The following is a 72,089-nucleotide window of genomic DNA, read 5'->3' on the forward strand; positions in this document are numbered from 1 at the left end:
ATGTCGTATAGTGCTATGCAGCAACTTGGGACAAGTTTCCTCCTCAACTTAGCTTGAAACAAAACAATAGACTTTCAAGTGTGAGTCTAGATTTTCCTCAGAGTTGCTTTTCATCCCCCCTCCCTCCCTGAGGATGAGGAACGCCTTAAGCATTCACCAGATGTCCCTCCGAGATACATACAGGACGCAGCCGGCATATCAATGGATGTCATGAACAAATGCATGAGTAAACGCCAGCCGTCCATCCTGAACAGAAGCTAGGAAAACAAACAGTCCTGTGAGAGAGAGAGAGAGAGAGAGAGAGAGAGAGAGAGAGAGAGAGAGAGAGAGAGAGAGAGAGAGAGAGAGAGAGAGAGAGAGAGAGAGATAGATTTCCCCTTCTATGATGGCTGCTGTCACTGTCAGACCAGACGGCTAGAGATTTAATGGTGCTGTTAGAGAGGGGTGAAGTGATGGTCCTCAAATTAAATCAGCGACATGGCAGGGACAGGGTTTTGGGGCGGAGGCGGCAGTGATGAGAACAAGGTGTTATGGATGATTGTAATTGGGCAGAGAGTGATTGGAGGGGTGCCAGACAGACAGTGTTAGCAGCTAGTTGAGATGGAGGGTTGGAGGGGGGGCGTAGGGGCTCCTGTGTTAGGGGGAGTCTTCTCTCTGTGTTCAGATACACACACACACACACACACACACACACACTCTCCCTCCTGGCTACACAGGCCTGATGATTGGCGAGACACTGGTATAAATGCTAATAAAGCATGATGGGCTGGCACCACTCTTAACTCGCTCAGCTGATTACCTCAGTCTGTGCTGAGATGAAACTGGGATAAACAAACTCTGAGGAGACAGACAGGAAAGCAAACTAGGGGATGTACTGTATGTATCAACAGTAGGAGTGCTGAGGATCAGGTCACCCTTGTCCATTCATTACATTCAATGAGGCAAAACGGATCCTGGATCGGCACCTCTACTCCTATCCACTATAAGAGAGTGTACCCGAGTACCCTGTCCTGTCGTACTTGGCCTTGGAGGAGTCTAGGGGGGAGAGAGACAAAGAGAGAGAGAGAGAGAGAGAGACAAAGAGAGGAGAGAGAGAGCGTTATAGACTCATAAAAGTGACTTGCCCTCTCTCTCCAGCTACCAGCTGCTACTGTATTATTAACCTTGCTGTGATGGCGGCCGGCGGGAAATCAATATCCTTGCACCTTTTTCCGGCCCACAGCTTATTTAGATTACTGTATAGTAAGGTTTTATCCCAAATGGCACCCTATTCTCTATGCAGTGCACTATAGCCCATAGGGCTCTGGTCAAAAGTGGTGCACTATATAGGGAATATGGTGCTATTTGGGACTCAGATTAAGTAACCACAGCCGAGGGCAACGCTGCGGAGGGTGAAATATTCCGGGGAGCCACGAAGCCAGGAGCATCATCAGCTAAGTGCCATTTGTCCTTGGCAGGTCTTGGCTGGAGTTCAATGCATCAGAATGAGCAGGATAGAACCTTCCTAGGCAAAATGACTCATACAACTCACCCAGACAGCCGTGCCAGTTCCTTTCCATAGCATTCAAATCCTCTATATTTATGACATCAACCTACTTAAATTCTGTCTGTTTGTATTTAAATTAAAAAAACAAATCTACTCCCTGTTTCTTTTCAAATTACTATTCACATACTCAGGTCCACCACTACAACTAACACCAATCTCCACACCCCTTTCTCCCGTAGAAGACTAGGCCAATTTTCCATCTCCTACAGAGGTCCATCTCCTACAGAGGTCCATCTCCTACAGAGGTCCATCTCCTACAGAGGTCCATCTCCTACAGAGGTTTTTTGGAACCGTTTCCCGGAACACCTCAAGCACTGCAACACCTTCAACTCCTTCAAATTCACAATGAAAAATGATCTGCTGGACATTCCACTAACGCCTCATCCCAATAACTCCTCCGCCTATTAGCCTTTTATTTTGATTATGCACTGTTCTTGAAATTTCTTCTTACTTCTTTACCCGCTTATTCATCATCCATTTTGCTACTTATTTTTTGTATGGTTTTGTTTTCTAAACATTGAAAGGGAGGATATTCTTTTAGTTTGCCTTTTAAACCTTCATCATATTGTTTTGTATTTTCTTGTGTAAATAAATAATTGTTTAATAATTATAGTGGGACCATCATCAATACTAACGCTGCTAGCTAACGTCATTACTATTCCAAGAGTAGTTGTCAGGTAGTACTGCTAACTTTTCTACATGTGTGGAGAGCTGGGCTGTGTCCCAAATGACGAAGGTTAGCATTTATTGTCATGAATGTTGTTCTGGAGGCAGCTCTGCAGTGTGGTCACTAGCTGGCACAGCCACAGTCATAACATCGGATTTTAAACCAAACCATCACCGTAACCACACTGCTAACCCTAAATTAAGACCAAAAAGCTCATTTTGGTTTTCATGAATTTCTACAATTTCTACTTTTGATTTTGCAGCTGCACCATATAGCAGAAATCGCTCAGTTCTGCCTCCAGGGCAAGATTCTTGACAAATCAAAAGACAGCCATCGCGCTCTCCCAGAAGCTTGGCTGGTGCGTAAAACCCAAAATTCATGACAAACGTCAACCTGCCCAAACGACACTGTATTCCCTATTAGTGTGTTACTTTAGACCAGAGGTCTTTAGAACCTGATCAAAAGTAGTGCACTATAAAGGGAATTGGGTGCCATTTGGGACACACGCCTGCTCTGTGTTGTGATGAGGCTCTGCATCAGACCTGAACAGATGGGGTAACCTATCAAGCTCCAGATCATTAACTATGGTTCAAACTCTCTCACCAACAGGAGTGGAAGAAAGGGCAAAAGTGGTGGCTTAGGATACACCTCAAAACCTAGCTAACTCTGGGAAACACTGGTACTACAGAAGTGGAAAGGCTGGCTTAGAAGGAAGGATACGACTCAAGACCTAGCTAACTTAAGAAAACAGAATTTTGCTGCTAACCCAAGTTTATCTTTCTTTGAAGAGTGGAACTTACACACATAAGGCCCAGCTTTTATTTTTTTCCCTTCCATCTACAATCCTCAGCCAGACAGCTACTGATGCTGCTTGAGTGTGAAATAGGTCAGACTGGCCACTGGAAGGCTGCCTATCAGTGGGACTCCAGATGTGTGTGTGTATGCATGCGTGCATCAGACAGTGTCTTCATTGGGTTTATGTCAGCTTGACTGGTATTATCCCTCTCTTGAAGCTGTGTGCTTTGCAGGGAGTTTGTTATTGCTTATCAGAGAGAGTCAGTGAGAACTAGGGAGAGAGAAAGAGAGAGAGAAAGTGAGTGAGCAAGTGATAGAGGGAGAGAAAAAGACAGAGCAAGAGAGAGAGAGAGAAAAGGAGAAAGAATGAGAGAGCTAGAGAGGAAGAGAGAGAGAGAGAGAGAGCACTCCATCTGGCTGGAGGGGTTGACTGTAGGGAGATCAACCAGCCTGTTCAATGGCGGTCTGTCCACAGCCCAGCGCTTGATCCCCGGCACACAGACAGTGCATTCTGAATGCAGGCTGTATGACCATGTTACATGACCATAGACTCCAGAGGACCATGGACTCCAGAGAACCCTGGCTATGTGAGCATGTTACATGACCATGGACTCCAGAGGACCATGGATTCCAGAGAACCCTGGCTATGTGAGCATGTTACATGACTATGGACTCCAGAGGACCATGGACTCCAGAGAACCCTGGCTATGTAAGCATGTTACATGACCATGGACTCCAGAGGACCATGGACTCCAGAGAACCCTGGCTATGTGTGGATGAGGAGAAGAGGATGATGATGATCTATTTATTAAGCAGGGCCAGGGGAATGTCAGTTCCATCTTATGACTGTGTATTTAATCTAGGGGGAGAGAGGATGTCTTTGATGAACATTAACTAGCAGGCCCAACAGATGGCGCGTGGCAGAGCAACAAGACCCCTTCATTTAGTTTCTCCATACACACTAATCAAACAGACCCATTCATTCTTTTCTCATCTCAAAGTTAAAACAGGACAAGGTATGTTGAGAGGTGACCGAGGACACCCCAGGCCCTTTTGTGACTGTTGTGATGAATCATTTTAAGATCTAATAAAAGAATGACCACTTAATGTGTGTGATGATGGCAAAGGACCCGACAGTACATACCTGAGTAGTCTGCAGATGCTGCTCCTGTAGCTGAGTCTCTGGCTGGCAGCAGCCACACTGGGAGGCATGGGGGGTCGGGAGGGGAAGTAAAGCAGCACCGCAGCAAACAGCATCGCCACCACACCTAACTCTTTATGTCAGGAGGGACACAGAGACACAGGAAAAGACAGATCAGTAGCTTATTAACACAGTCAAATAGAAGGGTTATTATTGGTTTACTACCTACCTGAACTCAGTCAATGTGTCACTAACAAAACCATTCCACCCAGAATCACATGTCTTTGATCCACCCTACTTGAGATAGAACTATGTAGGACTGGCAGAGCACAGAACCTGAGGACATACGGTGCCTTCAGAACCTATTCACACCTCTTAACTTTTTACACATTTTATTGTGTTACAGCCTGAATTTAAAATGGATTAAATTGAGATGTTTTGTTACTGGCCTACACACAATACCCAATAAAGTCAAAGTAGAATTATGTTTTTAGAAATGTTAAAAAAATGAAAAGCTGAAATGTCTTGAATCAATAAGAATTCAGCCCCTTTGTTATGGCAAGCCTAAATAAGTTCAATAGTAGAAATGTGCTTAACATGTCACATAATAAGGCTCGCTTCGAGGCAAGTAACACTGAAACATACATGAGAGCATCAGCTGTTCCAGACGACTATGTGATCACGATCTCCGCAGCCGATGTGAGCAAGACCTTTAAGCAGGTCAACATTCACAAGGCCGCAGGGCCAGACGGATTACCAGGACGTGTACTGCGAGCATGTGCTGACCAACTAGAAAGTGTCTTCACTGACATTTTCAACCTCTTCCTGTCTGAGTCTGTAATACCAACATGTTTCAAGCAGACCATCATAGTCCCTGTGCCCAAGAACACTAAGGTAACCTGCCTAAATGACTACCGACCCGTAGCACTCAGGTCTGTAGCCATGAAATGCTTTGAAAGGCTGGTAATGGCTAACATCAACACCATTATCCCAGAAACCCTAACACCCTAATTTGCATACCGACCCAACAGATCCACAGATGATGCAATCTCTATTGCACTCCACACTTCCCTTTCCCACCTGGACAAAAGGAACACCTACGTGAGAATACTATTCATTGACAGCTCAGCATTCAACACCATAGTGCCCTCAAAGCTCATCACTAAGCTAAGGACCCTGGGACTAAACACCTCAGTCTGCAACTGGATCCTGGACTTCCTGACGGGCCACCCCCAGGTGGTAAGGGTAGGTAACAACACAACCGCCGCGCTGACCTTCAACACGGGGGCCCCTCAGGGGTGCGTGCTCAGTCCCCTCCTGTACTCCCTGTTCACTCATGACTGCACGGCCATGCACGACTCCAACACCACCGTTAAGTTTGCTGATGACACAACAGTGGTAGGCCTGATCACCGACAACGATGAGACAGCCTATAGGGAGGAGGTCAGAGACCTGACTGTGTGGTGCAAGGACAACAACCTCTCCCTCAACGTGATCAAGACAAAGGAGATGAATGTGGACTACAGGAAAAGGAGGATCGAGCACGCCCCCATTCTCATCGACGGGGCTGTAGTGGAGCAGGTTGAGTGCGTCAAGTTCCTTGGCGTCCACATCATCAACAAACTAACATGGTCCAAGCACACCAAGATGGTCGTGAAGAGTGCACGACAAAACCTATTCCCCCTCAGGAGACTGAAAAGATGGGTCCTTAGATCCTCAAAAGGTTTTACAGCTGCACCATGGAGAGCATCCTGACGGGTTGCATCACTGCCTGGTATGGCAACTGCTCGGCCTCCGACTGCAAGGCACTACAGAGGGTAGTGCATACGGCCCAGTACATCACCGGGGCCAAGTTTCCTGCCATCCAGGACCTCCATACCAGGCGGTGTCAGAGGAAGGCCCTAATAATTGTCAAAGACTCCAGCCACCCTAGTCATAGACTGTTCTCTCTGCTACCGCACGGCAAGCCGTACCAGAGCGCCAAGTCTAGGTCCAAGAGGCTTCTCAACAGCTTCTAGCCCCAAGCCATAAGACTCCTGAACATCTAATCAAATGGCTAACCAGGCTATTTGTTATGTTTATCTCTTACTTTTTGGGGTGGGGAATTTTCTTAAAACTGCATTGTTGGTTAAGGGCTTGTAAGTAAGCATTTCACTGTAAAGTCTACACCTGTTGTATTCGGCGTATGTCACAAATACAATTTGATTTGAATAAGTTGCATGGACTCACTGTGTGCCATAATAGTGTTTAACAATGATTTTTGAATGACTACCTCATCTCTGTACTAGAGGTCGCCCGATTAATCGGAATGGCCGATTTCAAGTTTTCATAACAATCGGTAATCGGTATTTTTGGACGCCGATTTGCCAATTTTTTTTTTTTTACACCTTTATTTAACTAGGCAAGTCAGTTAAGAACACATTCTTATTTTCAATGACGGCCTAGGAACGCTGGGTTAACTGCCTTGTTCAGGGGCAGAACGACAGATTTTTACCTTCTCAGCTCAGGGATTCAATCTTGCAACCTTATGGTTAACTAGTCCAACGCTCTAACCACCTGCTTTACATTGCACTCCATGAGGAGCCTGCCTGTTACGCGAATGCAGTAAGAAGCCAAGGTAAGTTGCTAGCTAGCATTAAACTTATCTTATAAAAAACAATCAATCAATCATAATCACTAGTTAACTACACATGGTTGATGATATTACTAGTTTATCTAGCCTGTCCTGCGTCGCATATAAATCGATGCGGTGCGCATTCGCGAAAAAGGACTGTCGTTGCTCCAACTTCTACCTAAACATCAATGTCTTTCTTAAAATCAATACACAAGTATATATTTTTAAACCTGCATATTTAGTTAATATTGCCTGCTAACATGAATTTATTTTAACTAGGGAAAATGTGTCACCTCTTGCAACAGAGTCAGGGTATATGCAGTGTGAAGACAATTTCTTCCTAACAAAGACAGCCGACTTCGCCAAACGGGGGATGATTTAACAAAAGTGCATTTGCGAAAAAAGCACAATCGTTGTACGGCTGTACCTAACCATAAACATCAATGCCTTTCTTAAAATCAATACACAGAAGTATATATTTTTAAACCTGCATATTTAGCTAAAAGAAATCCAGGTTAGCAGGAAATATTAACCAGGTGAAATTGTGTCACTTCTCTTGCGTTCATTGCACGCAGTGTCAGGGTATATGCAACAGTTTGGGCCGCCTGGCCCGTTGCGAACTAATTTGCCAGAATTCTACGTAATTATGACATAACATCGAAGGTTGTGCAATGTAACAGGAATATTTAGACTTAGGGATGCCACCCGTTAGATAAAATACGGAACGGTTCCGTATTTCACTGAAAGAAAAAACGTTTTGTTTTCGAGATTATAGTTTCCGGATTCGACCATATTAATGACCTAAGGCTCGTATTTCTGTGTGTTTATTATATTATAATTAAGTCTATGATTTGATAGAGCAGTCTGACTGAGCGGTGGTAGGCACCAGCAGGCTCGTAAGCATTCATTCAAACAGCACTTTCGTGCGTTTTGCCAGCAGCTCTTCGCAATGCTTCAAGCTATACTCTTACATTGGCAATACTAAAGTGCCTATAAGAACATCCAATAGTCAAAGGTATATGAAATACAAATCGTATAGAGAGAAATAGTCCTATAATTCCTATAATAACTACAACCTAAAACTTCTTACCTGGGAATATCGAAGACTCATGTTAAAAGGAACCACCAGCTTTCATATGTTCTCATGTTCTGAGCAAGAACTTAAACGTTAGCTTTCTTACATGGCACATATTGCACTTTTACTTTCTTCTCCAACATTTAGTTTTTGCATTATTTAAACCAAATTGAACATGTTTCATTATTTATTTGAGGCTAAATTGATTTTATTGATGTATTAAGTTAAAATAAGTGTTCATTCAGTATTGTTGTAATTGTCATTATTACAAAAAAATAAATACATAAAAAAAAATATTTAAAAAAAATTGCCCGGTTAATCGGCATCGGCTTTTTTGGTCCTCAAATAATCGGTATCGGCATCGAAAAAATCATAATCGGTCGACCTCTACTCTGTACCCCACACATACAATTATCTGTAAGGTCCCTCAGTCGAGCAGTGAATTTCAAACACAGATTCAACCAAAGACCAGGGAGGTTTTCCAATGCCTTGCACAGAAGGGCACCTATTGGTAGATAGCTAAAAAATAAAAATAAAGCAGATATTGAATATCCCTTTGAGCATGGTGAAGATATTAATTACACTTTGGGTGGCGTATCAATACACCCAGTCACTACAAAGATACAGGCGCCCTTCCTAATTCAGTTTCTGGAAAGGAAGGAAACTGCTCAGGGATTTCACCATGAGGCCAATGGTGACTTTAAAACAGTTACAAAGTTTAATGTCTGTGATAGGAGAAAACTGAGGATGGATCAACAACATTGTAGTTACTCCACAATACTAACCTAAATGACAGAGAGAAAAGAAGGAATCCTGTACAGAAGAAAAATATTCCAAAACCTGTATCCTGTTGCAATAAGGCACTAAAGTAAAACTGTGTGTTATGCATGTGGCAAATCCAACACAACATATTACCGAGTACCACTCTCCATATTTTCAAGCACAGTGGTGGCTGCATCATGTCATGTGTATGCTTGTAATCATTAAGGACTAGGGAGTTTTCAGTATAAAAAAAAAGAAACGGAATGGAGCTAAGCACAGGCAAAAACCTGGTTCAGTCTGCTTTCCACGACTGGGAGACAAACTGACCTTTCAGCAGGATAATAACCTAAGAGACAAGGCCAAATCTACACTGGAGTTGCACCAAGAAGACAGTGAATGTGGCCGAGTTACAGATTTGACTTAAATTTACTTAAAAATCTATGGTGATACCTGAAAATGGTTGTCTAGCAATGATCAACAACCAATTTGACAGAGCTTGAAGAATTTTGAAAAGAATAATGGGCAAATGTTGCACAATCCAGGTGTGGAAAGCTGTTACAGACTCACCCAGATAGACTCACAGCTGTAATCGCTGCTGAAGGTACTTCTAAACAGTATTGACTCAGGGGCGTGAATCCTTATGTAAATGAAATATTTCTGTTTTTCATTTTCAATAAATTTGCAAACATTTCTAAAAACATGTTTTCACTTTGTCATTATGGAATAAGGTGTGTAGAAAGGTGGGGGGGAAATATATTTTATCAATTTTGAATTCAGGCTGTAACAACAAAATGTGGAATAAATCAAGGGGTATGAACACTTCCTGAAGGCACTGTAGAGTTCCAGGCCTGCTCTATTGCAGATGCCCAGATTAGTCAATTAAGAGACAAGTGGCTTATCAGAGAGCTGGGCCTGGGACTACATCACTCAGCTAGCACAGAGACTGTAGAGGTCTCTGATACTCTCTCTGTCAGCATGCCCTAACAGCCCTGCCTTCCAGACAAGCTCTTAAATCCCCGAACCCCTTTCACTGGGCTTGGCCTGGCCTGGCATGGGCAACCAAACAGGACCCATTTCTCTTTGAAAGGCCACAGCATTTTTAGTTTGTCCATTTCCCAAAAAGTACCACAAGAATCAGAAATCATGCTTTTTCCTATCATAATGTGCAGTTTGATTGGACAGCAGCTGCATTTTTACTCTCTGGCTGGCACAGGACAGGGTCCATGCCAGCTCATACATTGATTTTTCAAACCAAAACACTTGGCACAACTGTTGATTGCTGCTTTTCTGTAGTGCAGGTGTGACTGTGGAAGTGTATAATTTATTCTCCTCAGAGGAGCAGGAGGAAAATGTCAATGAATTTAATTCCATCTAAATGCTTTCTGACCTCTAAAGATCTCAGTTCAGGAAATGTGTCAGTTTTGTCCTTTGAAATGTAATACTAACAGTTAACACAAAGCCTCAATCTACTATTGTTGGGGATAATGTTTTTTTCTTTCTTTAAATGCTTTAATTTTCTGAATCAGTTAAGCAGAACAGGCTAAGCCTCCATCTTTTATGGCAGCCAGTTCTGTTCTGAATGTTATATTGCTGAGACGTTTGAGTCTGATATTTGCGTGATGAGACAGTCGGATCACTTTCAGCTGATTGTATTTCTCTCCCTGGACTAGACAGGGCAGACATGATCCAGAGATGATCTGCTATTGATTCTTGTTGGGTAATGATGAATGACTGAGAGGCTGCGGTGCTGTCAGTACCTACCTGCATACATGAGAAGATATTAAGCTACTCTTGGTAGGACAATTGTGCTATAGAGTTTCTGAATATCTTCTCATCTTCAGTATGCTCCAGTGTTTCAAAGTGAGGTAGAGACAGCATTTCTTTTTCTCAGTACCTGGCTGCATACATAACCATTTGGATCTTGTCTCTTATGTATCTGAATAACACTTCACAGTATGCCTCCTTATAAAAGCTTTATGAATGCATACATTACAGCTACATAAGATATTATAACATCAGTACCTGCATACAAAACCAGTTGGATTCTGTCTTGTATGTGGTTCATCTGGGTGTCTGTCGAGACGACGGCTCGGTTCACCATGGCACGTGTGGTGTCGTTGGGGGTGGGCACAAGCAGTGGGCCGACAATGAAGGAGCACGCCGCGCCCAGGTAGCCCACCAATGAGGCGACAGCGGTGGCTGTGGCTCGTTGGTCCGGAGCGAACCATGTGGTGGAGAGGAGGGGGCCGGCACTCATTATGGTTGGACCAGCCAAACCATTCAGCAGCTGACCGGCGTGTATTAACCTGCAGAGAGGATAAGGAGGAAAACATGAAACATTAATATCACATTATGCATATAGATAACAGATGCAATGTAGTCAGACAGTGTAACCAGAGAGATGCCATTAACTAGAAAGAATCCATTTCCCTCAGCATGTTTCTATGTGAGAAACTACCTGTAATTTTCATTCCAGTGTTAACCTATAGGGAAAAGGAGTAAAAAAAAAAAAAGAATAAATATAATTCTAAAAATATATTAAATATATCTCTATGGGTATGGTTATTTATTACCATATTTCTTCTTTCTATTTACTCCTGTCGGAGTCAGGATTCTCTCATGAAATTGAGTCCTGCTGGTGCAGTGTGAGATCTGAGTCGTCCCCGGTGCCCTGCCAGCCCTTCCCAAACCAGTGTGTCTGAGTGGCAATAGAAAACATCATCTAAACAGGGGTGGACAAACTACGGATCTGGCCCGCGAACCCATTCAATCAGAACCGAGGGAGGTTTGACATTATTTCTTTTTTTAAATATATATTATTTGGGTTAAAAAAACAAAACACTCCAGGCCACTCTTGAATGTCTAAAACTAGATTTGTCGGATTTACAATGGACCTATATATTTTCAGATAACTTCCCTTTTTCTGGCCAAATTGCTTTTGACAACAACCCCCCCCCCCCCCCAACAACAACAACAACAAAAATGCGACCCTCCACAGAATATTGAAGCCCGACGAGGCCCGAGACAAAATTGCCCACCTCTGGTGCAAATCCTTTTAACAATTTTCATTATTAGCATTAATGTGGGTATGATTTAAGATAAAAAAGGTTATCTTTCCAGATAGAAGCTGCTGTTATTCACATCAGCTTGGTAAATGTACAATAACTCTTCTAAAAGATTACAAGGCAGGCAACAAAGGTGAGACTAAAAATAACTATTAAGAACCTGTGCATCTTCTTTGCTGAGTCTTATCTCGAGGAAAAGAACACAGCACTAATATTGACAGACATTCTGCTACAGTTCTGGCACTCGTAAACCAGTCGAACACTGCTGTCTGCCTTGAGTTCAAACCAGATAAGCTCATAGCAGAAGACAAAGAGCTGTCAACGCTGGCAAGACAGATCGATGGAAGTGTAGCTATCCCATATCTCCTCCTGAGATCTTCTCAAACGACGGTTAACTCCCCCATCTCCTACAACACTCTCCCTCATGTCTCTCTCTCTCTCCCACTGCTTTCCCTCGATCCCTTTCACCTTCCTCCTGTCTCTCTCCCTCCCCTCACTTTCCACACTCCTTCACCATCTCTCTCTTCCTTCTCCCCCCAGTCTCTTTCCCTCCTCCACACTCCATCTCGCACCTGTCCCGTCTCTCTCCCTCTCATGCTGTGATCATTCATTCCATTCAAGTCAAACAGAATGATCAAAATAATGAAATGATTTATGGTGCCCGCTTGTCCACAAATCTATCTTCCATCTTGTACACTTGATGACAACACATCCTAAAACTGACCTGCTGATAATTCAAAAGCTTTTGGATTACTTTCCCTTTAAGAGGCATTAGAAGACAAAAAGGATCCATCAAATGCATTTGGTGTGTCATCATACTGGTCTCTGACTTGTGGTCAGACTCGCTCAGATGGAACAAACTCTTTTCATTGCTGAATTGAATGTCATTGAGAAAACAGAAAGGTGTCATAATGTATTTTTTTCACAAACATCTTTTCGGAATCCAAAAAGTAATCTAGTTTTTCAATAGTATCTGTAATCTGATTACAATATTTTTGCTGGTAACATAACTGATTGAAGTTAGTTTTTTGTTGTAATCAGAACACATGTAACTGATTACATGTAATCAGTAACTCTCCAACCCTGGGCGTGGAAGAGTGGAGGAAGGAGAGGAAGAGGGGAGGACAGAGGAAGGGCAGTCATTCTGCGAGAGATGATTCACTTAATGTATATTGATGAACCCTGAGAGAGAAAATCTCATTGCTCTGAGACCAAGCCAGCCCAGCGTGCGAATCAGTCAGTTAGATATACGATATGCGCATTTCTCTAACCTGGCACAGTGCGACAAAAATGATACCACTGCCACTTCCAGATACCTGATCCAATCTAATGTGTCAGAGGGTGGCACAATCAGAGAGGCCATGGCAGTATCATTGGCACAGTGGCGATGTTTGCAGTTGGTACAGGGACACAACACGTCATGGTTGTGTGTGTGTGTGTGTGTGTGTGTGTGTGTGTAGCCAATCAACGAGACGTGAAGATATTTCTGAGAGAACCTATGCATCAGTGTTCTCTGTATTTGCATACATTTGAGCATTGCCTGCTTTAATTCAAGTTATCATATTGGTGCTCTGACCTCTGTCAAATTAGTGACCATTGTAATGGTGTCTTGTCTTTTATCCTCCTCCCCTGCCCTGGCCTCTTTTCAGATATTCTGACTCACACAAAGATCGCCTTCAGGTACGTTTCCTTACTTGAACTACACCAGAGCAGCTCTGACAACAGGAAGGTGTTTCAATCTCACAACCCACTCCCTTTGATTCTCATAAATGAGCTCCTAACTGAACAAAGTTTACCCTCCAGAGCATATGGTGAAAAAATATGCCCATCGAACATGAAACGATTGTTCTCCCTCTTTAAAAATATGATCTAGTGCGTGCTGTCAGGGGAGCCATCCTGTTTCTAAATCAATCTTTAGGAGGGGGTGAAAATCAAAGACTCTGTTTGATCGCTGGCTGCTATGCACTTGAACTCACTCAGCTCCTTTCAGATTCTCTCCTTTTCTATCTTCACCTCTTCTTCTCCTCTCAGCACCTGTCCTCCTCTCAGCTTCCTTCCTGTTCTTCTGCTCCTCTCAGCTTCCTTCCTCTCCTTTTCTATCTTCACCTCTTCTTCTACTCTCTTCTCCTCTCAGCTCCTGTCCTCCTCTCAGCTTCCTTCCTGTTCTTCTGCTCCTCTCAGCTTCCTTCTTCTCCTTTTCTATCTTCACCTCTTCTCTCAGCTCCTGTCCTCCTCTCCGCTTCCTTCCTCTCCTTTTCTATCTTCTCCTCTCTTCCTCTCAGCTTCCTTCCTCTCCTTTTCTATCTTCTCCTCTCTTCCTCTCAGCTTCCTTCCTCTCCTTTTCTATCTTCTCCTCTCTTCCTCTCAGCTTCCTTCCTCTCCTTTTCTATCTTCACCTCTTCTTCTCCTCTCAGCTTCTCTCAGCTCCTCTCCTCCTCCTTTCCTTTCCTCTCCCATCTCCTATCCACTCCTATTTCCTTTACTTTCCTGACCTCTCCCCTCTTCTCTTCTACCCTGTCTTTTCCTCTCCCCGTTCATCTCCTCTTATTCCCACTGACCTCATAACAGATCAGCTGAACCTCTTACCATTGGTCGTATCTAAATCACCATCGTAGCCCCAGCAGCACCCACACTCTTGACGTTTCAAGAGAGATGTAAATGGAATATTTATGTGTGTGTGAGACAAGTACATGGCAGCAGCATGGGTAAAAATAACACAAACCCCATGTCTCAGAACTCGAACTGTGCAGCAGCAGCAAACACAATGCAATGAGTGACACCTGCTGGTGACTTGGGGAACTGTTTCTGAATGGATCGTAGGCTGTTAGATACACAGCTCAATAAGGCTTTACTGTTTAGTGGAAATATTAAGGAATCATATACGCCTGAGTGAAAGTGTTAGAGGTTACCTCAGGTTACCTCTGTTCTGATCTCCAAAAGGTCAGAACAATTTTAAGCCCTCTGAGAAACTTCATAGTTTAAACGCACAGAATCTGCTTGCTCAGGAACCGCACAACTCACAGAACAGTACGGTTGCCATGGTTATGAGGGAGGTATTCCACTCGCATGGCATAAGGATCTTACCTTCCCTCTAGGAGTAAATTTTGACATCACTAACACGTTTTCATAAAAGGCACAAAGTTGATCATAGAATTCTCCCTTACTGGCATTACATCTGTTACGTACTCTTAAATACTACAGCTATAAACATAGGTTGACAGGAATTAGTACAGGAGTTAGGCTTGGTAAGCATGTCTTGAATTGTTTGTCCCGTATAGGCTAGATGTATAATGTAATCCCAGGAACTGTGAGAGGAGAGACACACCTTCTCAGGGATAGAGCTTTACATAGATGGGTGTTAAACCTTTACGTATAGGCGCTTTATCACCTTGATAGCAACACTTTCTGGGTCTCAGTTGGATGCTGAGATCTTACAATATAAGATCTCACAACAGCACTCCACAGAGTATTTTGTCTGCGGAGTGCTGTTGTGTCGCCATCCTTACTGCCTGCAATGTATCGCTCCTCCACGAGAACCGCCTCTCTTGTTTGATGGCGTATGCCTCAGTGTGACCCTGTATTTCTCACATGACAAAGTACAACAGCATATGCCCTCTTCAGCCATGTAGGCATAGTCACTCTAAAAACGTCCACACCAACACCATATATATTATGCCATGCTTATGGATGACCCTAGGCCAAGGACATGTACTGCAAGTCAGCTTTATGCAGGTCTCTAGTCTAGTACGCACACACACACACACACACACACACACACACACACACACACACACACACACACACACACACACACACACACACACACACACACACACACCCTATTCTGTTGTTCCATACTCAGCTGCCCTCTGAAGCATAGAGGTGACAGGAAGAATGAAGACTTGTGGGGCATGAAGAGGTTGTTGTCAGTTAAATGCAGTAAAAGCACATAGCCTTAGCCTGGTCGCAGATCTGTGTTGCACCATAAACAGATTAGGACCAGACTTTACAACGCCTGGGGCAAACACAATATAAAAGTTTAAATTTCTTCAAACACCTTTAATTAGAGGAATATAATGTTCTACAATGAAGGAATCATTCATGAGTCTCATTTCCTAAGCATCTCTCCTAAAACAAGAGCCAATCTTTCCAATTTATTTTAGACTTTTTAGTCTGCATTAATATTGCAGTAAACTTAACTAAATGGTCTCATTTTACAGAACCAATCAGACTCCAAGAAAATGTGCAGTTAGAATACAATGAGTTTTTACCTAACCTTTGGGAGCAAAATTAACAAACCTAACATCATAAATTCAGTTGGTGAAAGTGCTGTACACCCCATTAAGGGAATACAATTTCCTTCCTCAATTGAAATACCCTTCATGTATCACCTGAAACTAACTCATTGTGGAGCCTAATAAGAAATACGTGGCAGATTAACAATAGAGCAGGTAGGATAATAGAAGTACCTTTATACCTAAAGTAATCCAGATAACCTTGCCTAGGCCTCCTTTAAACACACGTGCTTTTTTAGAAAGAATCGGAAATATTGACTATATTTTTTAAAAAAGCAATGGAAGAAAGGACATGGTTTCCTTCTGGGGTTTTTTCAGCTGGTGGAAATAAGGATGAGAGAAATGACAGTGTGAATGAAAGCAGTAGTCAATAAGAGCAACAAAAAAGAAGCATCCACACAATTCAACTATTAAAATAGAATTCTAATTTTTAGGAGGAAACGGTGCGCCTCAATCCCATTCCAGGTCTCTGCTATTGTGAGGCATTCAAAACGAACAGGAACTATTTCAAAAGGGACAGTTCAATATGAGTGGAAAACAAGCGATTCATGAATTCTTTCATCCATCAAAACTATGTTCAACTAGGTCCTTGCTTTCCTCCCTAAAGCTGCAATTTAAAAGCAGAAACCAGCAAATTACCATAGCTATTCAAATGATTTGTAATTGTAATAAATATACAATTCTGTGTAACCTACTTTTGATCTGAGTTATCTAGAGAAATAATCTAACAACATTATGGGGCATGATCTTGTATCGAAAGTCATGCCAGAGTACAGTGCATTCGGGAAAGTATTCAGACCTCTTGACTTTTTACCACATTGTTACATATTGTTATTTTAGAGCCTTATTCTAAAATGGATTAAATAAATAAAACATCTTCAATCTACACACAATACCTCATAATGACAAAGCAAAAACAGGTTTTTCGAATCTATTGCAAATTTATTACAAATAAAAACAGAAATACCTTATTTACATTAGTATTCAGACCCTTTGCAATGAGACTCAAAATTGATCTTAGGTGCATCCTGTTTCCATTGATCATCCTTAAGATGTTTCTACAACTTGATTGGAGTCCAACTGTGGTAAATTCAATTGATTGGACATGATTTGGAAAGGCACACACCTGTCTATATAAGGTCCCACAGTTGACAGTGCATGTCAGAGCAAAAACCAAGCTATGAGGTCGAAGGAATTGTCCGTAGAGCTCCGAGACAGGATTGTGTCGAGACACAGATCTGGGGAAGGTCTCCAAAAACACATTGGCCTCCATCATTCTTAAATGGAAGAAGTTTAGAACCACCAAGACTCTTCCTAGAGCTGGCCACCCAGCCAAACTCAGCAATCGGGGGAAGGGCTGTGGTCAGGGATGTGACCAAGAACATGATGGTCACTCTGACAGAGCTCCTGAGTTCATCTGTGAAGATGGGAGAACCTTCCACAAGGACAACCATCTCTGCAGCACTCCACCAATCAGGCCTTTATGGTAAACTGGCCAGACGGAAGTCACTCCTAAGTAAAAGGCATATGACAGCCCGCTTGGAGTTTGCCAAAAGGCACCTGGTCTGATGAAATCAAGATTGAACTCTTTGGCCTGAATACTAAGCGTCACGTCCGGAAGAAACCTGGCACAATCCCTACAGTGAAGCTTGGTGGTGGCAGATTCATGCTGTGGGCATGTTTTTCAGCGGCAGGGACTGTGAGACTAGTCAGGATCGAGGGAAAGATGAACAGAGCAAAATACTGAGAGATCCTTGATGAAAACATGCTCCAGTGAGCTCAGGACCTCAGACTAGGGCGAAGGTTCACCTAACAGGACAACTAACCTAAGCACACAGCCAAGACAACGCAGGAGTAGCTTCGGGACAAGTCTCAATGTCCTTGAGTGGCCCAGCCAGAGCCCGGACTTGAACCCGATTGATCTCTGAAAATAGCTGTGCAGTGACACTCCCCATCCAACATGACAGAGCTTGAGAGGATCTGCAGAGAATAATGGGAGAAACTCCCCAAATACAGGTGTGCCAAGCTTGTGGCGTCATACCCAAGAAGCCTCAAGGCTGTAACTGCGGCCAAAGGTGCTTCAACAAAAGTACTGAGTAAAGGGTCTGAATACTTATGTAAATGTGATATTTCAGTGTTTTATTATTAATACATTTGCAACAATGTGAAAAACCTGTTTTTGCTTTGTCCGTATTGGGGTATTGTGTGTAGATTGATGAGGAGAAAAAACAATTTAATATATTTTGGAATAAGGCTGCAACGTAACAAAATATGGAAAAAGTCAAGGTCTGAATACTTTCCGAATGCACCGTAGACCAGGTTTGAGCAGAATCATACAGCATGGAGCAAAAAGTCAGATTCAAAATTATTGGCACCTTTGATAAAGATGAGAAAAAAATACTGGATAAATAATTCAAATACTGAGCTATATTGTATGCTGAAAGAAGTTGGATAATTATTTTATACTAATATAATTGCTCAGAGAAAGATTTTGTTTAACAAGCAATATAATTATTTTCTAAAAAGTGTCAATTATTGGTACCCCTAAACATTCTTCTTCTAAAAAAAAAAAATCTAAATTAAATCTGCATTAACATTCTACTTTATTTCAGTTAATCTCTTTTTAAGAAACTGTACTGTGGCCTTGCATGGCTTTCAGTTTCATTGGGGTATAAAAAATTAAAAATAGGACATTTTAGCCAAAGACCTGGTTGCCTCTGCCAGGAACCTGAAACTTGGCCGCAAGTGGATCTTCCAGCAAGACAATAATCCCAAGCACACATCAAAATCCACAAAAAAATGTTTCATAAAGAACAAAACCTACATTTTGCAATGGCCAACTCAGTCTCCGGACTTTGAAGAGGCCAGTGAGGATAGAAAGGCTCTGTAAAGATTTTGTATGGAGGAAAGGTCTAAGATCCCAATGTGTTCTCTAATCTCATGAAACATTTTTGAAAAAGGCTGTTAAAAAAGTGCAGTTATCCTCACAAGGGGAGGGTGCTGGAGAATTGAAAACAGGGGTGCCAATCATTTTGACACCAATCTTTTTTAGATTTGTTTGTATTACTAAAATGTATTTTCTGAGCAATTGTATAAAATAATATAAATGTCCTTTTTGTTGCATACAATAACTCAGTATTTTAATTACAAATTTCATAGTATTTTTATGTCATCTTTGTCATCTTTATCATTGCCAATCATTTTGGACCTGACTGTATCACTATATACAGCAAGGGTGGGCAATAATTTTGTCTCGAGGGTCACCTCCAGATTTCAAAATTCAAAAGGGGCAGTTATTTGAAAATATACACTGCTCAAAAAAATAAAGGGAACACTAAAATAACACATCCTAGATCAGAATGAATGAAATAATCTTATTAAATACTTTTTTCTTTACATAGTTGAATGTGCTGACAACAAAATCACACAAAAATAATCAATGGAAATCCAATTTATCAACCCATGGAGGTCTGGATTTGGAGTCACACTGAAAATTAAAGTGGAAAACCACACTACAGGCTGATCCAACTTTGATGTAATGTCCTTAAAACAAGTCAAAATGAGGCTCAGTAGTGTGCGTGGCCTCCACGTGCCTGTATGACCTCCCTACAACGCCTGGGCATGCTCCTGATGAGGTGGCGGATGGTCTCCTGAGGGATCTCCTCACAGACCTGGACTAAAGCATCCGCCAACTCCTGGACAGTCTGTGGTGCAACGTGGCGTTGGTGGATGGAGCGAGACATGATGTCCCAGATGTGCTCAATTGGATTCAGGTCTGGGGAACGGGCGGGCCAGTCCATAGCATCAATGCCTTCCTCTTGCAGGAACTGCTGACACACTCCAGCCACATGAGGTCTAGCATTGTCTTGCATTAGGAGGAACCCAGGGCCAACCGCAACAGCATATGGTCTCACAAGGGGTCTGAGGATCTCATCTCGGTACCTAATGGCAGTCAGGCTACCTCTGGCGAGCACATGGAGGGCTGTGCGGCCCCCCCAAAGAAATGCCACCCCACACCATGACTGACCCACCGCCAAACCGGTCATGCTGGAGGATGTTGCAGGCAGCAGAATGTTCTCCACGGCGTCTCCAGACTCTGTCACGTCTGTCACGTGCTCAGTGTGAACCTGCTTTCATCTGTGAAGAGCACAGGGCGCCAGTGGCGAATTTGCCAATCTTGGTGTTCTCTGGCAAATGCCAAACGTCCTGCACGGTGTTGGGCTGTAAGCACAACCCCCACCTGTGGACTTCGGGCCTTCATACCACCCTCATGGAGTCTGTTCCATTTGAGCAGACACATGCACATTTGTGGCCTGCTGGAGGTAATTTTGCAGGGCTCTGGCAGTGCTCCTCCTGCTCCTCCTTGCACAAAGGCGGAGGTAGCGGTCCTGCTGCTGGGTTGTTGCCCTCCTACGGCCTCCTCCACGTCTCCTGATGTACTGGCCTGTCTCCTGGTAGCGCCTCCATGCTCTGGACACTACGCTGACAGACACAGCAAACCTTCTTGCCACAGCTCGCATTGATGTGCCATCCTGGATGAGCTGCACTACCTGAGCCACTTGTGTGGGTTGTTAGACTCCGTCTCATGCTACCACTAGAGTGAAAGCACCGCCAGCATTCAAAAGTGACCAAAACATCAGCCAGGAAGCATAGGAACTGAGAAGTGGTCTGTGGTCCCCAACTGCAGAACCACTCCTTTATTGGGGGTGTCTTGCTAATTGCCTATAATTTCCACCTGTTGTCTATTCCATTTGCACAACAGCATGTGAAATGTATTGTGAATCCGTGTTGCTTCCTAAGTGGACAGTTTGATTTCACAGAAGTGTGAGTGACTTGGAGTTACATTGTGTTGTTTAAGTGTTCCCTTTATTTTTTTGAGCAGTGTATATAGGGCCATTATAATTTCTATACACAACAATTGTTTTACTCAAACCTCCCGGGGTCAGTTTGAATGGACTCGGGCCGTAACTTGCCCACCCGCGATACAGTTGAAGTCGGAAGTTTACATAAACCTTAGCCAAATACATTTAAACTCAGTTTTTCACAATTCCTGACATTTATTCCTAGTAAAAATTCCCTGCCTTAGGATCACCACTTTATTTTAAGAATGTGAAATGTCAGAATACTAGTTGAGAGAATGATTTATTTCAGCTTTTATTTATTCATATTCCCAGTGGGTCAGAAGTTTACATACACTCAATTAGTATTTGGTATCATTGCCTTTAAATTGTTTAACTTGGGTCAAACATTTCAGGTGACCTTCCACAACCTTCTCATAATAAGTTGGGTGAATTTTGCCACATTCCTCCTGACAGGCCTCCTTGCCCGCACACACTTTTTCCAATTCTGCCAACAAATTTTCTATAGGATTGAGGTCAGGGCTTTGTGATGGCCACTCCAATACCTTGACTTTGCTGTCCTTAAGCCATTTTGCCACAACTTTGGAAGAATGCTTGGGGTCATTGTCCATTTGGAAGACCCATTTGCGCCCAAGCTTTAACTTCCTGACTGATGTCATGAGATGTTGCTTCAATATATCCACAGAATTTTCCTCCCTCATGATGCCATCAATTTTGTGAAGTGCACCAGTCCCTCCTGCAGCAAAGCACCCCCACAACATGATGCTGCCACCCCCATGCTTCACAGTTGGGATGATGTTTTTCGGCTTGCAAGCCTCCCCCTTTTTCCTCCAAACATAACGATGGTCATTATGGCCAAACAGTTCTATTTTTGTTTCATCAGAACAGAGGAAAGTTCTCCAAAAAGTATGTTCTTTGTCCCCATGTGCAGTTGCAAACCATAGTCTGGATTTTTATTACAGTTTTGGAGAAGTGGCTTCTTCCTTGCTGAGCAGCTTTTCAGGTTATGTCAACATAGGACTCGTTTTACTGTGCATATAGATACTTTTGTACCCGTTTCCTCCAGCATCTTCACAAGGTCCTTTGCTGTTGTTCTGGGATTGATTTGCACTTTCCGCACCATAGTACGTTAATCTCTAGGAGACAGAACGCGTCTCCTTCCTGAGCGGTATGACAGCTGCATGGTCTCATGGTGTTTATACTTGCGTACTATCGTTTGTACAGATGAACGTGGTACCTTCAGGCGTTTGGAAATTGCTCCCAAGGATGAACCAGACTTGTGGAGGTCTACAATTTGTTTTCTGAGGTCTTGGCTGATTTATTTTGATTTTCCCATAATGTCAAGCAAAGAGGCACTGAGTTTGAAGGTAGGCCTTGAAATACATACACCTCCAATTGACTCAAATGATGTCAATTAGCCTATCAAAAGCTTCTAAAGCCATGACATCATTTTCTGGAATTTTCCAAGCTGTTTAAAGGCACAGTCAACTTAGTTTATGTAAACTTCTGACCCACTGGAATTGTGATAAAGTGAATTATAAGTGAAATAATCTTTCTGTAAACAATTGTTGGAACAATTACTTGTGTCATACACAAAGTAGAAGTCCTAACCGAACAAACTATAGTTTGTTAACAAGAAATTTGTGGAGTGGTTGAAAAATGAGTTTGAATGACTCCAGCTTAAGTGTATGTAAACTTCCGACTTCAACTGTATACACAGTATGGACCAGGGTGATCCATGAGCCACCAGTAACTCACTGGCCACCTATGAGTAGCTCACCAAACAATTTTGAAAGTAAATGAAATGTTCACGTGTTCTACCTCACAAGTATCAGACACCGCAACCTCCCAGCAACAAAACATTTACATTATTTCACCCCTGGTTAGCCAGTATTAGCTTTAAAAGCCAAACCCGTAGCACACGCTCCAGCAGGTATATTTCACTGGTCCCGCCCAAAGCCAATTCCTCCTTTGGCCATCTTTCCTTCCAGTTCTCTGCTGCCAATGACTGAAACGAACTGCAAAAATCACTGAAGCTGGAGACTCATATCTCTCTCACTGACTTTAAGCACCAGCTGTCAGAGCAGCTCACAGATCACTGCACCTGTACATAGCGCATCTGTAAATCCAACTACCCCATCCCCATACTGTATTTATTTATTTATTTATCTTACTCCTTTGCACAACAGTATCTCTACTTGCACATTCATCTTCTGCACATCTATCACTCGTGTTTAATTGCTATATTGTAATTACTTCGGCACCATGTCCTATTTATTGCCTTACCTCCCTTAACTTACCTCATTTGCACACACTGTATATTGACCAAAAAAGTATTTATTTTTCTACTGTATTATTGATTGTATGTTTGTTTATTCCATGTGTAACTCTGTGTTGTTGTATGTGTCGAACTGCTTTGCTTTATCTTGGCCAGGTCGCAGTTGTAAATGAGAACTTGTTCTCAACTAGCCTACCTGGTTAAATAAAGGTGAAATAAAAAAATTAAATAAAAAACCTAACACGTTATCTGCCAATTATTTTCCAGCAATATTGCCCATCTGTCTGTGTGGTGTGCGTGTTAGTCTATCACTCCGTGTGTAGACAGTTGATGTGATAACTGCCTTGTGGGTTGACAGAAATACTTTCACCAAAACCTTCTCAATTAAATGTTAACTGCAAAGTAGGCTTACCTGGCAGACGTACAGTACCAGTCAAAGGTTCAGACACACCTACTCATTCAAGGCTTTTACTTTATTTGTACTATTTTCTACATTGTAGAATAATAGTGAAGATATCAAAACTATGAAATAACACATATGGAATTATGTAGTAACCAAAAAAAGTGTTAAACATATCAAAATATATTTTATATTTGAGATTCTTCAAAGTAGCCTTCCTTTGCCTTGATGACAACTTTGCACGCTCTTGGCATTCTCTCAACCAGCATCATGAGGTAGTCACCTGGAATACATTTCAATTAAAAGGTGTGCTTTGTTAAAAAAGTTAATTTGTGGAATGTCTTTCCTTCTTAATGTGTTTGAGCCAATCAGTTGTGTTGTGACAAGGTAGGGGTGGTATACAGAAGATTTGGTAAAAGATCATGTCCATATTATGGCAAGAACAGGTCAAATTAGCAAAGAGAAATTACAGTCCATCAATACTTTAAGACATGAAGGTCAGTCAATGCAGAAAATTTCAAGAACTTTGAAAGTTTCTTCAAGTGCAGTCGCAAAAAACAAACGCTATGATGAAACTGTCTATCATGAGGACCACCACAGGAAAGGAAGACCCAGAGTTACTTCTGTTGCAGAGTAAAAGTTCATTAGAGTTACCTGCCTCAGAAATTGCAGCCCAAATAAATGCTTCACAGAATTCAAGTAACAGACACATCTCAACATCAACTGTTCAGAGGAGACTGTGTGAATCAGGCCTTCATGGTTGCATTTCTACATGATTCCATATGTGTTATTTTATAGTTTTATTTTATAGTTATTTTATAGTTTATAGCGTCACTTGAGTGGGTTGAGTCACTGACGTGGTGTTCCTGTCTGGGTTGGCGCCCCCCCCCCCCTTGGGTTGTGCCATGGCGGAGATCGTTGTGGGCTATACTCGGCCTTGTCTTAGGACGGTAAGTTGGTGGTTGGAGACATCCCTCTAGTGGTGTGGGGGCTGTGCTTTGGCAAAGTGGGTGGGGTTATATCCTGCCTGTTTGGCCCTGTCCGGGGGTATCATCGGATGGGGCCACAGTGTCTTCTGATCCCTCCTGTCTCAGCCTCCAGTATTTATGCTGCAGTAGTTTATGTGTCGGGGGGCTAGGGTCAGTCTGTTACATCTGGAGTATTTCTCTTGTCTTATCCGGTGTCCTGTGTGTATTTAAATATGCTCTCTCTAATTCTCTCTTTCTCTCTTTCTGTCTTTCTCTCGGAGGACCTGAGCCCTAGGACCATGCCTCAGGACTACCTGGTATGATGACTCCTTGCTGTCCCCAGTCCACCTGGCCGTGCTGCTGCTCCAGTTTCAACTGTTCTGCCTGCGGCTATGGAACCCTGACCTGTTCACCGGACGTGCTTGTTGCACCCTCGACAACTACTATGATTATTATTATTTGACCATGCTGGTCATTTATGAACATTTTAACATTTTGACCATGTTCTGTTATAATATCCACCCTGCACAGCCAGAAGAGGACTGGCCACCCCTCATAGCCTGGTTCCTCTCTAGGTTTCTTCCTAGGTTTTTGGCCTTTCTAGGGAGTTTTTCCTAGGGAGTTTTTCCTAGCCACCGTGCTTCTTCCACATGCTTTGCTTGCTGTTTGGGGTTTTAGGCTGGGTTTCTGTACAGCACTTTGAGAATATCAGCTGATGTACGAAGGGCTATATAAAAATAAATGTAATTTGATTTGATAGTTGTGATGTCTTCACTATTATTTACAATGTATAAAATAGTTTTTAAAAAAAGTATAATTGAATGAGTAGGAGTGTCCAAACTTTTGACTGGTACTGTATATCATGAGGAAGTATACAGTATCATTTGTATCTAATATTTGTTATTTGCAAACTAAGCCATGAAATGAGCAGCAGCAGTACAGAACCATCACTAGACAGGCACATTAGACGGCACAATCCTCACTCACTAGATACGCAATACAAAATAAATAATTGTTAGTTTTCTTCCAGACCCCCCCAAGAAATTGTCTTCTGTTGTAATTTAAGCATTTACATGAACATCCAATTTCACTGTTCCTCTAATAAACAATTGTAATGTTGAGAGTGAAAAACAAAACAAAATGTAAAACCAGGAAAAATACAACTGAGAAAACATAATTTGGGAAAATTTCAAACATAATTTGGAGAAAGAAAAATCACAGATTTTATAGGGCCATCCTTAAGAGTTGTTTATTTACCATTATTTTTACCAAGTATATTGACAGAAAACGTTATTGTGTACAGTAAGGACCAGTGGAAGACTTGCAGGTGAGAGGAAAAGAGAAGAGTTTGAAAAGAAATGAGTAGCTCTCATGCTAGAAAAGGTTGGAGACCCCTGGTATGGACTATATATAAAGTATATAGCATGGCTCTGGGAGTGAGGGTTGTTACCATCGCCTTAGATGTTGTTCTGGTACAGGGACACTTCGCAGCGCTGCCCCAATCACCATGAAGAAGGCTGACAGTAGAAGAGACACCCGCAGACCTGCAGCACAAGAGGGGAGAGATGGAGCAAGAAAGGGGCGAGGTGGAGAAAGAGGGGAGAGATGGAGAGAGAGTAAAGAGAAGAGGGGAGACAGCGATGGGAGAGGTGGGGTTGAAGTAGGTTAGGGAGTAGAGAGAGAAAAATGGGAGGTTATTCTGTATAATATTTCCAAATGTTACACTACTACTACACAATGCATTCAAAAAGTATTCAGACCCCTTTACTTTTTCCACTTTGTTACGTTACAGCCTTATTCTAAAATGGTTTCAATTTTTTTTTTCATCAATCTACACACAATACCCCGAAATAACTAAGTGAAAACAGGTTTTTAGAAATGTTTGCTAATTTCTTAAAAATTAAAAACAGAAATACCTTATTTACATAAGTATTCAGACACTTTGCTATGAGACTCGAAATTGAGCTCAGGTGCATCCTGTTTCCATTGATCATCCTTGAGATGTTTCCACAACTTGATTGGAGTCCACCTGTCGTAAATTCAATTGATTGGACATGATTTGGAAAGGCACACACCTGTCTATATAAGGTCTCACAGTTGACAGTGCATGTCAGAGCAAAACCAAGCCAGGAGGTCAAAGGAATTGTCCGTAGAGCTCCGAGACAGGATTGTGTCAAGGCACAGATCTGGTCCCCAACAACACAGTGGCCTCCATCATTATTTTTGTTATTTTTTTTTTGTTCTTTTCTTTTTTTTAATACCCTGTTTTTCTCCCCAATTTTGTGGTATCCAATTGGTAGTAGTTACAGTCTTGTCTCATCGCTGCATCTCCCGTACGGACTCAGGAGAGGCAAAGGTTGAGAGCCATGCGTCCTCCGAAACACAACCCAACCTAGCTGCACTGCTTCTTGACACAATGCACATCCAACCCGGAAGCCAGCCGCACCAATGTGTCGGAGGAAACACCGTACACCTGGTGACCTGGTCAGCGTGCACTGCGCCCGGCCCGCCACAGGAGTCGCTAGTGCGCGATGAGACAAGGATATCCCTGCCGGCCAAACCCTCCCTAACCCGGACGAAGCTGGGCCAGTTGTGCGTCGCCCCATGGGCCTCCCGGTCGCGGCCGGCTGCGACAGAGCCTGGGCTCGAACCCAGAATCTCTGGTGGCACAGCTAGCACTGCACTGCAGTGCCTTAGACCACTGCGTCACCCGGGAGGCGCCTCCATCATTCTTAAATGGAAGAAGTTTGGAACCACCAAGACTCTTCCTAGAGCTGGCTGCCCGGCCAAACTGAGCAATCGGGGGAAAAGGGCCTTGGTCAGGGAGGTGACCAAGAACCCAATGGTCACTCTGGAGCTCTGTCAGAGTTCCTCTGTGAAGATGGGAGAACATTCCTGAAGGACAACCATCTCTACAGCACTCCACCAATCAGGCATTTATGGTATACTGGCCAGCAAGAGCCACTCAGTAAAAGGCACATGACAGCCCGTTTGGAGTTTGCCAAAAGGCACCTAAAGACTCTCAGACCATGAGAAACAAGATTCTCTGGTCTGATGAATCCAAGATTGAACTCTTTGGCCTGAATGCCAAGTGTCATTTCTGGAGGAAACCTGACATCATCCCTTCGGTGAAGCATGGTGTTGGCAGCATCATGCTATGGGCATGTTTTTCAGCAGGGACTGAGAGATTACTCTGGATCGAGGGAAAGATGAACGGAGCAAAGAACGATCCTTGATGAAAACCTGCTCCAGAGCACTCAGGACCTCAGACTGGGTGAAGGTTCACCTTCCAACAGGACAACAACCCTAAGCACACAGCCAAGACAATGCAGGAGTGGCTTCGGGACAAGTCTCTGAATGTCCTTGAAATGACCCAGCCAGAACCCGGACTTGAACCCGATTGAAGATCTCTGGACTGAAGAGACCTGAAAATAGCTGTGCAGTGACGCTCCCCATCCAACCTGACAGAGCTTGAGAGGATCTGCAGAGAAGAATGGGAGAAACTCCCCAAATACAGGTGTGCCAAGTTTGTGGCATCTTACCCAATAAGACTCAAGGCTGTAATCGCTGCCAAAGGTGCTTCAACAAAGTACTGAGTAAAGGGTCTGAATATGTATGTAAAACTGATATTTCTGTTTTTCATTTTTAATCTATTAGCAGAAATGTCCCAAAAAACTGTTTTTGCTTTGTCATTATGGGCTAATGTGTGTAGAATGAGGGGAAAAAACAATTTAATCAATTTTAGAATAAGGCTCTAACAAAACGTGGAAAAAGTCAAAGGGTCTGAATAATTTCCGAATGCATTGTATATACAAAAGTATGTGGACACCCCTTCAAATTAGTAGACTCTGCTATTTCAGCCACACCCGTTGCTGACAGGTGTATAAAATCGAGCAAACAGCCATGTAATCTCCATAGACAAACATTGGCAGTAGAATGGCCTTCCTGAATAGCTCAGTGACTTTCAACATGGAACCATCATAGGATGCCACCTTCCCAACAAGTCAGTTCGACAAATTTCTGCCCTGCTAGAGCTGCCCCAGTCAACTGCAAGTGCTGTTATTGTGAATTGGAAACATATAGGAGCAACAACAGCTCAGCCGCAAAGTGGTAGGCCACACAAGCTTACAGAACGGGACCGTCAAGTGCTGAAGCGTGAATAAATAGTCTGTCCACGGTTGCAACACTCACTACTGAGTTCCAAACTGCCTCTGGAAGCAACGTCAGGACAAGAACTGTCGTCGGGAGCTTCATTAAATTAATTTCCATGGCCGAGCAGCCGCACACATGCCTATGATCACCATGCGCAATGCCAAGCGTCGGCTGGAGTGGCCATTGGACTCTGGAGCAGTGGAAACGCATTCTCAGGAGTGATGAGTCACACTTCACCATCTGTTAGTCCGACGGACGAATTTGGGTTTGGCGAATGCCAGGCGAACGCTACCTGCCCGAATGCATAGTGCCAACTGTAAAGTTTGGTGGAGGAGAAATAATGGTATGGGGCTGTTTTTCATGGTTCGGGCTAAGCCCGTAAGTTCCAATGAAGGCAAATCTTAATGCTACATCATACATCACATTCTAGACAATTCTGTGCTTCCAACTTTGCGGCAACAGTTTGAGGAAGGCCTTTTCTTGTTCCAGGACAATAATGCCCCTGTGCAAAGCGAAGTCCATACAGAAATGGTTTGTCATAATCGGTGTGGAAGAACTCCGACTGCGAGCCAGGCCTAATCGCCCAACATCAGTGCCCGACCTCACTAATGCCCTTGTGGCTGAATGGAAGCAAGTCACCGCAGCAATGTTCCAACAAGCCTTCCCAAAAGAGTGGAGGCTGTTATCGCAGCAAAGGGAGACCAAGTCCATGTTAATGCCCATGATTTTGGAATGAGAGATGTTCGACGAGCAGGTGTCCACATACCTTTGGTCACATAGTGTACTTTGTATAATTGTTGAGATCAATCTAAACATTATCCCAAATATGAATCACTAGTCCCCAGTCAACTCCCCCCAAACAACAACATCCCAGTTCTCTTCCTCATATACACACCCAGAGAAATGCAGCTTCCTTTCTGTCTTAAGTCTACATTTTCAGTTTCCACCACATGACCATCATTTAAGAGAACTTCTGTTACCCTACAGTCATTATCTGTTCCCCAATTTCATTTCAATTTTTTTTTTTTTTACATTTAAGTCATTTAGCAGAGGCTCTTATCCAGAGCGACTTACAAATTGGTGCATTCACCTTATGATATCCAGTGGAACAACCACTTTACAATAGTGCATCTAAATCTAGTGACTCTCAGCTAGTGAGAGTCACTAGCTGAGAAAGTACACAATTGGTGACAAATTGATAGTAGAAATAGGCCTAATCCTATCATTAGATAAACTAAATCTGATTTTGATCACTGCCTAGTTAAATAAAGGTTTAATAAATACAAATAAAATAAAGAAATGTTGGGGAAACCTAAATTCTGTATCTCCGAATGTTTCTGCGGGTTCCCTTTAGGAACTCTCTGTTTCTGTCTGTCAGATCTCCATGTACTAAAGATGGCACAACTAAACAATGGCAGATGCTGGTATTTGGATCCTGTGTACAAAATACATTTCATTGTAATCTCTACCAGACAGTCATTGGAGCTACATTTCATCAGTTGGCCTACATACTACAGTAGCAAAAAATCTGAAGCTTCAAACTTTGATATAAGAGTGTACTAGGGGGAAATAGGAGAAGTGTGACTTATGCAACATTGAAATGCAGGCAGGGGTTGTTAGTTCCATGTTGCTGTTTTTCCAAAGATGGTTTGCCTGACTCTCAAATGAAGGAGATGATGTAATCGAGTTATAATCAGGCATAAGTCACACTTCTCCTATTTCCCCCTAGTACACTCTTATATCAAAGTTTGAAGCTTCAGATTTTTTGCTACTGTAGTATGTAGGCCAACTGATGAAATGTCTCTCAAAATCAATGTCTGATTTTAGTGCTTTAAAATGTTGAAATCAGATGGACCGCTGCACAGCTCTAACACAAACTGATACGGAGTGATCTCCGTTTATGTATTTCTCCAACTCTAGAAACTCCTGACTCAGAGGGGAAACTTTACAAACACTTTCCTCTTTAGCGCCATATTTAACAGTCAGGTTTGGGATACTGCAGCCATGATACCACTGACATTCTAAATGTTGTATTACACTGTATGACCTGTTTTGATTATGTAACACCCATAGCACCGTCATCATTTTGTTTTAGAGAGACAGTCATGTCCCTAGATGACTAACTAACCACATGACAAACTTATGACAAATGCCCTTTGCTTTAATATGCTTTATATGTTATTTGCTTTTATGTTACCTGGGGGATAAATTAACTGTTTTTGTCACCTGACAGTGTGTTCTGGGTGTTAGCTAACGGTGTCAATCAAGTGATGTGGAGGAACTGGTTTGGTTTGGTGGTTAGCTAGCCTGTATGGGAGCACTTATACATGGCTCCTTCTAAGTGTTACTTGAACTGCCTGTAAATTACACTTGACTGGACTGTGTTGTTTGAGAGCTTGGTGAAAGAGATTTCAGAGACTAACACATAAGTGGGTCCTAGCAAAAATTCCACAGAGGCAGAAAGTCAGTCACCATTTCTTACAGTAATATGTTCTTCTATGGAGGCTGGATTGTAATGGTTACTAAAAAGACTTGGTGAAGAGAACATACTGAAAAGACAGAAGCATTATGTTATTTATGGCCGTCTGGTGCCAGGACAACAACCTCTCCCTCAATGTTATCAAGACAAAGGAGATGATTGTGGACTACAGGAAAAGGAGGACCGAGCACGCCCCCATTCCCATCAACGGGGCTGCAGTGGAGCAGGTTGAGAGCTTCAAGATCCTTGATGTCCACATCACCAACAAACTAACATGGTCCAAGCACACCAAGACAGTGGTGAAGAGGGCACGACAAAACCTATTCCCTCCCCTCTTTTACACCGCTGCTACTCTCTGTTGTCATCATCTATGCATAGTCACTTTAATAACTCTACCTACATGTACATGTTACCTCAACTAACCGGTGCTCCCACACACTGACGCTGTACCGGTACCCCTTGTTTATAGTCTCGCTATTGTTATTTTCCTGCTGCTCTTTAATTACTTGTTACTTTTATTTCTTATACGTATTTTTTTTTTTTACTGCATTGTTGGTTAGGGGCTCGTAAGTAAGCATTTCACTGTAAAGTGAAATGCTTGTATTCGGCGCATGTGACTAATACAATTTGATTTGAATATCAACATTGAAACTAGGTCAATCTGAGGGAAAATGTTTAAATGTTTCTTTGTTTCCTTTCTTGTGGTTGATTTGGTTTGGGGGGTGGTGGGGGGGGGTAGCTTAGCTGATCGACTTTGATCTATGATTTCTCAGCAATATCTTATCTTGAAAGTTTTATAGGGATTTATGTGTCAACTTCATGCACTGCAATAAAACTATAGAATTTTGGAATGGAGACAAACAATTAAAACATTTTACATAAAGGAAAGTACATTGTGTTCCAGTACAGTATTGTCAACTGCCATTTAGAACAAAACAACTCACCCTTTTTGTCCATTAGCCATATAAATAGCAGCCAAGGCGCGAACCCCACTGGACCCCAAAGAACCAGCACGGCGATGTCAGATTTGGTGAAATCGTACGCATGCATGGCAGAGTTCTGAATTGGGCCCCAGGTGTTCCATACTATCCCTTGCATGAACGCTAACAAGGAAAACAGAGTCAGAACCAGCCATCTTCTCCCGTAGACTTGGCTGTAAACTGGCTGAATGCTCGTCTCGCGGTCAGGAGGAACAAGAAGAGGTTCCCTTTCACCCTCTGTGCTCGATGCAGCACCCATCGCATTTGATACAATGTAGCGTTCGTTCAGCAGCGATTTAGTCCGAGCGCTATGTCCAATATTCGATTACACAACGGCAACAAATGTACCGGTAACTTCAATATCAGTTGCCCAGAGAAACAATAACAATCGATGTCATTGCTACTTCACTGCGCATGCCTGGACGTTCACGGAAATGGTCACAATTTTGAAACCGAAACCTGGGATGTTGGCATTACTATTAGTTGGATTCCGTTGCAAAACGTTTGGTCTGTTGCAAAACGTTTTGCAACGACAAATTAATGTTAGGTCCCGCCCCGTTTGGATCCTTTAGCTGGTGTTGCTTCCGTTTGGTTCCGAAAGTAAACGGTAAACGATTTCCGTTGCAAAACATTTAGCAATAGATGAAACATTTTCCAGCGGAATCCGACTAAACGTGATTAGCACATGTTATTGAGGGTGTAGCGAAATGCGTGTGCTTCTAGCTCTGACAGTGCAGTAATATCTAACAAGTAATATTTAACAATTTACACGACATATACCCAATATACACAAATCTAAGTAGGAATGAATTAAGACTATATACATATGGATGAGCGATGTCAGAGCGGAAACTGACTAAGATACAGTAGAATAGTATAGAATACAGTATATACATATGAGATGAGTAATGCACGATATGTAAACATTATTAAGTGAATGAGATACCGTAGAATAGTATAGAAAACATATGAGATGAGTAATGCCAGATATTTAAACATTAAGTGAGTAAGATAACGTAGAATAGTATAGAATACAGTATATACATATGAGATGAGTAATGCCAGATATGTAAACATGATTAAAGTGACTAGTGTTCCATTCCTTAAAGTGGCCAGTGATTTCTAGTCTATGCCTATAGGAGGCAGCCTCGAATGTGCTAGTGATGGCTGTTTAAAAGTCTGATGGCCTTAAGATAGAAGCAGTTTTTCAGTCTCTCTGCCCCAGCTTTGATGCACCTGTACTGACCTCGTCTTCTGGATGATAGCAGGGTGAACAGGCAGTGACTCGGGTAGGATGTCCTTGATGATCTTTTTGGCCTTCCTGTGACATCGGGTGGTGTAGGTGTCCTGGAGGGCAGGTAGTTTGCCCCCGGTAATGCGTTGGGCGGACCGCACCACCCTCTGGAGAGCCTTGCCGTTGCGGGCGGTGCAGTTGCCGTACCAGGCTGTGATACAACCTGACAGGATGCTTTCAAATGTGTACCTGTAAAAGTTTGTGAGGGTTTTAGGTGACAAGCCCCAAAAATGTAGCCTCCTGAAGTTGAAGAGGCTCCGTTGTGCCTTCTTCCCCACACTGTCTGTGTGGGTTGTCCATTTCAGTTTGTCAGTGATGTGTACGCCAAGGAAGCTTTCAACCTTCTCCACTGCGGCCCTGTCGATGCAGATAGGGGGGGTGCACCCTCTGCTGTTTCCTGAAGTCCACGATCATCTCCTTTGTTTTGTTGATGTTGAGTGAGAGGTTGTTTTCCAGGCACCACACTCCCAGAGCCCTCACCTCCTCCCTGTAGGTTGTGTCATCATTGTTGGTAATCAAGCCTACTACTGTTGTGTCATCTGCAAACTTGATGATTGAGTTGGAGGCGTGCTTGGCCATGCAGTCATGGGTGAACAGGGAGTACAGGAGGGGGCTGAGCTCTCACCCTTGTGGGGCCCCAGTGTCTGAGGATCAGTGGAGTGGAGGTGATGTTTCCTACCTTCACCACCTGTGGGTGGCCCGTCAGAAAGTCCAGGACTCAGGGCGGGGTTCAGACCCAGGGCCTCGAGCTTAATGATGAGCTTGGAGGGTACTATGGTGTTGAATGCTGAGCTATAGTCAATAAACAGCATTCTTACATAGTTATTCCTCTTGTCCAGAGGGGATAGGGCAGTGTGCAGAGTGATGATGATTGCGTCGTCTGTGGATCTATTGGGGCAGTAAGCAAATTGAAGTGGGCCTAGGGTAGCAGGTAAGGTAGAGGTGATATGATCCTTGACTAGTCTCTCAAAGCACTTCATGATGACAGAGGTGAGTGCTACGGGGCAATAGTCATTAAGTTCATTTACCTTTTCCTTCTTGGGTACAGGAACAATGGTGGCCATCTTGAAGCATGTGGGGACAGCAGACTGGGATAGGGAGAGATTGAATATGCCCGTAAGCACACCATCCAGCTGGTCTGCGCATGCTCTTAGGACGTGGCTAGAGATGCCGTCTGGGCTGGCAGCCTTGCGAGGGTTAACACTTTTGAATGTTTTACTCACGTCGGCCACGGAGAACGAGAGCCCACAGTCCTTGGTAGCGGGCCACGTCGTTGGCACTGTGTTATCCTCAAAGCGTGCAAAGAATGTGTTTATTCTGTCCGGAAGCAAGACGTCAGTCTCTGCGACGTGGCTGGTTTTCCTTTTGTAGTCTATGATTGTCTGTAGTCCCTGCCACATACTCTCGTGTCTGAGCCGTTGAATTGCGACTCCACTTTATCTCTATACTGATGTTTAGCTTGTTTGATTGCTTTGCGGAGTGAATAACTACACTGTTTGTATTCTGCCATATTACCAGTCACCTTGCCATGGTTAAATGCGGTGGTTCATGGTTTCAGTTTTGCGCGAATGCTACCATCTATCCATGGTTTCTGGTTAGGGTATGTTTTAATAATCACTGTGGGTACTGCATCTCTTATACACTTCCTTATAAACTCAGTCACCGTATCCATGTACGCGTCTCGATTATTTTCGCAAGCTACCCGGGAACATATCCCAGTCCACGTAATCAAAACAATCCTGAAGCATAGATTCCGATTGGTCAGACCAGCGTTGAATAGTTCGAAGCACGGGTACTTCCTGCTTGAGTTTCTGCCTATATCTAAACACGTCGATATACTGATTGTTTAGACTGATATCAGTGGTTGGAACCGAAATTATTTTCCAATCGTTTCTTTCTGAACAGAACAATTCTTTTTTTCCGTTCTGTTTTGCTGTTCCGACCAGCAAAATAAAGTTCTGAACTGGTTCAAAACAAAATAATCATGGTTTATATTGTTCCTTTCTTAACTCTCTGATTTATTTATTTTTTTACATTTAGCTCGAAATCCAATTACTTCACCAATGGATACAGAAGCTTGCTATGGCGCAGGAAAGCTATGCATTGGACATACAGGTGTAATGTAGGGTGCGACGTGCCTGAAATTTTGCGGGTGAGGAGAGCGTGCTGGGCATCTTGCTGTTATGACATGCATTATCTAAATTAGCTAGGCCCACAGAATTATCCCTACGGAGGAGCGGCTTCTATGAAGGAACTTTGAATGTCTTTGAACTTCAGAGAGTTGGCTTAACTAACGTTGGACCAGAGCTAGCCCTTGATCATGACTCTCAGTTCCATTACATTGCACATACTGCCACCTAGAACTTGAGAGCTAGACCAGAGCTAGCTAACATGCTAGCTAGCTAACAAGCTTGTGTGTGCAGAGTGGCTCCAGAATTAAAATAAAAACACGTCTTACCTTTTTGTAGTTAATAAATCAAATGTGAAACGTGATAACTATAGTATCCTTAACTAGCATTGAAAAAGTTTATCCATTGTTCTCTAATTAAAATTCTAATATCTGAATCACGCCTGTAACGTGCATGCTTCTGAGAGGGTAGCCTACACACACACTGGCAAAGATTTTCAGCTGGCAGGCAGGCAGACACTGGAATAAGTTCCTGACTGACAGTCAAGGCTTTGCATACGCGCTTTGTGTAAAATAACATGCTTTTAAAAGAACGGTTCTGTTCCAGAACAGTATAGATCACTTTCGTTCTCAGTTCTGGTTCTGTTCCTCGAAAAATGTCATTATTTTCTGGTTTTTGGCTCTGTTCCCAGAACCAGTTTCAACCCCTCATACAAATAGGATATGTTTCTTCATTTCTAGCATTATGTGTCGATTTCCATCTATCCATGTTGCAGAGTTCAGCACAGCAGCGCCGCCGTCTTTTGATTCGGTTTAACAAAAAATATGACACAAAAGCGTTGAAAATAGGGACAAAGTACTATTGTTTAGACTGATTTGCCCCATGATTTGGCAACTCATGCACAATTAATCTGTGCGTTGCTGCTCCTTTTGCAGGCCTTAAAGAGTTGCCAATCGGCATAAATGCAGTACATTCTTCATGTTGGATGCCGACTGAGTTCGTAAACTCAGTCCAAGGGCCTTCAAAGCCTGTGGGCTGCCAGTTGCCCATCCATGATCTAGCTAATTAGATGGGTATGTCAGTCTGTAAAGCCTTGTTCACACTGCAGGCCTTAATGCTCAAATCAGTTTTGTTTTTCAAATCCGTTTGGGAATATTCACTGTCCAAACAGCAAGTTAAAAGTGACCAAATCAGAAATGTGTGTGTTCAGACAGCAGTCATTTGCTGGCATTGCTACGCTAGTGATCATAGTACGGACAGATGTGTGTGCAGTGGTATTTATTTATTTTAATTTTATTTAACCTTTATTTAACTAGGCAGGTCAGTTAAGAACAACTTCTTATTTACAATGACAGCCTACCAAAAAGAAAAAGGCCTCCTGTGTGGACAGGGGCTGGGATCATTTAAAAAAATTAATTAAATAAAATATAGGACAAAACACACATCACAAAGGCTGATTGGTGGTGGGGCTCATGCTTCCTATCACTCAGAAGTTACGTAGCCAGCTAAAGTGACAACAATGCCTGCCATGGATGTTTCCCAGTTGCTTTGAACGTTCAAAATCATAGTAAAGGAACACTTTCAAAACAAGTCCTTTTTGGCTAGCCACAGAAGCCAATTAGCTAGCTAGGTAACTATTTAGCTTTATAGCACAGTCACAAATTTGTATGTAAACCATTAACAAGCTAGTTGGCTACCACATGTTCTTGTTAAATTGTCAACAAAGTAGCTAGCAAGCAATAAGATATGCCAAATAACAGTCTAAAAACCACTTGAGAGCAAAAAAATCAGATTTGATCGTTCAGACACATTGCATGGCCAGGAATAAGATTTGTATGTGGCTTGAAATATTCGATTCCATTTGCTTTTGGCTGTTCAGACTACAGGAAAAATAACAGATTCGAGTTGGATATGCAAAAAAAATTAAGAATTTGATTTGAGTCACTTCAAACTGCCAAAGTGCTTCATCAAATGCCAAACCAGATTTCCATTAGTTTGCATCTCAATAAGGTTGGTCGTTACGCACAATCTTGTTGATGGTTGGAATTACGCACCATAATGCCAGTCAGAAACACGTTAAAGTCTTGTGTGGAAACAGCGTTTCATTTATAATTGGAAACAACCCAACAGTAGCTGAGCTAAAAAGTATAAAGACATTTTTGTCTTTATGTGAAATAAAACAAACAGCATTTACCAAATAGAGTAAACTCTGAACTAGGCTATATAATACATATATATATATTTTAACCTTTATTTAATTAAGCAAGTCAGTTAAGAACAAATTCTTTTTTACAATGACAGCCTACCCCGGCCAAACCCTAACCCGGACGACACTGGGCCAATTGTGTGCTGCCCTATGGGACTCCCAATCACGGCTGGTTGTGATACAGCCTGGAATCGAACCAGGGTCTGTAGTGACACCTCTAGCACTGAGATGCAGTGCCTTAGACCGCTGCGCCACTCGGGAGCCCATACGTAGGCCTACACCAATCACCCATACCCACCCGACTATCTTATCCCTTCCTAGTCCTTGCAGGTATCTAACAGAGTAGAATGGACCCCTCTTTTACAGTGACACAATGTAAAATATATCGATAATTGTGCCGATTTTATGTCATTCTTGCCCTAATTATTCATTTACAAATTATACAGGACAGGACTCTTATTCTGAAGGATTCCAAAAATCCATGACCCAGAAGTACTTAATTATTCTTGCCTCATTCACAGCGGAAAAAAAGCCACTTGAGCTTTGTTTAATTCCTCTCTGATTTGTTCGTGCAAGTGTAAAGAAAGTTGAGACCCAAATGATTGTTGTTCTGGCAAAACTACCTACTCTAGATTTCTCTTCGTGTAGTAAGAGTTTAAAGTTGTGTCCTTATTATTTTACTGTCAATAGTCTTTTATGCAGTTGTCAGCACGATTGATGTAACGGGTGTCGTAATGATCAGACCAAAACGCAGTAGGAATATTAATACTCATCTTCTTTTTATTGTTGAAGAAGGAAAACAAACAAATCACGTATACAAAAACAACACTAAACAGTCTTGTCAGGTGTACAGGCACAAAACAGGAGACAACTACCCACAAATCCCATAAGAAAAACACCCCTCTTAAATAAGACCTTCAATTAGAAGCAACGAGGAGCAGCTGCTTCCAATTGAAGGTCAACCCCATTAACTAACATAGACATAGAAAGACTAGAACTAACATAGAAATAAACTAACAAGAACATAGCCCCAAAACCCCGGAACACTCTAAACAAACACCCCTCTTACATAATAACATAACCCAACAAACCCCGAACCACATAAAACAAACACCCCCTGCCACGTCCTGACCAAACTACAATAACAAATAACCCCTTTACTGGTCAGAACGTGACAATTGAGGTGTACTGTGTGTGTGTTTGTTTGACTGTCTGTTTCTGTGATTGCATATTAAATCATTTGATCTGATGATGTAGATGACAAACAATTAAAACTGACATCATGTTGCCTTTCATTAATACTCTACAGATGCACACACTACATATGCAGGTGTGTTAAAAAAAATTCTAATAATTGTCACATGCGCCGAATACAACAGGTGTAGACCTTACCATGAAATGCTTACTTACAAGCCCTTAACAAATAATGGAGTTCAAGAAATAGAGTTAATAAAATATTTACTAAATAACTAAAGTTTTAAAAAAGTAACACGAGAAAATTACATTACAATAACGAGGCTATATACAGGGTGTACCAGTATCGAGTCAATGTGCGGTGTATAGGTTAGTCAAGGTCATTTGTAAAGTGACTATGCATAGATAATAAACAGCGAGTAGCAGCAGTGTAAAAACAGAGGGGGGGAGGGTCAATGTAAATAGTCCAGGTGGCCATTTGATTAGTTGTTCAGCAGTCTTATGGTTTAGGAGTAGAAGCTGTTAAGGGGCCTTTTGGTCCTAGACTTGGCGCTCTGGTAGCAGAGAGAACAGTCTATGACTTGGGTGACTGGAGTTTTTGACAATTTTTTGGGCCTTCCTCTGAGACCACCTAGTATATAGATCTTGGACGTCAGAAAGCTTGGCCCCGGTGACGTACTGGGCCGTACGCACTACCCTCTGTAGCGCCTTACGGTCAGATGCCGAGCAATTGCCATACCAGGCGGTGATCAGGATGCTCTCAAGTCAGGATGCTCTCGAAGGTGCAGCTGTAGAACTTTTTGAGGATCTGGGGATCCATGCCAAATCTTTTCAGTCTCCTGAGGGGGAAAAGGTGTTGTCGTGCTGTCTTCACAACTGTCTTGGTGTGTTAAGACCATGATAGTCTGTTGGTGATGTGGACACCAAGGAACTTGAAACTCTCGACCCGCTCCACTTCAGCCCCGTCGATATTAATGGGGGCCTGTTCGGCCCTCCTTTTCCTATAGTCCACGATCAGATCCGTTGCTTTGCTCACATTGAGGGAGAGGTTATTGTCCTGGCACCACATTGCCAGTTCTCTGACCTACTCCCTATAGGCTGCCTCATCGTTGTCGGTGATCAGGCCTACCACTGTTGTGTCGTCAGCGAACTTAATGAGGGTGTAGGAGTCGTGCTTGGCCACGCAGTTGTGGGTGAACAGGGAGTACAGGAGGGGACTAATCACGCACCCCTGAGTGACCTCAGTGTTGAGGATCAGCGTGGCAGATGTGTTGTTACCTACTCTTACCACCTGAGGACAGCCCGTCAGGAAGTCTAGTATCCAGTTTCAGAGGGAGGTGTTTAATTCCAGGGTCCTTAGCTTAGTGATGCACTTTGTGGGCACTATGGTGTTGAACGATGAGCTGTAGTCAATGAACAGCATTCTCACATAGGTGTTGCTTTTGTCCAGGTGGGAAAGGGCAGTGTGAAGTGCAATTGAGATTTCTTCATCTGTGGATCTGTTGGGACGGTATGTGAATTGGAGTGGGTCTAGGGTTTCCGACATGATGTTGTTGATGTGAGTCATGTCCAACACCGGCATTATGGTGTTGATGTGAGTCATGTCCAGCCTAAAGCACTTCATGGCTACCAACGTGAGTGCTACAGGGCGGTAATCATTTAGGCAGGTTACCTTTGCTTTCTTGGGCACAGGGACTATGGTGGTCTGTTTGAAACATGTAGGTATTACAGACTCGGTCAGGGAGAGGTTGAAAATGCCAGTGAAGACACTTGCCAGTTGGTCCACGCATGCTTTGTGTACACGTCCTGGCAATCCGTCTGGCCCCGCGGCTTTGTGAATATTGATCTTTTGACAGGTCTTCCTCACATCGGCTACGAAGAGCGTGATCACACAGTCGTCTGGAACAGCTGGTGCTCTCATGCATGCTTCAGTGTTGCTTGCCTCGAAGCGACCATAAAATACATTTAGCTCGTCTGGTAGGCTCGTGTCACTGGGCAGCTCGAGGCTGGGTTTCCCTTTGTAGTCCGTAATGTTTTTCAAGCCCTGCCACATCTAACGAGCATCAGAGACAGTGTAGTAGGATTCAATCGTAGTCCTGTATTGACGCTTTGCCTGTTTGATGGTTTTTCTGAGGGCATAGCGGGATTTCTTATAAGTGTCTGGATTAGTGTCCCGCTCCTTGAAAGCGGCAGCTCTAGCCTTTAGCTCAGTGCGGATGTTGCCTGTAATCCATGGCTTCTGGTTGGGAAATGTACATACGGTCACTGTAGGGACAACCTCATCAAAGCACTATTGATGAAGCCGGTGACTGAGGTGGTATACTCCTCAATGCCATTGGATGAATCTCGGAACATATTCCAGTCTGTGCTAGCAAAACAGTCCTGTAGCATAGCATTCATTATGTACAAAATTTGTTACAAACAATGCAAAAAAACTAACAAAATAGCGCAGTTGGTTAGGAGCCCGTGAAACTGCAGCCATCCCCTCCGGGGCCATTCATTTTTAGGGGCGGTACATCCTGTATAAATACAAACTCACTTCTTTGACAACTTCCTTCACAATAGCTCTGCTCTGCTAAGCGCAAGAAGTATGTAAGCCCTGACGTCTGCGGAGGCTGGCGTCAAATTGACCATGCAGAGCCTTTTCTACACACACACTACACACACATACTTTTACAGTGATCATTTGCTGCTACTCTGTTCTTTATTTTACTGTTATTATTATCTGTCCTGATGCCTAGTCACTATACCCTACCGTCATGTTCATAGCTACATCAAATACCTCGTACCTCTGCACATTGATCTGGTACTGGTACTCCCAGTATATGCATGTCGTTTTGTCATGAACCCGACGTCAGTTCAATTATTAGAATTTAATTTAATAAAAATAATTATGTAAGCTCGATATGCAGTTTCTGTAGAGACAAATCAGATCAAGTCTGAACTGTGTGATGTAGTAGGGAGTTGTAGTTTCCAACAGACCAATATTCTACATAGCGCAGAACATGTTGTAATTAACTACAATAACCATAATCCATGCCTGGTGTCAGAGATTTTCATATTATTCTGAATGTAAATCCAAGACATTCCTTTTAGTATGATATGTTACATTTCGTATGGTATGTATTATTGGATGTTATCACCCATTTTGTATATGATATGTTATGAATTACAATTTGTATTATGTTACAAATTTGCACAATAACTCTGCTGTCATCAAGGCAAAGGGTGGCTACTTTGAAGAATCTAAAATATATTTTGATTTGTTTAACACTTCTTTGGTTACTACATGATTCCATATGCGTTATTTCATAGTTCTGATGTGTTCACTATTATTCTACAATGTAGAAAATAATAAAAATAAAGAAAAACCCTTGAATTAGTATGTGTGTCCAAACTTTTGACTGGTACTGTATACTGAACCTCCCGCCCCCACCTACTGTCAACAAATCATGTCAATGTGGAGCTATACGAAGCCCTCCGCATTGGTACAAAGTGTGGGTCGATGCACAGCGATGCAGTACAGAGCTGAGCTCTGCAGAGGCCATTAGGGTAGACTAGTTGAACATGCATACATGTACATAGGCACATAGATTATATTTACGAACAATATCTAGCATAATAGAAGGAAATATGGCATTACCCTCAACCTTTGCACAGTGACCAGACCATACAAATGTACCTACAGTAGGTAGGTAGGCAGACAGCGTTTGGGTACAGCCAAGTCAAACAGGCATGCTTAGGCAAATATTTTTATAGTAAAACCAGCTTATCAGTTTTAGAGATTTACAACAGTAAAATCGTTGTATTATTGTTTCTTCTCATTGTTCGCTAGTAAACTTAGCTAGATAGCTTGCTTGATAGACAATAATTGATATTTACATCTGTTTGGAATCCTATCTTGCATCATGCCTATAATTTAGTGATTTTTAAAAGCCTCCACGGTCATGATCATAACAAATGTCAGCCCTTGTCAATGATGTTACATAGCCAGCTGGTAAAACTATAATGAACAAAAATAAACGCAAAATGCAACAATTTCAAAGATTTTACTGAGTTACAGTTCATATAAGGAAGTCAGTCAATTTATATACATTCATTGGGCCCTAATCTATGGATTTTGCATCACGAGAAATACAGATAATGTACGACGTTGGTCACATATACCTTAAAAAAAAGTTAGGGGCGTGGATCAGAAAACCAGTCAGTATCTGGTGTGACCACCATTTGCCTCATGCAGCGTAACACATCTCCTTTGCATAGAGTTGATCAGGCTGTTTATTGTGGCCTGTGGAATGTTGTCCCAGTCCTCTTTAATGGCTGTGCGAAGTTTCTGGATATTATCAGGAACTGGAACATGCCGTCGTACATGTCAAACCAGAGCATCCCAAACATGCTCAATGGGGGGCATTTCTGGTGAGTATGCAGGCCATGGAAGAACTGGGACATTTTCAGTTTTCAGGAAATGTGTACACATCCTTGCAACATGGGGCCATGCATTATAATGCTGAAACATGAGGGGATGGCGGCGTATAAATGGTACGACAATGGGCCTCAGAATCTCGTCACGGTATTGCAGTGCATTCAAATTGCCATCGATAAAATGCAATTGTATTCATTTTCCATATCTTATGCTTGCCCATACCATAACCCCACCGTCACCAAGGGGCACTCTGTTCACAACGTTGAGATCAGCAACGGGGGCTCCCGAGTGATGCAGCGGTCTAAGGCACTGCATCTCAGTGCTAGAGGCATCAGTACAGACCCTAGTTCGATTCCAGGCCGTAAACCAACCAGCTATGATTGAGAGTCCCATAGGGCAGCGCACAATTGGCCCAGCGTCGTCTGAGTTAGAGTTTGGCTGGGGTAGACCGTCATTGTAAAAAAATATTTGTTTTTAACTGACTTGTCTAGTTAAATAAAGGTTAAATAAAAAATATTAAAAATAAACGTTCGCACACATGACACAATGTCTGCTATCTACCCGGTACAGTTGAAACTGGGATTCATCCGTGAAGAGCACACTTCTCCTGCGTGCCAGTGGCCATCGAAGGTTACAACACCGAACTGCAGTCAGGTCAAACCTTGATGAGGATGACCAGCACGCAGATGAGCTTCCCTGAGACGGTTTCTGACAGTTTATGCAGAAATCCATCGGTTGTGAAAACCCACAGTTTCGTCACCTGTCCGGGTGGCTGGTCTCAGTCAATCCCGCAGGTGAAGAAGCCAAATGTGGAGGTCCTGGGCTGGCATGGATACACATGGTCTGCGGTTGTGAGGCCGGTTGGACGTACTGCCAAATTCTCTAAAACTATGTTGGAGGCGGCATATGGGAACAGCTCTGGTGGGCATTCCTGCAGTCAGCATGCCAATTGCATGTTCCCTCAAAACTTGAGACATCTGTGGAATTGTGTTGTGTGACAAAACTGCACATTCTAGAGTGGCCTTTTATTGTCCCCACCTGTGTAATATAAACATGGGACCAACACTGCATGTTGCGTTTATATTTTTGTTTAGTATTTACAGTTTCTAATGTTTGCAAGTTTGCTAAAATGTTACAAATGGTAGGCCTAGCATATAGTAACAAGTTAGCAGGTGCCAGGCTAACTAGCTAGCCAACTCCAGTCATGTGCTCACGTTTGCTGGTAAACCTAGTTTAGGTGGCTGGTTGTAAGTTAAGCTTGTTGTTTAGTAGCCATATCTATGACTAAAAAGAGAATACGTTTTTCAATCGAGATACAATAGATCTCCGATTGTAAAACCTCTTCTATTGTTTGTCACAGGTATGGCTATCTGTAGTTGATTATCTATTTTAGCTAGCTACCTACTTAACTACGTAAGTTAGCAAACAGAACAATTATTTGATTTCCCCCCAAAGTAGTATGTTAGCCAGCAATACACAATATTGGTTTCATTAGATAAACTAAAGTTAGCTAGCTAGCTAACTTTGTGACTTCTAGCTAAATCCAATGCTTTGTTTTCGAATCCTCTTCGCTATATTCCGGTTGAAACATGTATGGTTAAATACCGCCATGTAGCAACAACAACAAAAAATGCTCCATCTGAATTCGTGTTGATGACAGGAATCACTTGAAGCCATTGTGGTCTGGTCAGTTCTTTCAGTTTTGCCCATAAGATTAGGTTGTTAGTGTCTCCCTTTCATAAAAGCCTGCTTTGGGGAGGGACGGGGCCAGAGCGCAAAGCACCGCCTCACACGAGTTGTAGTCTTTCAGAGACTGGAAAAAATGTGTCAGCTTATATATTTAGGAATAAATCAGCTGACAGGAACATCGCTGAAAGACATCCAATGGCTCTATCGAACAAGGACAACCATATCAACAAGCACAAAAACATATAGTGTGATCAGTATCACATAGAGCCTTCACGAAATGCCACAAAGCAGGACTACATTTAATTTCAGATCTCGCCCCCCAGATCAATACACCAGAAGCCATAATAGGGTGTATATTCAGCACGAGAAGCCCAGACCTGCCTTCCTACTGGGAAATTATGTGTGAAACGCATCTCACTGACCTAGAAATGCCTTGGACATGATGAAAACAAGCCCAGATTCCCCCAGGGTGAAATTCCCCTTTAAGAGAAGAGAGAAAGGGTGATCGATAGCAGTTGCTTCACAAGGCTGAAAATACATGATCTAAGTGATTGATAGTTGGTATTCCACAGTCATAAAAGTATGCCTTATTTACTTTGCATAACTACTAAAATAGTGATTTTGTCAGACAGCATAGGCAGCAGCTCTTTAGAGATGAGATTATATGATTTGGAATGAAATAATAAAGTCATCAAATAAAACAAATATTTTATTAAAGTAATGTAAATAAATGATGCAGTAAATGGGCAGTGTCATGACGTTGGCCTGTGGGTAAGGTTTATGACCCCCCCCCCCCCCCCCCCCATAAATACCTTTCTCTCTTCCCCTCTCTGAATCTACTGAAGGACGTGAATAGCCTGTGTTAAATATAGAGAGTCTGGGAACATCAAACAAATGGGGAAAAGGAACCATATTTTGTTAATAAAACCAGTTGGAAATATGCTTGATAACGTAATGAGTATGGATTTCATTTCAGTTGTCATCTGAGACATTATGATTGATGACAGGACGACATAAATTGTACCTGGGAAAGTATCCACCCTCTAGTTATCAGTCACATGGAATTGTTATGCAATTGAAATGTTTGATATTGAAAATGTTTGTTAGGAGATGAAATGTAATTTTAGCTTCCAAACGAGAGAATTGGGTTTTCATAAGGAAAGTGCCCTGCTCGACCCTGTGAAGAGACAGCGGTTATAAACGATGAAACACCTCCCTCCCCCTCTCCACTATATAATCCTTTGACGAAAAGATAACCACGTTGTTCCAGTACGGGAGGTCTGCAGCCTCTACGTTAGAAGGACACACATGTCAAGTACAGAACTAAGCCAACCTCGGCGTGAGCTCTGGTATGAACTGGTATGAACTTTGAGCTTATTCACTACAGAAGTGCTCCTTCCTAGCCGTTGAGTTAGCAGCGGCCGCTGCTAACGTGGGTTAGGAAAGGACGGACGACGGATCCAGTCTAACAACCAGACGAAGATACCACCACGTATCCAATGGACCACCATTGACATTCTTCCGAAAACAGGGAGATCTGTTGGCCAACCCGGCCAGCATCTACGACCAATCTACCGAAGCGCAGCTCAGAGTAAATATTTATTGCATTTTCCTTTTCCAAATGGGCGGTAATTTAGAATGCATAAGATAATGTATTTACGATAGCATAGCTGCTGTTTCTGTGTTCCTAAATCTTCCCGCTCTTTCATTCAAGCCCAACCCCCTTTCCTTTGTTTTAACCAGCCATGATACAGGTTCCGTTCACCAGGGGTGAATTCTGTATGACATCATTGTATTTTGTGTATTTGTAATTCTGTGTGATTAGTTAGGTATTTAGTAAATAAATAATTAAACCCAATGTTGTATTGCTGATTCAACTTGTTAGCCAGGGTTCGTGAAGATAGCCAAGAATTTACAACTTTCATTATGAGACTGAAAATAAGACAAGGGTTAATATTGACTGCTATCGAGGTAAAATATTACTAAGTATTTTAAGAGTTTATTCGGAAGATAACAGCTCTATAAACGTTCTTCCGTGGTGCCCCGACTTTCTAGTTAATTACATTTACATGATTAGCTTAATCAGGTAATATTAATTACAGAGAAATCATTTTATAAGTTAGCATGTCATATCACTTAATCCGGCATAGCCAAAGACACGACAGCAGTCACTACCATCATGGGACTTTTCTTAATTGTTTCATTCAGTGTTGTTACAGCATTCAATCCATGTAATGCATAGTGCATTTAATATTGAAAAAAAATGTGAAATCGAAAACCGTGATCATTTTTTTTATCATCGCACAGCACTAATATAGCTCCATTGTTCTATTTGATTTCATTACTTGTGTTACTATTTAATTTGAATTATTAAACTCTGCATCGTTGGGAAGGGCTCGTAAGTAAGCATTTCACGGTAAAGTCTTCACCAGTTGTATTCGGCACAAAATGTATTTGATTAATATTGGCTATGCGTGTCAGACTGTGGACCACCTGTCACGATTCCTAGGAGGGAAGGCTGTCAGATTCAGAATGGGAGACGGCATGAGAAGAAGAGTAAGAGAACGGTCCAGTGCAGAAACAACTCTAACCCCTAGGCTCTTCATGTATCCACAGCCCCTTAGGCACTTCATATACTGAACAAAAATATAAACGCAACATGCAACAATTTCAACGATTTTACTGAGTTACAGTTCATATAAGGAAATCAGTCAATTTAAATAAATTCATTAGGCCCTAATCTATGGATTTCACATGACTGGGCAGTGGTGAAGCCATGGGTGGGCATGGGTGGACCAATCATGAGTTTATCCACTCAAAAGGGCTTGATTACAGACATATATCTGTGTTTTCTGTCTGTATGTTGCCAGTTCGTCTTGTTTGTTCAAGCCTACCAACATTTTGTCTCAGCTCCTGGTTTTCCCCAGTCTTTCTTTTTGTTGTCCTCCTGGTTTTGACCTTTGCCTGTCCTGACCCTTTACCTGCCGTCCTGTACCTTGGCTCTGCTCTGGATTATCAACCCCTGCCTGCCTTGACCTGTCGTTTGCCTGCCCCTGTAGTTACAATACACATTGTTACTTCACACAGTCTGCACTTGTGTCTTACCTTGATTCCTGATACAAAGGTTTGAAGATAGCCGGACCCCCATGTCCTGGGTGAGTTGGGCCGTTTTTTTTACTTAACGGACCAGTCGTAAACTTTCTCTCTCTTGCCCCTGCAGTATGGAGAAGTAAAACAAATCCCTTTGTCACAACAGAGAGAGACTGTCACGCCCTGACCTTAGAGATCCTTTTATGTCTCTATTTTGGTTGGTCAGGGCGTGAGTTGGGGTGGGCATTCTATGTCCTTTTTTCTATGTTTGGTATTTCTTTGTTTCGGCCGGGTATGGCTCTCAATCAGGGACAGCTGTATATCGTTGTCGCTGATTGGGAGCCATACTTAGGCAGCCTGTTTTCCTTTGGGCTTTGTGGGTGGTTATTTTCTGTTTAGTCATTTGTTACCTGACAGAACTGTTTGGCTGTTGTCTTTTGTTTATTTGTAAAGTGTTCTCTTTTTCCATTAAATTACAAAGATGAGCACTAACCACACTGCGCCTTGGTCTACTCCATTCAACAGCCATTACAGAAACTTGCCAAAACTTCAAACAATGAACATTGGGACAATATATTTCAATATCCAAATGTTGGGAATTATGACAGATGGAAAACGAATGTCTATTTTGTGATGTCATTAAAATTATCAGGAAGACGTGATAACGTGTATATATCAGATTTACATCTAAATGTTGTAAAACGTATATGCTTAAATATGAAAGTATTTGTGAAAAGATAATGTGATTTTTGCCATCTAAATGAGAATTGTTTCTCTTGCAAAACTTGTGCCAGTCAGTAGCCATGCCCAAGTGAGCTCAGAGTTCGTGTCAACATGATGGAACTGCCTTTCAGGTCAGAGTGCTTACAAGGACTCGTAACGAAATGTACTGTACATTAGACCAAGCAGGCGGATGGTGTAAGCCAGACTTCACGAAATGGTTAAAACTACAAGACCAGAAAATGGTAAGACCCTCTGAAACTCTCGACAAGTGAAAACTAGACGAAAACATGCCGATGAATAGCAGTCATCACATTAATGATAGTCACGTCACAACACCAATTATTTCAGAGGCTGTATGTATTAAGTGTCTCACATTAGGAGTGCTGATTTAGGATCAGTGCCTGTAGGATCTATGGGTTGGGTCTGGACTGGGCCAACTTTGCATTACCTCACTGCATTACCTCACCCAAACTTTAGGCATTGTCATGAAGATATTCTACTCCACCATTCTTCATAATTTATGAAAGTCAGCCATTGAGCTCTGTGCATCTTGCATGGCTATGTTGCCTCTTTGGCTCCAAAGACCTTGTTGTTTACTGTTATATTTACTGAACAATTTGTGGGCCTATGTTTAGTTTAGTTGTGATATACTGTGCTTTTCCAATGTTCTCAAGAAATTGTTAAGGACCTATTTGTCTTTATCATCACTTTTCAGCTGCAGAATGACCAACCTCAAGCTTCCTCCAGTTGCTCTGGTCTCTGGCAGGTTTTGCAGTTTGATGTGGTCTAAAATAAAGCTCCAGTAAAATTGTTTGTACATTTGGTAGCGTAAATATTGGCTTTTGTCTGCCAGCCTTCAGAATATCAAAAATATTTTTAAGGGCTCACCCTGGGATAGGGGGCGCCACAGCGCATTTTGAAAAAAAATTGTGCCCATTTTCAATGGCCTACTAATCAAACTCAGAAGCTAGGATATGCATATAATTAATACCTGTGGATAGAAAACACCCTAAAGTTTCTAAAACTGTTTGAATGGTGTCTGTGAGTATAACAGAACTCATATGGCAGTCAAAACCCCGAGACCGATTGAAACAGGAAGTGGAATTCTGAATTGTGGACTCAACTTCACCTTTCCCTATTAATCACACCGTGAGCTATCGTTCATTGAGCACTTTCTATTGCTTCCACTAGATGTCCCCAGTCTTTACAAAGTGTTTTGAGCCTTCTACTGTCGAAACTGAATGAATGAGACGCTGTGGAAATTGGTCACAGGGGGAGGGCCATCACCATTATGACGCCGGCGGCCCTGTCAAACCCCCTCCTTTCGAAACGTTTTGAAACACAATACAATCGTCCCCCTCGAATCTTATTGGCTCTCTTGTTGAAACAGGCCCTGAAGATTTATGTTATACAACGTTTGACATGTTTGAACGAACCTAAATGGGGGGAAAAAAATATTTTTCGAAACCGCTGTCCCGCGCCCGACGGAGCATTTGGATACAGCCTTCAGACGCGCTAACAACAGCAAGCTAATGGAACATAAAGGATGGACTTTTTCGACCGAAAACACATTTGTTGTGGACCTGGGATTCCTGGAAGTGCTTTCTGATGAAGACAACTAAAGGTAAGGGATTATTGACAATAGTATACAAGATTAGATGTGATATGCAATTGTTCCAAGATGGCGCCGAGCTGGAATTACTAGCTAATTTTCTGAGTATCGCATCCCCTTTTATCGCAAAGTGTGATTACCCAGTAAAGTTATTTTTAAATCTGGTATGACAGGTGCTTTCAAGAGATATTCATCTATAAATCTTAGAATGACAATATTACATTTTAACCTGTTAGGGCTAGGGGGCAGTATTGACACGGCTGGATAAAAAACGTACCCAATTTAATCTGGTTACTACTCCTGCCCAGTAACTAGAATATGCATATAATTATTGGCTTTGGATAGAAAACACTCCAAAGTTTCTAAAACTGTTTGAATGGTGTCTGTGAGTATAACAGAACTCAAATGGCAGGTCAAAACCTGAGAAGATTCTGTACAGGAAGTACCCTGTCTGACCATTTCTTCCCCTTCTTGATTATCTCTATCCATTACAAAGGATCTCTGCTGTTACGTGACACTTCCTACGGCTCACATGGGCTCTCAGAAGGCGGCAAAAAGCTGAATCGTGGCTTTGCAGGCTCTGGCTGAAACAAAGTAGCGCGTTTGGGTAGTGGCTGGTTACAGTACTGTGAGACTCAGGCTCGTGCCCGCGTCGACCGAAAGCTTTGTTTTCTTTCCTCTGTTTACCTAAAAGGAGATTCCCGGTCGGAATATTATCGCTTTTTTACGAGAAAAATGGCATAAAAATGGATTTTAAACAGCAGTTGACATGCTTCGAAGTACGGTAATGGAATATTTAGATTTTTTTTGTCACGAATTGCGCCATGCTCGCGACCCTGATTTACCATTTCGGATAGTGTCTGGAACGCACGAACAAAACGCTGCTATTTGGATATAACGATGGATTATTTTGGACCAAACCAACATTTGTTATTGAAGTAGCAGTCCTGGGAGTGCATTCTGACGAAGACAACAAAGGTAATCAAACTTTTGTAATAGTAAATCTGATTTTGGTGAAGGCTAAACTTGCTGGGTGTCTAAATAGCTAGCCCGTGATGGCTGGGCTATGTACTTAGAATATTGCAAAATGTGCTTTCACCAAAAAGCTATTTTAAAATCCGACATATCGAGTGCATAGAGGAGTTCTGTATCTATAATTCTTAAAATAATTGTTATGCTTTTTGTGAACGTTTATCGTGAGTAATTTAGTAAATTGTTAGTAAATTCCCCGGAAGTTTGCGGGGGGGTATGCTAGTTCTGAACGTCACATGCTAATGTAAAAAGCTGGTTTTTGATATAAATATGAACTTGATTGAACAAAACATGCATGTATTGTATAACTGTCACGTCCTGACCAGTAGAGGGTGTAGTTGGGTCAGGACGTGGCATGTTTGTGTTGGTTAAATGTTGGGTGGATGATTGGGACTTCCAATTGAAGGCAGGTGTGTATAGTTGCCTTTGATTGGAAGTCCTATATAGGTGTGTGTGTTTTTCTTTGGGGTTGTGGGTGGTTGTTTTTGCACTGCGTTTCTAGCCTGCAGAACTGTAGCTGTTGTCACTTTGTTTGCATTGTTAAGTGGATGCTTTACTTCTTTATTTTAATTAAAGATGAGTATTCACATACCTGCTGCGCCTTGGTCCATTTCTACAGAAGACAGCCGTTACAATAACATAATGTCCTAGGGTTGTCATCTGATGAAGATCATCAAAGGTTAGTGCTGCATTTAGCTGTGGTTTGGGTTTTTGTGACATTATATGCTAGCTTGAAAAATGGGTGTTTGATTATTTCTGGCTGGGTACTCTGCTGACATAATCTAATGTTTTGCTTTCGTTGTAAAGCCTTTTTGAAATCGGACAGTGTGGTTAGTTTAACGAGAGTCTTGTCTTTAAAATGCTGTAAAATAGTCATATGTTTGAGAAATTGAAGTAATAGTATTTCTAAGGTATTTGAAAATCGCGCCACGGGATTCAACTGGCTGTTGCGTAGGTGGGACGTATTCGTCCCGCATAGCCCAGAGAGGTTATATTATACCTTCGGTCTGCTGTCACAAAATATGTACCTTTTAACATGGTTAATTATAAATGTCATCACCCACCCTTGATCCTACTGACACATTGTTCAAGCAGAATAAATCAAATGGAGACACCAATAGCAGTGTTTTCCATTAGTGCCGCCTGTTGGCTAATCAGCCGGTTATGGACTCATTTTCAGCCGGCTACATTTTCCACTTCATATTTACTAGGCTACTTTGCATTTTCATTTAAAAGTTTCAATTTGCAAGTCCGTCGAGACCTCTCCTACTAGAATGAACGATATGCATCTTCTACCGATCTATTGATAGGATAGGCGCCTGTCAGTCACAAAGTGAGCGATGACAGGGAAATGTGCCAGAGAGGAAGAGGTGAAGAGAGAGGTTTCACCCTCGCCAAAATCTGTCCAAAATAAGCCCAATGCATTTCTATGGGCTTATTTTGGACCTAAGCTTGTTGCCTGCCTTACCGCCTTTGGGACAACGACTCACATTGTTAGGTAGAAGACATGAGCATCTTGTCATCATATACAATGCATTCGGGCCCCTTCACTTTTCCAACTTTGTTATGTTACAGCCTTATTCTAAAATGGATTATATAAAAATAAATCCTCATCAATCTACACACAATAACCCATAACAACGAAGCGAAAACAGGTTTTTAGAAGTGTTGCAAATGTACTAAAAATAAAAAACGTAAATACCTTATTGACGTAAGTATTCAGACCCTTTGCTATGAGACTCGAAATTGAGCTCAGCTGCATCCTGTTTCCATTGATCAACCTTGAGATGTTTCTACAACTTGATTGGAGTCCACCTGTGGTAAATTAAATTGATTGGACATAATTTGGAAAAGTCCCACAGTTGACAGTGCATGTCAGAGCAAAAACCAAGCTATGAGGTCGAAGGAATTGTCCGTAGAGCTTCGAGACAAGATTGTGTCGAGGCACAGATCTGGGGAAGGGTACCAAAACATTTATGCAGCATTGAAGGTCCCCAAGAACACAGTGGCCTCCAACATTCTTAAATGGAAGAAGCTTGGAACGACCAAGACTCTTCCTAGAGCTGGCCGCCCGGCCAAACTGAGCAATCAGAGGAGAAGGGCCTTGGTCAGAGTGGTCACTCTGACAAAGCTCCAGAGTTCCTCTGTGGAGATGGGAGAACCTTCCAGAAGGACAACCATCTCTGCAGCACCCCACCCATCAGGCCTTTATGGTAGAGTGACCAGACGGAAGCCACTCCTCAGTGAAAGGCACATGACAGCCCGCTTGGAGTTTCCCAAAAGGCACCTAAAGGACTCTCAGACCATGAGCAACAAGATTCTCTGCTCTGATGAAACCAAGATTGAACACTTTGGCCTGAATGCCAAGAATCACGTCTGGAGGAAACCAGGCACCACTCATCACCTGGCCAATACCATCCCTATGGTGAAGAATGGTGGTGGCAGCATCATGCTGTGTGGATGTTTTTCAGTGGCATGGACTGGGAGACTAGTCAGGATTGAGGGAAAGATGAATGGAGCAAATTGCACAGAGATCCGCGCTCAGGACCTCAGACTTGGGCGAAGGTTCACCTTCCAACAAGACAATGACCCTAAGCACACAGCCAAGAAAACACAGAAGTGGCTTCGGGACATGTCTCTGAATGTCCTTGAATGGCCCAGCCAGAGCCCGGACTTGAACCTGATCTAACATCTCTGGAGAGACCTCAAAATAGCTGTGCAGCCACGCTCCTCATCCAACCTGACAGAGCTTGAGAGGATCTGCAGAGAAGAATGTGAGAAATACAGGTGTGCCAAGCTTGTAGCGGCATACTCAAGAAGACTCAATGCTGTAATCGCAGTCAAAGCTGCTTCAACAAAGTACTGAGTAAAGGGTCTGAATACTTATGTAAATGTGATATTTCAGTTATTTTTTTAAATACAGTTTTTGCTTTGTCATTATGGGGTAATGTGTGTAGATTGATGAGGGAACAAAAATATTGAATCCATTTTAGAATAAGGCTGTAATGTAACAAAATTTGTAAAAAGTGAAGGGCTCTGAATACTTTCCAGATCTCTGGTACAATCAAATTTCTTTACACTGAGGGAGAGAGCGCGATGCTTGTGAATTTTAATGTCCCATGTTGACTAATGTAAGTTGTAACAATGAGTCGAAATCCAGGATTTAGCCTAATTATTGTTTTCTGACACATTCATTTTTTTTATTTTGCGTGTTTCACATAGCCAGCACGCATAGTAGGCTATTTAGGCTACGGTGTGTTGATTGACAACTAAACAGCAAGTGTTGACAAGTTTTTAAAAGGTGTCAAAGGTGTCAAACTGACTGAATAAATCTCCTCTTCCCTTTGTTATTCATAAATCATGCAACGTGGTTATATGTCCATGGTATCGCATCAGGACACATAAACCAAAGGATTTCCCAGGATGTTGGGTCTTGCCAGACAGTAGCTATGTTTCTGTTAACTTGTCCAGGGATTTTTGGTCGACATTTAGAACGTTTTCATTGAAAATAGGTGTTGACAATTGCCTACTTGGGTGCATTAATAAATTGGAGGCAGCCTGTATACCCTGCACCAGTAATGTAAAGTACTTAAGTAAAAATACTTGAAAGTACTACTTAAGTAGTTTTTTTGGGTATCTGTACTTTACTATTTATATTTTTGACAACTTTATACTTTTACTTCACTACATTCCTAAAGAAAATGATGTACTTTTTACTCCATACATTTTCCCTGGACACCCAAAAGTACTTGTTACATTTTCAATGCTTAGCAGGACAGGAAAATGGTCTAATTCACACAATTATCAAGAGAACATCCCTGGTGACTACTGCCTCTGATCTGGCAGACTCACTAAATACTAAATGCTTCATTTGTAAATTATGTCTGAGGGTTGGAGCATGCCCCTGGCTCTCCGTAAAAAAAAACATGAAAATGGTGCGGTCTGGTTTGATTAATATTAGGAATTTACAATGATTTACCCTTTTTGTCACATCCTGACCATAGTAAGATGTGATTTTCTATGGTAGAGTAGGTCAGGACGTGACAGGGGGTGGTTTGTGTTTTTCTTTTTCTATGTTTTCTATTTCTATGTTTAAGTTCTAGTTTTTCTATTTCTATGTTGTTTTTGGGTTGATCTCCAATTGGAGGCAGCTGGTCCTCGTTACCTCTAGATCATATTTAAGTAGGGGTTTTTCTTCCTGGGTTTTGTGGGTGATTATATTTTGAGTAGTGTTTCTTTCTCTCTGCGTCACGATTTGTTGTTTTGTAAATTCAGTTATTTATGTTTTTGCAAAGTTTCACGGATTTAATAAAATGTGGAACTACAACCACGCTGCACTTTGGTCCGATTCTTTCGACAGCCGTGACACTTTTACTTTTAATACTTCAGTATAGCAATTACATTTACTTTTGATACTGAAGTATATTTAAAACCAAATACTTTTAGACTTTTACTCAAGAAGGATTTTACTGGGTGACTTTCACTTTTACTTAGTTATTTTCTATTAAGGTATCTTTACTTTTACTCATGTATGACAATTAGGTACTTTTTTCCACCACTGCCCTGCACATGCAACATTTTGGCAATTCATATCTTGCAGTACAACTCTAAATAAGACTTTAATCTCAAGAAAATACTGGTTAAATGTTTAATGTTATTTTACTTCGAAAATCATATATTTACATTGAATTAAAACCTGTTTAGGATAGGGGGCAGTATTTTCACGGCCAGATGAAAAAACGTACCCGATTTAAACTGGTTACTACTCTTGCCCAGAAACGAGAATATGCATATTATTAGTTGATTTGGATAGAAAACACTCTGGAGTTTCTAAAACTGTTTGAATGGTGTCTGTGAGTATAACAGAACTCATATGGCAGGCAAAAACCTGAGAAAATTCCAGGCAGAAAGTGGCCTGTCTGAGAATTTGTAGTTCTTCTTTTGATTCTCTATCGAAACTACAGTATCTGTGGGGTTACATTGCACTTTCTAAGCCTTCCGTTGGCTGTCTAAAGCCTTCAGAAAGCGGATTGAGGCGTCTTCTGTCTCTGGGCAGAGTATAGTAGCTCAGTTTCTCAGTGGTCTGCCTGGTGACAAAGAGATTGGATATGGTGGTTCAAGCGAGCACGCCGTTTTTTATTTTCCTCTTTGAATGAATACACTATTGTCCGGTTGGAATATTATCGCTATTTTACGAGGAAAAAAACATAAAAATTGATTTTAAACAGCGTTTGACATGCTTCTAAGTACGGTAATGGAACATTTTGAAAAAAAAATGTCTCGAAATATGCTCGCGCGTTACCCTTTGGATAGTGACCTGAACGCACGAACAAAACGGAGGTATTTGGACATAACTATGGATTATTTGGAACAAAAACAACATTTCTTGTGGAAGTAGCAGTCCTGGGAGTGCATTCTGACAAAGATCAGCAAAGGTAATACAATATTTCTAATAGTAATTCTGAGTTTAGTGTGCCCCGAACTTGGTGGGTGTCAAAATAGCTAGCCATGATGCCTGAGCTATGCACTCAGAATATTGAAAAATGTGCTTTCGCTGAAAAGCTATTTTAAAATTTGACACAGCGATTGCATAAAGGAGTTCTGTATCTATAATTCTTAAAATAATTGTTATGTATTTTGTCAATGTTTATGATGAGTAAATTAGTCAATTCACCGGAAATTTTTTGTGGGAATGCATGTTCTGAACATCACACGCCAATGTAAAAAGCTGTTTTTGGATATAAATATGAACTTGATTGAACAAAACATACATGTATTGTATAACATAATGTCCTAGGAGTGTCATCTGATGAAGATCATCAAAGGTTAGTGCTTCATTTAGCTGTGTTTTGGGTTTTTGTGACATATATGCTTGCTTGGAAAATGGCTGTGTGATTATTTTGGTTTATGTACTCTCCTAACATAATCTATTGTTTTGCTTTCACTGTAAAGCCTTTTTGAAATCGGGCAATGTGGTTAGATTAACGAGAGTCTTATCTTTAAAATGTTGTAAAATAGTCGTATGTTTGAAAAATCGAAATTATTGCATTTTTGAGGTTTTTGTATTTCGCGCCACGCTAGTGGAACGTCTGTCCTCAACAGGTTTAATACATTATCAATAATAAAATTGTAAATTGTCTTTCTACACAATACCACAGCACATTTTTCAAATCTGGGAGGTGAACTTGAAAAGGTATTCAATCATTTCACTATGTATTCCAGATGGAATCAAGGCATTAGAATGTACCAGAGGCCATCAAAATAGAGATTGTACTGCAAAACTTTTTGAACTCAGTGGGGCAATTCAGTTCAAAAGGCTTTATCAGCATGGGAAACACATGTTCTCTCCCTCTCCCTTTCTATCTTTTCATTGTCAAAGCACTTATTTTTGAGCTCAGTGTTCATATGTAGAGGCCAGACTTGAGGAGTTTCAGTCTTGGACAGAGGGTCAGACTGGTGCAGAAGATGTTGGGTGTTTTTCTGACTACCACCTCTCACAGTACTGAGCCTATGCAGACTGCTAGTACATGGCACCGCTGCTCCAAGACGAGCCCGACATGTTTGAAGTAAACTACTCTCTATTTCAGATATACACACCATCCTCAATCAATCTCACGATGCTACACAGTCACATCTATCTTATATAATCAAGGAAACTGAACAACATAATTAAGAATTATTAGTCTTTTCAGCACTGACATAATGTTGAGATGGATTACATGTTGTCACTCTGCAATTTGTTTGCCTGTGATTTCTTACTTTTTGTATGCTATTTCTGTCCTCAGTCACTAACTTTCTGTTTTCAGGTTGCCAGGTATGATGAGTAACTTGTAGGGCAGTTGAGGACAGGGCTCACATAAAGTGCTCAGTGTTATACAGATTCAGGCCATGGGGCTAGTTCTATGGAATGTTCAAGTGGTTCTGTCACAATCAAAAAAAAGCCTGTCCCTTGAATCACTCTGCTGAATTAAAGCCATTTTGGTTAACACATGGGCTGCTCTGATCTGTTATATTCAAAGCACAGACACAACTATATGGGATTTTTCCTCAGTCAATTCAGGTCAAGAGATGCATTTGAAATTCCATTCTTTAATAAAGTTGTACTCAGAGAAAATAATGGATGATTATCAATTCGTGCCATGATTTTCTATTTATTCATCAATTGAATTTAACTGAAATTGAGTCCAGTTCTGACAGTATCACACCAACATGTAAATGTCAAACAGATGCATGGATATCTTTAATGAATTCCTTTGCCCCATCAGCAATCCTGGAGAAGCTAACTAGCCTAAGCCTAAATTGACAGACACGTACAAATCAAAAGTGACAACTTTAGTAATCAGCAGACATTCTCTCTCTTTTTGATGATATCCTGTCGTGATAGGACAGACATTTTCAGTGGAACTTTTCAATGGCAGCCCTTTTCCTTTTGAGTCCTCGGGCAGACAAGGACTTGAAAGTCCACTCTAGTTCGAGCTGGCCGCTCCATTAATTCATTTTCCTTTAATGATAATAGATGCTTAAGGGGCGGCCTGCATTTTTGCACAGGTCTGATGAAATTCATGCCTTAAAGACAGGCAGTCATATGCCTTTTTAAATGATGAATAGCACCATTTAAAAGTTGCTGAAAGCCAAGATTGTGAAGTCTATCATTTACAGTTGCCTAAATATGGTAATAGTTTCATTATCCAGGGTGCTGGGCAGAAACCCACCTTTTTTTGTTGCTTTTCGACAGGAAATGATTGACAGCCCAAATGGTTTGACAAAGAGCCTACAGACAACAAACATCTTGTTTCCTCTAGAGTAGTGTTTGTCCCAAATGGCAGCCTATTCCTATATAGTGCACTACTTTTGACCAGGGCCCATAGGGGTCTGGTGAAAAGAGGTACAATATATAGGGCATAAGGTGTCATTTGGGGTGCAACCTTTGTTGTCAGTCATTGCACTGCCTATTAAGCAACCAATGAGATGGTGAATGGGCATGCATTTTCACCTGTGTCTAGTGACAATGGAGGTTTCCCTCGGGATGTATTGCTGCCATACCGTAATATTGAAACTGCTCATGGCACATTGTCATATTTGTTCCATGAATATGAATAGTTTTGTTTACAATTACATATTTAAATGTTAGATGATATTATTTAAATAGATGACCGCATGAATTGATATGAGAGATTATAGCAACCATGAATATACAGTATGATTGGTAATTACAGTGTTAGTAATTGGAACTGTATTGTGTGCATTACAGGACGTAGTGTGGTCTCAGTTTGGGTTCCTGGGTTGTAGTGGTAGAGACAGCACATTGTGGATTGATACAGAAGGTGCCAATACTCTCTGCCACCTGGACTCCTATGGGCACAACAGGTGCAAGGAAGGTAATTGTACAGAACTGGGTTGTGTTCAGTAGGCACAAAACAAGAAAAAACACCTGTGAAATGGAGAGGGATTACCTGGATATGTCCAATAAGAAGCGCTTTTTGTTTTCTGTTGCAAATTGTTTTGCTTCGATGAGCCCTAATGAACAAAACATACCTCACTGGCAAGTGGTAGTAGTGCACACAGACGATGGATGTTTCCCTTCACAGAGGGAATTGTACAATAGATTAGAATGAAACAATTTAACAGCATTATAGCTAAGAAGAAAGGAGTGGTACTGGAGTCAGACAATAGATACAGCAAATCAACAGAATGAGAACTGTCTGTAGGGCAAAGATCTACTCACCATTCATCCCTCTAACTCTGAGGAAAGAAGGTTTAGAAACCCCTTTTGGAGGATGTAGAGGTGGCCGTTTTTATTTCCTGGGAGGGGAGTGGGGTGAGGGGCTGAGAGGAGGGTAGAGAGACAGAGGGGAAGGGGATGAAACTCACTTGGGGACAGAATCAGATGGGTTCTCTGGCCCCTGAAAGAGAAAGTCATTTATCGAGGTCTCATGAGAAAGAGATGGGGGTATGAGGTGAGGCTCTTTAGAACAGAGATATTAGTTCTGTGGAGCACAGTCTGACAAAAGATACAAATATATTTTTGTATATTATATGCTCACTGCTTTCACATATGAAGATCACTATTCTTGTTTCTTTAAATTGGCTGTTGAAACCTTTCACATTGATGTGATGACCTAACCAAAAAAAACTCACATTACATAATATTTCAATAAATAGAGATTATATTGAACTATAGCTTCTTAAATTGAATGGTGATAGATTCCATGTTTCCTCAACTACATAGAGTATAAGCATTGGGGTTTCATGTTTTATTCGTCACATGCTGAAGTACAGTGACATGCTTAACTTGCAATGATGCATGCAATGGCTTTGGTGATGGCTTTCCCTTTAAAATAAACTGAACCTAGATCAGTACTCCTACCCTGTTGTATTTCAGGAAGCGTTGGCAGCTGTTCCCCCCTGCAAACAAGCTGTCTGTACCCCAGCAGGATACCCTATGAGTAGTCTAGTGTGACGTACTCCAGCCAGACGTACTCCGGCCCACACAGTCACCCTCTAGCCTGGACAGGTACACACTGTGCCAGTTTCCTGGACACAGGTTCTCTCGAGCATGCTTTTTAATTCCAGGACTAGGCTTAATCTGCGTTGGAGTCAGGAAGCAGGACGACGCCAGCCGCAGGACGACGCCAGGCCTGGTGGAGGACCGTACCCTCCCAGTACACCAGGTACTGGAGCCAACCCTCATGACGTCAGGAGTCCAGGAGGGACATGACGGCAAAGGCGAGGCACCCATCGATGTCCAGGGGCGTTGCGAGGGACGTCCACTGGGAACCAACAGCGCTCCTCTGGAACATACCCTCCCAGTCCACCAGGTACTGGAGCCAACCCCCACGACGTCGGGAGTCCAGGAGGGACCTGACGGCAAAAGTGATGCTCCCATCGATGTCCAGGGGCGGGGGACAACACCAGCCAGGGGACCAGGAACCACTGGGTAGTTGTAATCTATAGGTTACCTCATTGACCGGAAGACCTTGAAGGGTCCCATAAACCGGAGACTCAGCTTCCTACAGAGCAGACAGAGCAGGAGGTTCCGGTGGCGAGCCAGACACGATCACCAGGATGGAATACGGGAGCCTCAGTCCGCCGGCTCCACCTGCTCCTTCTGAACTACTCGTCTGCCGCAGGAGAGTCGGTCTGGCTCGGGGTCCATGGAGCCAGGGATGGTTATCCCAGGACACACTGGAAGGGGGTCTGCCTGGTGGAGGAGTGGCAGTGTAAATTCTGGGTGTACCCCATCCAGGGATGGAACCAGGCCAGCGCCTAAAGAACCTCCCCAGCTCCTGGTTCATCCTCTCCACCTGCCCATTGGACTGAGGCCGGTACCCAGAAGTGAGGCTGAAGGTGACCCCCAGCTTCTCCATGAAGGCTTTCCATACCCGTGACGTGAATTGGAGGCCACTATCGGAGACGATGTCCTCCGGAAGGTCATAGTGTCGGAAGACCTGCTGGAACTGTGCCTCAGCGACCTGGAGAGCAGTAGGGAGACCAGAGGGAGGGATAAAATGGCAGGATTTACAGAATCGTCTTATTCCATCTGCTGGAGGCTGCCACAGTCTGGAAGGTGAGGGCGTACTCCGCAGTGATCTGGGCACCCTGACGGAGTAGTCACTCACCTCCTGCTCTGCCCTCAGGTGGATGATCAAAGATCGCCATAAACAGAGCCATAGGAACCCAGCTCCTCCTCTCCTCTCTCCCAGACGGCCGTAGCCCACTCCAAAGCCCGTCCAGTCAGCAGGGAAATGACCGCAGCAACCTTGGACTTCTCGGTGGTGGGGGCTCCTGTCTGATGAGCGAAATAGAGAGAGCACTAGAGTAGGAAGCCACGGCATTCCGATGGAGTCGTGTCATATTTGTCTGGTTGGGACATAGACACATATACATACATACATACATACATACATGCGGAGGTTCCTCTGGCTCGCTGGGACGACTCGTGGTAGAGGAACCTCCGCTAGTTGGAGATGAATTCTCACGGGTGGTGGAGAACACGGAGGACCTTATCCATTACCGTACCCAGTTGAGCCAGCTGGTCATGGTGTTGACGGAGTAGGTGTTCCTGTTCGTCGACCATCTGGGAGATATCCTTAACTTCTGCAGCTTCCATATCTTGAGAGGCAGTATTCTGTAACGTATACACAGGGAGGCAGGAAGACGGTGAGTTTAATAATAAAACCATGAATATGCTCAAATAAGGCATAAACAAAACCAAAACTGCCTAAATACTGAGCTACTGAGGGCTAAATAAAGGGAGAGTAATCAGGGTGATGATGAAGTTCAGGTGTGCGTAACGATGGGGAGCAGGTGTGTGCAATGATGGTGTCCAGGTGTGCGTAACGTGGATTGCCAGGACCGGTGGTTAGTAGACCGGCCACGTTGAGTGCAGGAACAGGAGAGCGGGACAATGAAATGTTTGTTTTATCGGTTAATAATTGAGTAATCGTGACAGAACAGAAGCTTTAATGTTAAACATTATTGACTCTCCAAAGGAGCATGTTTCTCTGCCTCAGCGCACAGCCTCTCATCTGTTAGTGATAAGGACTTTGGTTTATAAATCCAATTAAGACCTAGCAATAATCTATAACACTGGCTGCTGAGGATTGTTCTGGCAGAACAGAGCAGAGATTCATTATGGATGAAGAGGACAGGTATGCTGCATGAAAGTAAGATTGTGCCATCAGCCACCCAGACTTCTAGGAGTTCCAAATAGCACGCTATTCCCTATATAATCCACTTATATTGACCAGATTCACCAATTCAGACGCAGCAGCCCTAGTCAATGGAATATTAATCATTGGAAGTTCAGCCTTACTCAACCCCACATTGCTGCTGCACAGTATGAGGTCTGAGTGAGTTTGCAGGTCAAAGATGTTTAAATAATTTAAAATGTTTCTTTGTCTCATTATTGATACTTTGGTTTGTGACCGCTGGCCTTTTCCTGTCTTGATACTGACTCTAGAAGCTAATTAGGAGAGGGGTTGTGTTGTCTTTTGTCTCTGATACCCACCACTCTTTCACCCTTCAGATTCCAGCAGCATCAGCCAGCACATCCATACACTCTCTCTTTGAGTCAAGACAGTGGCAAAACAATGAGTTTCTATCCCCCTTACTATCTCTGAGAACATAGTGCTCCTGCGGAATGCTAATGAAGTTAGTTACAAGTGCTACCACTAAGAAACAAAACAGTGGGGGCTGTTCATTTGGTTTATAAGTTAAACCTATTATGTAGGTACATGACACCTAGTTTTAAGGGGACTTCAAAGAATTAGGTCTTTAGAGGTTATACACTGTTATTCCAGACATCTGTTGTACAAAGCTGTGGATGGGAAACCAAGCATTATCGTACAGGTTATCCTGCACTATTATCTCATAGGTGATTCACTTTCCGATTTTTAGCAACTAATTTCAGTTGTTTTCCACAGGTCCATGTCTGTAGGGTTGAACTAGGACCCATCGTCTGTTGTGTCAAGACTAAGCCCAGTTCCCCCCTAGAAAAAAACACTTATCACTATGTGATTTATTGAAATATTGCTAAGTCTGTCCAAATCAAACAAAGCACGCAGCAGACTGCTCTCTAGGCTGAATGAATTAAGACTGCAGTGGAACCAGAGGATCAATATGGCCTGTTCACTTGAAGACCAGAGCCACATTAGGAATTGGACAAAAGTCTCTTAGAGGGAGTGGAGGGAGGTCACAAGCTGCCATCTAGTGGCTAGTGTCCCCCACTGTGTTGAACCAGTCTCAAATTTCTGTTTCATATGTCACGAACCGGCTCGAAGCCCGTAACAAAAAAAAGAGACGACTTGGAGATAAGGAATAACAAAAATATATTTAACTGAGGCAACCTATATACAAATAAAACCAGGGACAAACAAGGACCCCGGAACACCACACCAATCACACAAACAAAATACTGCCCTGGATCCTAGTCCCACTGCCCCAGCCAACCTCGTCCTCCCCAGACCTCAGCAACCTTTGGCAACAGGAAGCAACTTTTAAGAGGAAAGAAGAAAACGAGACCAGAAGGGAACAGACAGGAGCGACAGAACAGGACAATATCAGACATAATAAACAACGGTCAGTCATTTAGACATTCAGGAACAGGGCGTACGAGAGAGCGCGTCAGCAACAAGTTCCAACGAAAAGAACGTCTCAGGGTCCTTCCATTAAATTTTGCCAACAACCATAAGTTTACAACAATATCAAATAAGCCCAAGCACAACCAAGAGCGACCCCTAGGTAAATCTGGGTCACCATCCCAGAGCAAACACTCCCTGAGAGCTTTCCTTCCCTAACCAACTAGCCGCTCTTGTTGCAACTTGATTTTAGTACGCTCCAAATCCTGTTTAAATGCCAATTCCTTTTCATACTTTACACGATCATGCTCTAGCTTAAACACAATCATACTCTAGTTGTAACAGAAGCAGTTCTTTCTGGAGTTCAAAAGAAAGACTACTAGGGCTAACAGATGGAGCGGCCATTGAACTTGGGAGACGGCGAGTCCTCAGCAGAGGCTGCCCCAGTGGTAACTCCCATCAGATTCCATCAGATTGGCTTTAAATATCAACCTAACATAATTTGACATTTATGACTAATTTCAACCTGGTAGTGATCAGCGATCTTCAACAGATGCTCTTTAGTACAGAATTCAAACAGTTCCTCTGATGGAAAGCGAATGAACTTGTCTACATTAGACACCATAGTCACAAGTAAATACAAAAAAAATATATTCCCTCTGCTGAGCACACCAGACCACAAGAGAAATGCCAATCACACTGGGCACCACAGAAGACAGATGAGATATATGGAGCTTCCCCAAATCCTACAATAACTCAACCCTAGTCTTCGTGCAGATTCTCGGTGGGTAATTACACACTGTACACCGCTAGCAAGGGAAAACCCCCACCAGCACGCTGGCAGATTCCCCCCAAGCCACAGATGTGCCACCGAGACAACTGCTGAGTCCACAGACACCACCAACAAAACAATAACCATGCCCAACCTATTCCAAAATGAAACACATCAAAGCCTAACAGGTGAAAAAAATAAAGGCTATAGCTCCAGGTAGCAAAGTGCACTACCCTACCCATTTCTCCCACGGAGGTACACTGCAGATTGTATTCACCTCAGACTGATGTCCCAACAGCGAGTAGAGCAAGAGTTTCCAGCCTGGGCAAACAAACTATCCACCACAGTGGCAAGTTTACCAAACAAAAAGGCAACCAACACTGGGCACCAAACATTACAACTCAAAAAAATATAAAAAAATTAAAAATAAATTTCGAACAAAAGATGCAAACAAAGCACCTACAGAGTTTAACATTAACTCCACATTTTCTACCAAACAATACACATACCAGTTAACCTAATGACACTAGTATTAGTCCTTGATAATGCAACAAAGTGCAATACACCAAAATGTATAGGAACCAACTTTATGATCCTGGATGACTCACACCACAAAGCGAAAATCATAACTTCAAAATCCCAGCTGACTCGCACCATAATGTGAGAAACATACCTTCAAAACCCCAGATGAACCCCCACTTGTCACGAACCAGCTCAAAGCCCATAACAAAAAAGGGAGACAACATGGAGATATGGAATAACAAAGATATATTTATTAACTGAGGTAACTCATATACAAATAAACAATGGTGTTTAGTCAGTAGCATAAGTGAGCGGTTGCATGTATAGATGTGATAATGAGGAGCGTTGAAAGATGCCAACACAAACAACCCAACCAAAATCAAACAGCATGTCTGCATGGAGAGTCTCCTCAATGAATGGGGAAGAGGTCTATTTATCCCGGGACACACCCACGCCCAGGTGTGTCCCATTTCGCTGACGACCCTCCCAGCTCCGCCCACCGACATCCTAATAAGGAAAACAAGAGCAAAGAGAAAGTATTCGGCAGACAGAGTGGGAGGGTCGTCACACAGAGCACTCAGCATTCTAATCCTTACAGTCCTTGACTCCTTCAGCTCTACTACTTATTGACTGGCTATGCTCTGCTCTGCTCTCTGACCCCTGGACTGTGATCTGTGGTGCTAGAAGACAATTCCAGACATTTTTGGCTCCTTCAGTGCGCCTACTAAGAAATATGTTCCTTATCCATATTCTTCTATATACAGTTGAAAATATACCAATTGTCATTGACAATGACCATAAGACTTGGGAAGACGGCATAAACAGATCTTGGACCAGGTTACCTTGACCCCGACTTATCCTCTTCACACTCTACTGTATGTCAAAATATTGACATTGCGTTTCTTCTGACATCTGGCCCTGTTGCCCTCCTACTCCAATAGGTGCTATTTGTTCCCAGACACTGGGGGCACCATGTGGAGTCTGTCGACCTTGTTAACGTCTCCGTCAACTCCTGGATTGAGTTGGTAAGTACAGTAAAGTCACCTCATATGCTTCAGAGGAAATTAAACGTTTCAGAGGAGGGCCATATTTACAGCTTGATGTGGTTTTCCCACCACAAGCTACCCCTACTGCCCATAGGGCCCTGGTTAAAAGTAGTGCACTATATAGGGAATAGGGTGTCATTTGGGATGCAGCCTCACGGGGGATGGATGTGACGGGTGTTGAGACTCCCTGATGATGACTGTGGGTTTTTGAGTAATGAACAGGCCTCAGAGTAAAGCTATGGCTGTCATAATGATTTGTGGGTGTGCATGTAAAGGAGTGGTGCACTGCATAACACATTGATATATCTAGATGAGAGGAATGTGTATTCAGGTAGTGTGTCACCTCTGGTGCCTCCTGATAACTGGCTCTGAGACAACGTCACAGACACAATCAATTATGCCTGCTGCACATAATGTCTTTATCAGCGACTTCTTTCCCATGATAGGAGTTTTTCTTTCTTCTTCCTGATCTGATACAGGAAGTTGATGAGGCAAGAGTAGGCGAGGCCCTAGCCAAAGCCATCGTCTGAGCTCTGAGGACAACACTTAGTAACGACAATGATGATGACTGGCTCAATCCCACTGAGGTACAGTATCCTGACCCTTGGTCCCAGATCTATTTTGCTGTCTTTTTATTTGTTTTTATTTATTTCACCTTTATTTAACCAGGTAGGCTAGTTGAGAACAAGTTCTCATTTACAACTGCGACCTGGCCAAGATAAAGCAAAGCAGTGTGACACAAACAACAACACAGAGTTGCACATGGAATAAACAAACATTCAGTCAATAATACAACAGGAAAAAGTCTATATACAGTTGAAAATATACCAATTGTCATTGACAATGACCATAAGACTTGGGAAGACGGCATAAACAGATCTTGGACCAGGTTACCTTGACCCCGACTTATCCTCTTCACACTCTACTGTATGTCAAAATATTGACAGTTCACTTGGCACTGCCACAAGCCACACGAACAGTCCCAGGAATGCAGCATAGAACAACAGAGAGGAGATGATTGAATTCCAACCCACCCATATTGACAAATCTGTCTAGCTCCAATTAGCATTCAAGCATTTGAGTTGTTGACTGACCTTATGCTAGAGATTGCCTAGCCTAAAACTTGGCTTTTTAGGTAAGAAATTAAGAGCTCGAAAGAGGCTACAGAACAAAGGATTAAGTGTGTGAGACTAGTTAAGAGACAGAGACCTTGTAAACATACAGTACTGACCATAGTCCCTGAGGTATGTCAACCCTGAGTAAGGTGGATAGTGCCGAAACATTGGTTATTTTGGTTTCGACTTTATTTTTCTGAAGGTGGGGTTGGTGGTACTGATGTGAACATGCAGTACCTGAAGCTGGCTGTGGGGGCCTGAATAGAGAAGAGAGGGACAAGTCACCATGACCAACAGACCCAGGATACCCCAGCAGGGGGCCATCCAGGGACCCGTACAGGGACATATCGTGACTCCAAAGGCCAAGCTTAGAACACTAGCCCTTCATCACCACCAGCAGAGGACTCCTACTCACCCTCCTCTTCCTCACAATCTACTGTACCCTTCGGCCCCCACCTCATCCCTGTGACCTGGAACCAGAATGGCAAACAGAAAACTACAGAGCAGAACCCCAAAGAGAAAGACGGACCATCACCATCCAAAGACTGTGACATAGTCAGGCCTAGCAGCATAACACAAAGCCTCACACCCAGACCTGGTTGTGGGAGTAGAGCCCACACCAGCATGGAGGGGAGGCATGTCCAATCTCCAGTTCAGCCTCAGACCCTCTAGTGTTACCAGAGCCAGGCTACAGAGATATAGGAAGGCCACCACCTGGGGACAGAGACGAGGGTGACGGAGCATACTGCCCCAACTCCATCATCACCAACGACCTACTGCAGAACTACTGATGGAGAGACAGTCAGATCAGGGACAGCCCCACCATAGCCTCATAGTCTGCATTACAATGTTCATACTAGCGTACTACTTAGGATGAATGCCATACTACATTACTTCATACTAAGTGGTAAGCTAATATATGGATACTGCAGCAGAGTCTAACACTCACAGAAGAAGTAGATTGACTGTTAAAAGAGTAGTTAACTATTTTACAACTTGATGTTAGATGGTTAATTGCCTGGAAAGTAGTCTATGGGCCAGGAGAAACTGTAATGTATGGTTCAGTTCTCTTTAAACATCCACTACAAACTTCAGCTAACTTTAGCCACCACAAGCTAACAATCAATGGAAGTGATGGGGCATGTGAGCATGTTTTTTTCAATGGCCAAATTGATTTCAGGTGATTTTAACTTTTTACATGCTCTCACTTCCGTTGATTGTTAGCTTGTGGTGGATAAGGTTAGCTGGCATTTGTAGTGGCTGTTTAGAGAAAAAATATAATTCAGGGTTCAGTTATCTTGGCCCATCGACTAATTTACAGGTTAAGAAACATCTAACATCACGTTGTAAAATAGTGAACTACTCCTTTAATTAAGTTCCCTCAATTGTTAATTAAAAAGGGTGAAAACAGGTCAGTAAGTAATCTGTAAGTATATCGTTTTGGACTTAGTTGAGTAACACTTGAAATGCACCACAACACTCATCGAAGAAGTAGATTGTAAATAAGTTCCCTTAAGTGTTAAAAAAGGGGGAAGGAGATCAGTAAGACAGTTGACTTGAGTACCTGAGGTAGTGAAGGTAGATCATAGTAGTAAAACCTCTGACAGCGGCTCTTATGTCCTCTAATACGGCTGCTGAGATTCTCTCTGTGGAGTTAGCAGTGTTTTAGAGATTTAGAAACCACGGAATGAACTTCTCTGCTCTGCAGTGCCCACATGGGAAATCCTGCCTGGCTCATAGTTATTCCAGTGTCAGAGAAGGAAAAAGTAAAGAGATGCTCCTTCTTTTTCTACCCCCATAGATATGGTTTATTGTAGTCTGTTATAATGATTTATATGACTATTATAATCTTGGGGACTCAGTTCCATGAGGTCAAATCCAAGACAAGATTATTTCTTCCATTCTTACCATGTTTTGTTGTCTTGTGCTATTAGTTTGATTCATTTAATTCTATACACGCCGAGCAAATAGCACTCAAATAGCACTTAGAATTACTTTGTATGATCCTAATCTTTGTAATAATAGTGATATCTCTCAGATGTCGGCTACATTATCTGCATTACATTCCCCAGCTGTTTGCATCCCAAATGGCACCCTATTATCTATTTATTGAACTACTTTTGACCAGAGCCCTATAGGTGCCATTTGGAACTCAGAGAGAATGGTAGAATGGCAGCCTGTTATGAAACAGTGATTAATGAAGGTTGTCTAAGGAGTGATGGATGTAATATGTCCGTTACTAGGAAGTGGTGTGATTGCTTTCTGTCGGTAGTCATGGATCTGTGATAAGGGAAGGAAATCCCACGTGCCAAAGCCATGAATGAGTAAAAATGATAAATGTGCATACCGATTCCACCAACAGTGAGCTAGTCCTGCAAAGCCATAGGAGTAGTAAGCTTTCTAGTGACACCATCAGAAATAAAAGTATAAAATATTCAACTAGAGAAATGTACACCTTTTTATTTAGCATTTAATTTTTTATTTACAGTAAAATTACAGGAAAATGTTTCTCAAGATTAGAAAATGTTATGCTGATGATTAGGAGCAGCGTGTCTTCTCTAGAGTGTCTTGAGACTTTTCCCAGACTCCACAGTTGTCCCTCACGATGAAATCGGGGAGGGGACTGTGGATTTGTCTCCATCCTTCCTTTTGTTCGTACGTACGTCTTGCCACAGAGATCCGGCTTTTACAAAATTACACTGATTGGCCAAGGCGTGGAGCTATAGTAATTAACTGAAATTTACTAGTCACACGCAATATCTCCATTAGCCCAAGGTGGTGGCACTGCATCATTTGTGCGGGACTACATGTTTACTGTTGCCTCTCAAGTAGCCAGTATGAAGAGGGACCATTTTTACAATGTCCTGTTATTGTGTTGTTTTTGGATAGGTTCTCTTTCATTTATCATTAACTGTAAGAGACAGTTGTGTTCCTTGTCTACTATGAACAACATTATAAACAGGAAACTAACGTTTGTTTATGTGCAGTACTGCAAAATTCTGTAAAATGTTATAAATCCACAAAAATTAAATGTATTTTGCCATAAAGTATTTCAACAATGTGGTTTTGTTCCTACTGATCCTGGTTTCACCTGTCGATGTTGAGGTGTTTAGGTTGGAGTGTTAACTCTGGTTAATACATAAGATCACACAGACAGGGTGTGACAACAACAAACTACATACAGTAAGGCTCAGTGAAAATATACTCAAACACCATTCACCAAATCGTAATGCTTTGCTTCGTTTTACCAATGCATAAAAACATTCCACAATAGGGGCTTACAGGTCTATCAAGGGGGAAGTCGTAACACAGTACGTCAGTCACCAAGCTACATCTTAGTGCTCTTCTCTATTGGGTTCAAGTACATACTGTTGTCTGTCTGGTCCATGTGGTATTTCTGGTTCTTTTTCAAGTTGTCTTCATCGTCGTCATTGACTGCCTTGTCTGGGAACAGCTTGTCTAGCTCGTCAGGGTCTACGTAGGTGTAGAAGTAAGCCATGATGGAGAAGATGATGCAGACTGCCACCAGGAGGCCAGCGAACAGCAGGAACTCCATCCACTGGGAATTAGAAGTTCGACTCAACGTTAAACACATTTAACACAGGTCTATGTTGTTATTTGAAAGCCATATTTATTACCCTGCTGTACTCTACTTGAGAAAGGGACCAAGACAGTAATGATGTTGTGATTGATTGCCCTCTAGTGGACTACCACAGACATTTGGTTCTGTTTTACTGTTTTTAACTGTTTTATGCAGTCTATGGGTTCAATGGTGCAATGACAAGATTTTCTAAACGGCACAGTGAAAACAAAAGCACTTTTCTACTACTGGGACTGGGACCTACCTGATCCAGACCTGCCCCCTCTGCGACGATCAGCACAATGACATTGCCAAAGGCTACAGTCAGCAGCCAGCCAGCCTGCAGCACTGACTTCATGTTAGCTGGGGCCTGTATTGAACATAGACCTATATATTGTTTATCATTGGTGGGGAAAAGCAGGGACAGATCACACAGCTCTGGGGGATAATAGTGATGATGCACACGTTCTTTACTCAAACATTATATTCTCTCCTTGTAAAGGCGGA

The 72,089-nt window shown here is 42.4% G+C and overlaps 2 protein-coding genes across 2 annotated transcripts in view; both read right to left on the minus strand.

Moving 5' to 3' along the window:
* Positions 1-25,691: 25,691 nt before the first annotated feature.
* Positions 25,692-32,431, minus strand: dirc2 (disrupted in renal carcinoma 2). The gene is given in 2 exon segments (NM_001141452.1): positions 25,692-26,009; positions 32,041-32,431. Coding segments are annotated over 2 exon segments (393 nt in total). The 5' UTR covers positions 32,336-32,431; the 3' UTR covers positions 25,692-25,911.
* Positions 32,432-71,229: 38,798 nt separating this feature from the next.
* LOC106586419 (solute carrier family 15 member 2) overlaps positions 71,230-72,089 on the minus strand; it is a 25,638-nt gene continuing 24,778 nt past the window's right edge. Inside the window, exons 22-23 of the mRNA XM_014173652.3 lie at positions 71,848-71,952; positions 71,230-71,561 (exon numbers count right to left, since the gene is read on the minus strand). Of these exons, the coding sequence (XP_014029127.1) occupies positions 71,331-71,561; positions 71,848-71,952 (336 nt within the window). The 3' untranslated portion in view covers positions 71,230-71,330. The remainder of the gene's footprint in view (positions 71,562-71,847; positions 71,953-72,089) is intronic.

Source organism: Salmo salar, chromosome 25, assembly GCF_965601325.2.
Source record: "Salmo salar chromosome 25, fSalSal1, whole genome shotgun sequence".
NCBI classification, from domain to species: Eukaryota; Metazoa; Chordata; class Actinopteri; order Salmoniformes; family Salmonidae; genus Salmo; species Salmo salar.